Source organism: Poecilia reticulata, linkage group LG7 (genome assembly GCF_000633615.1).
Source record: "Poecilia reticulata strain Guanapo linkage group LG7, Guppy_female_1.0+MT, whole genome shotgun sequence".
In the NCBI taxonomy this organism is placed as follows: domain Eukaryota; kingdom Metazoa; phylum Chordata; class Actinopteri; order Cyprinodontiformes; family Poeciliidae; genus Poecilia; species Poecilia reticulata.
This window is the reverse complement of record NC_024337.1, coordinates 22,892,278-22,948,688: the sequence shown is the minus strand read 5'-3', so window position 1 is coordinate 22,948,688 and position 56,411 is coordinate 22,892,278. Positions and strand designations below refer to the sequence as shown.

General features: G+C 37.9%; 2 protein-coding genes across 4 annotated transcripts in view; one reads left to right on the top strand and one right to left on the bottom strand.

Moving 5' to 3' along the window:
• Positions 1-3,054, top strand: part of LOC103467507 (metabotropic glutamate receptor 7-like) — a 166,372-nt gene extending 163,318 nt beyond the window's left edge. For all 3 annotated transcript variants that reach the window (XM_008413945.2, XM_017305841.1, XM_008413941.2), the window contains one exon: positions 1,931-3,054. In XM_008413945.2, coding sequence (XP_008412167.1) covers positions 1,931-1,980 — 50 coding nt within the window. In that variant the 3' untranslated portion in view covers positions 1,981-3,054. The remainder of the gene's footprint in view (positions 1-1,930) is intronic.
• A 25,163-nt stretch (positions 3,055-28,217) lies between these two features.
• On the bottom strand, positions 28,218-45,763 carry LOC103467509 (dystroglycan-like). Its single transcript, XM_008413950.2, has 3 exons — positions 45,466-45,763; positions 36,626-37,189; positions 28,218-32,086 (listed from the first exon to the last, which is right to left on the bottom strand). The coding sequence occupies exons 2-3, from the start codon at positions 37,043-37,045 to the stop codon at positions 29,783-29,785; spliced, it is 2,724 nt and encodes a 907-aa protein (XP_008412172.1). The 5' UTR covers positions 37,046-37,189; positions 45,466-45,763; the 3' UTR covers positions 28,218-29,782.
• Between the last annotated feature and the right edge of the window lie 10,648 nt (positions 45,764-56,411).

Genomic DNA, 56,411 nt, shown 5'->3' with positions numbered 1-56,411 from the left:
AAACTTTTAAAGCTTTTGTATCTTTGAATTGCTGACCTGCTGATTAGATTTACAGTCGATTTCCTCACATGAATAATAGATTCTACACCAGTTTTCTCAAACTTCAGTCTGGGCCCTGCCCCCCACATCTCTTTCTCAACACACGCGCACAATCAGACATCTCCAAGGTGCAACAACGAAAGAATAATTCCGATTTATCATTTATTTATTTTAAATATTTTTGAGTTGACATTTGTCTTTCATAAAAACTAAAAGCCACCTTGATCTTTCATGTCTATTTCCAGGAATTAAATGTCAGTGTGTCTTGTAGCAACTGGTTACAGGCTTTTGCTTTTATTCTGACAAGGAACTGAAGACTACTACATGTACGTGTACTGTAAGAAAGACTAAGCTCAAGCGCTACGTTTGATCACTTTGAGTACAGCTTCGCCTCCTTTGACAGTTAAAAACCTTTTGTTGTCAACCTTCTAGAAGTTTGTCTTCCATATTAAGTCAGCTTGAAGACAGGCGAGTTTATCGCCTCTGAGGAATCTTATGTTCTCTGCATAAATGTAAAGGTGTAACACTACTTTTAGGTGTAGCTGTAGTTGTTACCAATTAATAAAACAGGCAACACATTTTTGTTTGTTGCGGTACAGATTTCAAATAATGAATAATGCTTGTTGATTATCCTCAGAGTCGCCGCCTTTTGATAAAAATGTACAAAGTAATAGTTTATTTGTAAAATACTTTTAATTGCAGAAACAGCACAACTTGTAAAAGGCGGCTGTATCTGCTTTAGCACTGTTCAGTATTATTAAAGTATTAAATAATTTATTGTGCAGAGATTCACCAATGAGAATGGTAAAATAAACATTTACCTTTTTCAGGTAAAGGTAATTCCTATTATCGCATTCTAATGTCTTTTTAAGAACTACATTGTAATAAGATATGGCCTTAAACACACATAAACCAAATGGTGGAAGGTCATACAAACACTGATTACTATTTCCTCAAAATGGTTGCCTACTCTGATGCTACAGTCTTGATTTAATAAAATCAATACTGCAGTTTCTTTAGATATCTTTTTTGTAGTGCTAATCTGGCATGGCAAATATAAACAAGCAGTTTCTCCATGTGTTATGCCTGACGTGGCAATTTAGGACATGATAAAACAAAAAACACAGAAGTGCAGCAATTAAATGTTGATAAACCCTTTGACTTAAGATAAAAACAGAGCCAGTAGTTTTAAACATGGCGCTTACAACATTTTGAATGGTAATTGGTCTCCATAAGCTCACCTTCAACTTCTGATGAAAAGCTCCCTCACTGGAGCTGGTTGGGTGCAACAACCTGCAGCTTGTGAGTCACTGTTGTACAGCATCAAAGGGGATATAAGAGCTCAAACTGGAAACAATCCATAACCTTAGAATCAACTTTTAGAGAGCACAAATTTCTTAAAAAGGTCACAGTGAGCTTGAATGACCTGAAACGATAAAACAAAATATGCTTCCGCTCTCAAGGGCTGAAACTCAAATTGGTTCTCATTATGAAAGCTATGCAGCAGGACACACAAACACAAACGGCATCTGGGCGCTCAGCCATGTTCTAATGCGTTTCCATGGTAATGGAGACTGGGATCACATTGCATGCCCTAGCATTTGTTTGGTGCCCACTTTAGTGTTGTTTGTGATTTCCATCACTAGTTAACATCTGAAAATAGAAGCTGAATCTTTCCATGCAGGGAGTGCACACTGAAATGATACGCTAGTCCAGAAAATATTGCAACTGATTGCACACAGCTGGTGATAGGAATTCACTGCACAGCAGAAAGAGTTCGCCAAAGTGAATGATGTCTGTTTACTATTGCGAGCGCCATTCCTTTCTGCGTTTTGCTTCGTGCGAGAACATCTCAAAATAAATCTAGTTTTTTATTATCTTTTTTTTGCAGGTCAAGCCACAAAGAAAACTTATGTGAGCTACAACAACCTCAGGATCTGATCTGCTTAGAAACACTTTGTCCTCTGTTTGTGATCAGAAAAAAAAAAAAATTAAATAAAAGCAATGAAAGCTGTAGGATCCGAGAACGAAAGACAGACAGAGAGCGCAGGCATCCCAGCACCACCTGCGGTACGTATGCACTCCAAGACTGTGGATGGCATCCAACCTTCATTCAGACATGATGCATGAGTCCTAACAGATACGAACAGAGCGCTGTACCTGTGCGACTGTGTCGGAACCAAACCGCAGGTTGTAAACTTGTGATGTGGCCCTCTTCTCTTTGTCTGACGGGGAACGCATTGCCTGCTGAAAAAGGGGGTCACTGTGAAAGAGGACAAACACATAAAAATGGACCGTTGATCTGCTTCAAGAAATTTTCTTTTGAAATGTCATTAAAGCCATATTCTCTTGGGGTGTCCATTATCTGATTTCTGTTTTGTATTGTTTAAGTGATTTTTCTTCTGTGCCTCTTTTTTTCTCTTGGAGTTGATTTAATTACCTTGAACAGCGATCTCTGCCACACACAGCATTTTGATTTGTCAACGTCAACTCTGTCCCAGATGATTTTTACCGAGTGATGGGCATTGTGAGTATATTTTTTTGTAAATATTTGAGAGTATTTTCATGTTTGAAGAGCACAGAAATAAATATCCAGTCTTTGTTCAGTTGGATTTGGATGGTAAAAAGCACCACAAAGTGTCCACTTTGCATGTGCCAATGTATGTCTGTTCTATTTGATGTAAACTAAACAAACAAAAAAAAAAAAAATCATAAGAAAAATAAATTCAGAAAATGATGATGAGCTTCTGCATCCTTCTGCGGTTTTTTAGTTTTTGTTTTTTTTGTTTTTTTGTTTTTTTTAATCTTTACCAGATGTGAATTTTGTTAGATTATGGAATATGGCTTTAAGGTGTAACTGGAAGCATGTTTGTTTTATATAGTTTTGTACTGGGTTTATTTTGCCTAATTAAAGTGTGGGAAACAGTCACATCGGAGCAATCATGCAAGTATGTTGTGATGTCTGTCTAATTACCAACATGTAATAAAATCATTTTGTTATTGTTTATACAATGATATTGGACAACATCATAATCTTTTTTTATGCATGTGCACAGGAGAGTCCCCCTGGACGTACGCTGCTGTGTGTTTTAGCTGGACATCTCTCAAAACGGTTTAAACTAGGGAATGGATAAGTACAAGCAAGAGCTGCAGTGTTTGTTTCTGAAAGCTGATGGATATCCTACGTGCTGCTTGACAGTCTCAGCTCACAGTGGGACATATTAGTGAGCTCACTGAGCAGAAACAAAACCTGACGAGGAGAGGTTCTCCAGCACAATCTTTTTTTTTACACATATTGTCTTCTTGCAGCCTCATCCGTCTTTATCAAATGTTCTTCTTTAAGGTATCACCGCCAATCACCCACGGTGACTTGAAAACCCCTCAGTCTTTTTCCAGATTTTGCCATGTCAGACACAAACTCTGTGTTTTTTTTTGGGGGGGACATTATGTGATAGACCAACAAGTACAAATCTGTGAAGTGGAAGGAAAGTGATTCATGGTTTTCACAATGTTTTACAAGAGAAAACGCAGACAAAAATGCAGTCTCTCTGATGCAATTATACCTGCAAGTCTTTTTTGTTTGTTTTATATCACTTTAACATTGTCTATTCTTTTAAATACAGCAATTCCATCCATATTTTGCTAATACATACTTATTTTGATGAAAGTTGACTGGCTTCCATGCTCCTGCATCCCCTCAGCATGATGCTACCACCACTATGTTCGGGGATGCTGTTTTCAGTATTTTTTTGCCACTCATAACATTTTGCTTGTCGGCCAGAGAGTTACTGTCTCATTTGACCAATACATGCTTTTCTCACTGTTTTCCGTTTCCTGTGGCAAACTGCAAATTGACTTTTTAAGGCTTTCTGTAAACATCAGAAATAGTAGCTGCATCAATGGATGTTGCTCCTCCGCAGTTATAATGAGCTATGTGGTGATGTTTCTAAATAAACCTCTGCCAGTTTGTGCCATACATTTTCGACAAATGGATTCAAATGAGCTCTGTGAAATTTTATAAAATACCAGGATATATCTTTTATTTTCTACCCAAGGCTGGTTTAAACTTCTATGCAATTTTATCCCCGACGTGTCCCTGGTCTTTATGATGCGTCTTGTTCCCTCATGTTCTCTGAGGCCTTCACAGAACAGATGGATGTATTCTGAGATTAAACCACACACAGGTGGATCGTATTATTTACTAATTAGATGAACATCTTGGAGACCATATATCCTCTCCCTTCTACTTCCCAGTTATGCATTATACTTTGTGTTGCTCTATCACATAAAATCCCAATAAAATAAATGTGATTGTAACACGAATAACTGTGGAAAATATGAAAACATCTGACTACTTTTGGAAATCGCAGTGTGTGAAGTAAGTATGCTCCACGTGTTAACAGGCCGTCATTCACTTTTATACACATTAACCACGTTTTTTTAACCTGCTTGTGCCTTCTAGCATTATGTTGGTATTTTCAGTATTGATCATGTGTAAATATGCCACGATTGAAACACTTCAGTTAATTCAGCTTCTGTACATCCCCTTGAGGCTGCTACACAGGCACATGAAATATGACCAAATGATTGTGACTCCTTTATTGTGTGTTTGTGAGACTCAAAGAGAGAGAACAAGCGAGGAGGAGGGAAGGAACATTATCCGTACCCACACAGGTTTTCTGTTGTTTCTCTTTCCATTTGTCTGGCATCTCTCGTAGCTCCTGAGGGACCAGATGGTCTTCACTTCTCATGCACACAGTCTGTCATTTTTTGTTGCACACAGCCAAGAAAAATCCCACTTATACCCAATTAAGACTAGCCTCTCCCCTGGCAAATTAATTGCCTGTGTCAGAGTCTGTGTGCAAGTAATCAGTGGGGGCTGAGCAGAGTTTAGATTTGCAGCTCAGCAAAAAGAACAGAACTGCTAAACAGCTCAAGCAACGGCTCTTGGAATGTGGGTATGAAACAAAAACAGAGGAATATTAGAAAGGCTGATCCAAGAGCGGTTTTCATCCAACCTAAAATAAAATGAAGCATGGACTCCGTCAGCCCCAGTCTCTCAAGGCTCCTACGTAATAGTCCACCTGCTCAGTATGCACCTGCTCTGTAGGCAGCAGTTTCCTGGGCGAATCAAATGGGAAATACATCAAAGGAAGGAAGTTAATCACAGGACTGAGAGCAAGCAGGAGAACTTATGTTTTTAACTGTCAGTCTTTCTTCCGCAACTATTATCTCTGATTATGTGGCCACGGCAAACCGATTTATCACCTAATGGCTGTGCTAGTGCCTCATAAGTAATACCTATAAATAAAAAAAATGACTCCAGTGTCCCCATTTCATTTGAAAAATCAAAGAAAAACTGTTCTCAAAACATTTAAGTGTACGGGCACCATGAAGACTCATTATTTACTGAGTATCAGCTTTAGAGAATAAACAATCTAAATGCAAATGTATGGGAAAGATTTTGGGTGTTAAGAATTTAGCAGGATTCATTTTAACATGAAATTAAAGATGAGTAACAAATACAGCACCTCCCACACTTTTTTGCAACCCTGGTAAGGATGAGTAAAAGATTTAAAATAAACCTGTCTTATTGCAGTTTGATCATTCCGCTTTGAAATATTACAAAAATCAAGCCTCCAGTTTAAGCAATCAGTTTAACAAGATCACTTGTGCTACTTTTTAGTAAGCCTGCTGCTCCAACCCCCTTTTAAAGATATTTTTTTAAGCAGAGAGGCCTTATTCTTCTCCCACATTTCATGTGATAGTTATAAGTTATAAGTCAAGGGACTTATAACCATTCCTTTTTGCACTCCTGAGATCATCCAGAGTCCACTCTTATACCATCTCTTCATCTCACTCCACAGATCTTCCTCTGTATTTAGGCCAGAGAGCAAAGGTGGAAGTAATAAAATGGTTGATTGTGTCCACTGAAACATTTCTGCGTAAACATGACCCGATGATGAGACCCCAGAGATGAGTCAACTTTGGTTTTCTAGTGGAGTCACAGAGTTTTTCTATTTTAAATCTCCTGGTAGTTTTTTTTTTTTTTTTTGCAAGTTTGCAAGACCCACATATGGAGCATTAAGTTCTGTTAATAGTGGGCATGTAGCACTTTTCCACACATTCTTCCTTTGTTTAGAATAACTTTGTAAACAAACAACCTCAAAACCATTGTCTTGTGAGATTGGATTCTTTTGCAATTCCTCCTTCCAGGCTAGGAAAGATATCTGAAATTTGAATTTTGACTACAAAGAATTGATTGGTAGATACTAGAGATGTGCCGATAAGGTTTTTTCCTGTCGATTCCGATTCCGATCACCCATGAGGGCCGATCACCGATACCAATCACATAATCATTATTTTTTTAATCATAAGCACTACCGGTTACATTATATGGAAAAAGGAACCATAAATTCACCTTAATTTAGACAAAAACTTGTTTTTAATAACTTTTTCCAGGAAAAAAAGAAAACGGGCATTGTGCAAATTGTACTGCTTTCGGTAATACTATCTTCAACAGACTGAAAACATATGAAGGTTCTGAAGAGGCTAAATAATGTAAAAAGTCAAAATAAAACCTCTCAACATTGCCAAAAAAATTCAAGTATGAAACTTAACATTCAAAGGCAAATACAAGATCCATTACAATAAACAATCCTGAGTTACTGAATGAAAACTTCCTGATAGCATGGCGGCTAGCTGATTACCGCTAGTTCTGATTGACTGTTTCTGACTGAGCGGAGTAAGAGGAGGCAGAGATCGATTATTTTGTCAGAGATTACCTGTCTCATGTTAGGACAGCAAAAGTTTTAATACGTATGTAAAATGTATTTTTTTAGGTTAGATGCTGCAGCTTTAAACAAAGGTTCGGTGTGAGAGTCACTACCAGGTGGAGCAGAAGCGAAGCTCCGTCTGTGAAATATTACTACCTGTAGCGCGTAGCAGCGGTTCAACAGCGAGAGCAGAACCAGCGTCTTACATCGCAGCTTGAAGACTTAAATAATTTTGCGGGTTATTTGTTTAGCTTTCTGACCGTCATGCTAATCTTGGTGAGTGTTTGTAGCTGTGCGCTGCTTTACCTGCTATCTGATCCTCCGTATGTCTTTTTTACTGCAGTGAGCCTCAATGTAGCCAAACTCCGTCAAGTATGGCATTGTTTTTATGTCGTATTAGCTTCGTYGTGTTGATGCATTTTGACRTGCTTCAATTTTCCRYCGCAACACGCAAACYTCCCCATTCACTCAGTGCGTTATAGTTCCACATCGCTTAGGATTTGTTGCTGCGCGTTTGTGCAGAGTGAAGGAAAGAGGAGACCAGCTGCACAGGCAGGCTGCAAAATGAGATGCAGGTGATCAGTTTGTGTGATCGGCAACAAGAGACCGTGATCGTACACTTTTTTATGGAAATCGGCCGATTATGATCGGTGGCCGATCGATCGGCACACCTCTACTAGATACCTCACCTGCAATGTATGTTCAACCTACAAAATTTCTTACACTTTTACATTTCTTAGACATCTTTCTGTATTTTAGGAAATATAGAAATAGGTATTTTAGTACCTCAGTTATTATTTGAAATATATCCAAGATACATTTTCACTATTATTTTTACTAAGAGAAAAGCTAATATCGCAATAGCTTTAAAAGTATCCTGGGCAGTGCCGGGATTTAATTTTATGTTAGCGTGGTCTGCCATATTTCTGCTGCGTTTGATGTGAACAATAGGTTTTACTGACTCTTTAAAAATGTAAGCCGCCTCGCCGGAAAAGTTCTTGCTCTTAAGCGCTGTCTACTTACACAGCTGTCACAACTGTCCTCACTGTCAAAAGAATTACAGGACTACATGACCTAATTTTGATGACAAGGTGACACTGCTGCTCTGAGGAAGGCACATTTCAACGTGTGTCTCGTGTGACATGTAAAAGTTCCTGCTCCAAAGGCTCAGACTTTCTTCTGTCTGAGTTTCATGTCACTTTGGTCCAGCTCCGCCTTTGAGGAAAGCCTTCTTTATCTTGTCAGAGCTCCTGATGCGCTCTTTCACAGACAATTTACTGATGCTGAGTCTAGATTAGCCCTGTTTCATGGCTCCTGGGCCTCAGGCTCTCCTATCTCTCCATAAATGTCCAATTATCCAAGTGCAGCCTGAGTGAAACCTTATCTGCTTCCCGTCAGTGACCAGCTGAAGCCTGATATAACATGGGGTGCATAAAGGCACTCTTCAGTTCTCTTATTTTTCTTCTCTGCTGTATCTTGTACTCTAAAGCTCGCCATGAGGCTTTTATAATTCGCAGCATTTTTCTCCTTTTCTGATCTCAAGAAAACAGGCCAGTTAGTTTTACCAGAGCATTTTGACAAACACATTTGAAATGTATTCAGTACTTAGAAAAGGCTTTTTGTGGTCATGGCAACTTCAACACGTCTCCTCGCTTCTATTCCTCAGGTGGGATTTCAGGCCATTCCTTTACCATTCTTCGATCCTAAGTGTTCTGGTGGCACATTGCATGCACTCTACAGTCTTTTCTAGAGATTCTCACTTCAGGACAGATGGTTGTCTAGGCAACCATAGCATCTCTATTTGCCTCTTGCTCCTTGACTGTTTGTTTGGCATCACTGTCTGTCTAATAAAAATCTAGCCTTGTTTCTTCTTTAGATTCTTTTAGAGATTTTCTGTTTCATTTCCCAGTCAACCTTTTTTTTTATTTTTTATTTCATGTCATGTACACTATATTGAAATATAGACCCAAACCACTATCTTCCCAACCACAAACTTATCTGTGGTGTGGTGGTTTAGAGGTGATATGCAGAAATTATTTTTGGCTTCATCTGACCAGACTATGTACTCTCGGCATTTTATTAATTTATCACAATGTTCAGCATCAAACTTTAAATGCGCTACAACCTGATTTTCTTTCCTTCTAAAGTGGAGTCCTGTGTTGTGACAAATCATAAAGGCTCTTTGAAGCGCAGGTTGTGTGGCCCATGGCACTTTGAACAACTTTTGATTGTCTTTTTGACTACTCTGTAAGAAATCTTCACAGGACCATCTGGAGTGTTTTGCAATAAGATTGCAAATATCTTTGCTCTTAGCAATCACGGATTGCTTCTTATGCGGCACCTTACAAATGAGAAACCTTTTTTTCCGTGTATATTTGAAGATGCAGGAAGGCTTTCTAACTACTGAGAGTTCAATTATTTTCTGGGTTTGCTATGCACTTTTATGGTTGTTTATTCTGCATGTGTTCAATACTTCTTATTTTAACTCCAATTTATTACACAAAGCTTAATTAAGGATCTAATTTCATAACAATTCGTTCATCAGAAATATATTTGCCCAGGAAAATGTTGGCGTCTTCAATACTCATATCCGCTGTTCTAAATTAGTCTGAGATCACTGGGTTTGAATTCTTATCTGTTGCTACTCAGAGCTGCACCTTGCCCTGTTTATAGGCTGATCCCTCTCTGCCTGTGTCTGCATGCGTGTGTGTGTGTGTTACTGCATTTTTAATCAGCGGAAGAGACCAGGCATCATTCTCATCACATTAGTGTCTCCTGGTATTTATTCCTATCTCGGCATGTTCACCCCTGTGACGAGGGAGTTGGGTGGGAGGAGAGAATACGTTTGAAAATTTGCTCATTTGACAGTCATTAGAGAGATGAATTCTGACGGTTCACAATTATCTCAGTCACCTCCTTTATCTTCACTCACCTGAGACATCACTGGCTGAGGGATTTTCAACTCTTATTCCCACCCCGTTTTCGCCATCCGTTTTCTCCGCCGTGTGCAAAATTCGAGTTTCCAGTCAAGAATTATCCGAAATGTGCAAGTCTGAATTTGTGGGTTTAATCGACTGCTGGGGTATGAACACACCTCTTAAATATTTTCAGCCGAGGAGGTGCTCTAATCTTTTTTACATTTTCCGCTGTCACCGAAATGCCTCCATGAAGAAGATATGCACGGGAATTGGTGTACACCTTGTAAATATGTTGAAAATCTGTTCTGCCTGGGCTGCATACAGGATCAAAAACCTGTACTTGTAAGAGAAATAAGCAGCATATTTCTTTTTCTTTTCTTTTTTTTTTCTTCAGGTGAATCAAAGCTCAGGTTGAGAGTACAAACAAAAGCCAAGAGCATTTAAACCGCGGCATCTCACCATTGGCTTTAACCCGAGCGGGGAGAGATGTCTAAGTGGTGTCTGGCTTTGAAATGTAACCTGAGAGCCGAGTCTTTTATTTCAAGCGGCATAGCAATTGCAATCACACACATCCCACATCCCTTCCACTGTTATTTCCCAACAAAGCAAATTCCTAAAGCAAAAGAAAAGCAAAGTACACAAAGATGAATAAATGATTGACTTACAGTCACAAATTTGCCCGTCAGAGAGGGGCGAAGGGAAAGAAATGTATTCTCAAAAGGATTCGGAGGAAAAAAAGCTTTAAATTGGTAGGTCGAGCCAGCAGCTGTATTATGTGCTTGTGGTTGTACTTGAACTCTTTTATGTAAGATACCAAAAGCAATTTGAAAACATTATGATTTTTAGAAATTAAACTATTCATATAGTATTTTCTGTTTTACATTGGGCTTTAAGGGTTATATACTGTTCTTATTTTAACTAAGACGTACATTTTCCGTCTGTGCGTTGCAGTTTTAGAAATAATGTAAATTGCATTTAGCAACATATATTTGGAGCTAGGTATTAGATTTAAATTCCTTGTAATAGTTTACAGAAATGTGCCATTCTTCCTAACAGAACTCCTCTTACTGAAGGTTTCCTTTTTAGCCCACTTATTTTCTTTTTGACTAAGATTAGAACTGTTTGATGGCCACTCCAAAACATTGACTTTGTTTTCCCTAAGCCACTCTGTAACTAATTTGGCTGTATTTGATTTGAGTTGTTGTCCATTTGGAAGAACCATTTATGCCCAAGCTCTATCTCCGTGGCTGATATCATGACATGCTGCTTCAAATAACATCGTTTTCTGATTATCTATTCTATTTTGTCCCTCCAGCCAAACAACATGATGCTACCACCCCTGTAATGATGGTCATTATGGCAAAACACTTTATTTTGTTTCATCTGTTATCAGATCAGAGGACATGTTTTTGTCCTAAAATTGCATCTGTAAACTGAAATCTTGCTTTTTGTGTTGCGATGTGAGGGATGCCTTCTTCATTGACACTTGTTGTGGATATTACCACCTTTCACAAAATCTTTTTCCTTTTTTATGGGGGGTGACTTTCAACAAAATTGTTTATTTTTGCAATTATCAACCTCCTTCCTTCCCCGAATGTTGTGCATATATGTATATAATTGGAAGTACTACGCATGTGGAAGTTATTCCAATTTTTTCCCCCTGTGATCTTGATTGATTTCTTTTGATTTTTCCTTAATACGACAAAAGCAAGCTGTACATGTAGGGATGCATGGTGCCTTGAAAAAACATCTGTGGGTGTGTCTGCAGTTAACGCAAATATGATATCAGAAGCTTATGAAGCTGTGACATTGGTCTTTCCCAAATTATTTAAAGGCATAGTAATTTTAGTGCATATTAGATACAACCAGTTTGTGACCGGGCACCACAAAGACATGTAGTACAAACACTGAATTTGGACGCTGGACCCTCTTGCTGAACGGCACAGGGTTACCAACTGCGCCGCTGTGCATCCCAGTCTTTTGTACCTACTATGTAAATATCTGGTTTCAACAGTACTTTTTCTGTAGAGCCAGTTTTTAGGGAAAGTGTTACATTTGTTAAGGATGGAGATATCTCAGAAATACTTGTACCTAGAATGATTCATGTGCCTTTTCTTTCTGGGTATTGATTCCAATTCACGTCCATTCTGCAACTCTGTCACACAACTCCACCCTCAAGTACTTAAATACTGTAAGTCTTTCTCTGGACACTATGCGGTAAAGTCAAAGGGTGATAAATCAATTCAAAGTGTGAATTATAGTCTCGCCATGCAAACTACATTGTGGAGCATTGTGTCTCTCCTTTTTCAGGTGGTGGTGGCGGAGTGTGGCGCACTCTCCATTTGATTAAGCTCTACCCAAAGGCTGCATCAATTATGTATCTTCACAATGGAGTTAATGGACTGCAATAGCAGCTGAAGATGATTTGACTAAATTTCCACATGACGTGGCAAGAAAAATATCACTTCAATAATGTAACCCTCCCGAACAGCTTGTCTGGAGTGATAAAAGATCAGGTCTGCTTCCAGCTTATTAAAGATGAGTGGAAACTCTTTTGTTAATTTTCCTGTTAATGAGGGACACATCATGCTGCCTGATGTACGCCCTCGAGGAAAATTGCAGAATCCAACACATTCAGCCCACTGTTGCCATGCATGATCCAGTCAATGTAGTATTATTGTGCAACACCTGACTGGTGATTTCCCAGGGTGGATCACTGTGTGTCATGGTGTGGAAATGTTTTCATCCTGAATGCGAACAAAACAAGTGAGATTATTTTAGTCACTCCGTCACCAAGTGAGACATACTTTATAGATTAATTAGTTAAAGATTGATGTTTTAACACATTTATTTCTCTTGTTTATCATGACAACTAATTATTATATTTAAAATTAGAATATTACATTACACCAATAAAAAATATTTTTGAAAGCATAAATGTGGTCTTATTGAAAAATATGTTGAATACTTGTTTAAAGATTATCTTTAAAAAAAAAGAAAAAGCTTTTAATATGACAAATAAAACTCATCGGGACATATGATCTAATTTACTGAATATGACTGTAGATTTCAAGGGGTGCAGAGTTTGAGCAAACAATATTTCCATCATGGGAGAAGAAGTGGATATGGTGGATAATCACATATACATCAGCATTCACCTTGACAACAAACTGAACTGCAGATGCAACACTGAAGCCATCCACAAGAAGAGACGGAGCTGATTTTGCTTCTTGATTAAGCTTAGGTCCTTAAACGTTTGCAACAAGATGCTTCATATATTCTATTAGTCTGTTGTGGAGAGTGCTACATCTTTGGCCTCCATCTGTCGGGGTAGCAGCATCAGAAGTCAGACAGTTTAAAAGACTAAACAGCCTAAATGTTGACTACCCTGGAACATCTGGACAGCATTGCGAAAAAAAAGGATTCTTTAAATAATCAAGGAAATTACCAATTTACCATATTTTTACTTTCCTTTGTGTGGGCCTCTCACATCAAATCCCAATAAAGTATTACTGTGGTTGTAAAATGAGAAAATAAAAAGATAAGCTAAGATTCAAATAAAGATAAGTTATGATTTAAAAAAAAAAGATTTCCTTTGGCACAAGTGATCAATCTGAAAAGAAAACAGTTTCTTTCAGAATCGTATATAACTAATATTTCAGACCAGAAAGCCCCAGTCCTTGAAGCAAAATATGAGGAAAGGATTGCTGCATAGTGCTGTACCTGTGTGGTGTTTGTTTGTACATTCTGGATTTGAAGTAATGTCTCTGTTCAGCTTGTAGGACTGCGAACCTTGTGACCCAGCGACTCTAATTCAAGTCTCCTGGGTTTTGATCCCATGAGTGGACCCTCACAGAGAACAGAAGGGGCCAACCAAGCCTCAACTACACAATCACTGACCCATCTGCTCATCAGGCCAGCAGGGAGTGCGAAGGATGCAGAGACCAAAGCTCTTTACAGACATCCAGCTCTAGTATTAGCCTGACGGCTCACACGGTGTCTTTTAAAGCCCCAAACAACATACAGAGCAACCATGATTGCTTTATTTTTGGGATGCGGACCAGACTGACTGTAATGATAGAGAGCAGAGACTCTTTAGCTACATGCACACAGAGAGGGGGGACATGAGTGGCAGTTTTCCTGCTGCTCTGCTGTACATAATTTACAACATAAACATGTCAATTCGACGATGGGCTTTCAGAATGAATGGGAGGTTCGTTCAATGTGACATAATAAGGCAGCAGGTTGTAACCTGACCGTTATGCTGCTGCGTCTTCTGTCCTACAACATGCACATCCATGTAGATGCTGCTAATGACCTCTCACATAACAAGTGTCTGCTGCGGTAAGGCTCGGCTGAAAACGCTGCTCACCCCATTAATGTCAGCAAGAGGCAAAATGTGTCATGTTTCTCTCCCCTGGTTAGCTGTGAAAATATATAAACCTCTTGGCTTCGTCATGGCCTTAACCCTCCCCACCTCCCTCCCCATCCCCCTTACAGTTTTCTCATGATCAGGCTTCTTCCAGCAGCCCCAGAGTGGATCTAATTTATGACATAGGACGCAAAATGCAATTATTTTCTAAATCTGTGACAGAAGGAGAGTCTGAATGTGGTTCTGGCTTATCTCTGATTTACAGTGTAACTTAAGAGAGCTCATTCATTTTTTTTTTTTCATGACAGGTTACTGAAACAGGATCACCTCTCTGATGATGCACTGTTTAGCAAATAACATCACATGCATCAATGACACCTTGATTGAATTGTGTGTCGTCGTTTTGGTAACCCGTCTGAAAGGTAATGAATTGAAATAAGCACAAATATCTTATAATAAGATCTTGTTACCCGAACATGAAGGATCTGATGAATGATAATTGCAGTTTTATCTTTTCTTTACTGTGTCTAAAGGCTAGTTATTATTTGTTCACAGCAAAATATGAAGATTTGGTACAAAAAATATATCTATCTATTGATTGCTTGTTCTGCTGTGGTGTGATACTACTGCCATCTATTGATGCCGCATAAATATCCATTTTGTGTTTTATTCATACCTTAGAGCCTTGTAGTCTCACTGTCCTGTCTCAGTCTGTAGGAAAAGCACAATCAGAAGTGGCAGATGACAAAATGTACTTCTGAATAGACTTCCCGTTCGGGGTGAACAAGCTCCCTGTGTGGCCTTAATGTCGGATCAAAGTGAATCATTGGGACTTTCACAAGATGGCGCTGCAGATGTGGTTGCTGAGGTCAGATAAGGCCTCCATATCATGATTATTTTCCCTTTTTGACTCGCATACATTAAACAAACTCTTTCTAGACAGGTTTCTTTGGTTACGCATCAAAATCTAAAGATTCTTCCACTAAGGCATTTATGTTAATTGTTCCGTAAAGGTAATTTACTATATTTACAAAAATAAAACTATGGGAAACAACAAAAATAAAACTTGTCTACTAAGCCACCAACAAACGGCATGCAAATGGTAATACACCTTCAGCAAAATTCTTCAGTGTGGCATTATGATAAGGCTGTAAAAGATTAATTTAAAGTCTTTTACAAACCAAAATCACAGAAACCTATTTCTCAGTTGTTGTTGTTCTGTTCATATATACTTTACTCTATTCTTACATTAACTTTAAAATGTCAAGCAGGCCTGAGCCTAATTCTGTCAAATTGTTGCCACTAAGATCCAAATTTAAAGCTACCAGCACTGATATAAAATATTTCAAAGAACTACACAGGTTTTCTATCAAAGTTATAGTTGGTTAAATTCTACAGATATCTGCCAATTGATTAATTAGGTCACAATGTTCCAGTGGTAGTAAATAAGTGATTTGCATCCTCAAAGTTTTGGAAGGCAACTATTTTTTGAAAATTTCTCACTTCAGTTCTTTGGAAGATTTATTCTTTGGGGAAAAGGATTTTAACAAACTGAGAAGTCAGTTATAAGAATATATGTCGTTGAATTATGAATATTAAAAAAAACTGAAAGCCATAATATGGATTTCTTAGTGCTTGCCAAATAATGAATATATATATATTTTTTTAGGCTAACATGCTAAGAAAAACCTGTATTCATTAAACATAATTACTACTTCTTTATTATTCCCATATAATTAGTTTTTTTTATCTGCTTGTGTTTTGTTTTATAACTCTTAAAACCTTGTACTGCTGACATAGATCAAAGTGTTATGTCACTGCAGAAAAAACAACAAAGCAGTTATTTTTGCAGATTTGATTGCTCTGTTATTATTCTTGGCTTCAACAATGACAGAGCGTATTATGTTGTCACGGAGTAAAATAAGTGATGAATTACCCAGCTGTTATTATGAATATAAACTCACTTTGGTTATACTCGGTGATATTTCATAAACTGAGTGGTATGGACAGAGCTTGTGTTTGGGAGGTAGAAGTAACGTCAGATTGGCAGTAATTTATAGTTTGATTTATTCATCAGTTTGTGCTGTTTCACACAAACTGACTGAAGCTGACAACACAGTGTCATTTACACTGTGTTGTCATTTACACAGTAGGTAAAAAAAAAACAAAAGGATATTTCAACTACTGCTCTAAATTGCATTGTTACAGTTTAGCTTGCATATATAGGCTATATATAAGATTTGAAGGTTTATTTGAGGCTTTTTCAGTCATTTACTCCAATCTGGAGTATGAATGACATCTTTTGCCTTTTTCACTGTCCTATTGCTCATTAACTCTAACTTAAAGCATGATGATGTTCTTTATTATGGTGTAGAGGATCCTTTGACTTCCAGACTAAGGGGTTGTCTGAGCAAATTTCTAAATACATCCTGGGAAAGGTACAAGGTGACAGCTTGAACATTGCTGCTTCGCTACAAAATGATCTGAACACTTGCAGATAATTTTTTTAAAGATTTTTTTCAGCACTAGTGGCCTTTATTGAACAGTTGTTAGATATCACAGATTTTCTCTGAGTGTATTGTTAAGAGGTCAGGGCAGACGATTACTGCATTCTCATCTGTAATCGTCTGTCTGGGTTGCATCATCCGAAAGACCAATTTGGAAGAGCTAAACAAAGTCACTGTGCAAAGAAGGAGGCTTATGAAATGGAAAACATCAGACTACTGCAGGAGATCTTTAAGGTTCACAGCTCTAACAACACATTATGACTCTAAAAAAAAACCTCTTGGATCGTACAAGTTATGCATCTAATTTCACTCTGGAATTATTAAGTTCTTTTTTTTTTAATCCCACTAAATTTGAATTTGAGGACCGGTCCAGAAATGTGTGAGAGAACTTACTTGAAGCTCTGGTACAACCACAGGTGAGTGGAAGGCAAGTGGTTCTAATCAGAACACAGGGAAATATAAAACTCTAACATAGAAATAATCTGGGATCATTACAAACTGGTAGGTGCACTGAAATTGTCTGTCCTCATAAGAAGTGTGGCTTGGTGAGTCAATAAACACTAAGTGTGTGAATCAGTGCCGGAAAGATGAAAAGTTCAGCTTTAAAAATAACTCTTCCAGAAGCTGTGAGGGAAATGCTGCAGACCTGTCCAACAGGGGCATCTGGCTTTCGGATGGTTTGTGGAGAATCCTTAGCATTGGCTTTAAAAAGGGTTCATTAACGGTCCAAAACTTTAAATAATAAAGGTTTCTAGGAAGGTTTTATTTTTCTCTGACAAGTGGCTGTTGCTCTCAGTGATCAAAACAGCAACACAGTGGCCCTGAGGCACATCAATGGGGAGATCAATTTCTATTTGACAGGCCGATCAAAGTCTATAACAGATTCTCCAGCAGGATCTCAGACTCCCCAAGGAAGCCCTGACCAGACCATCATCAAAGCCATGGAGCCTAGATTTAAACCCATTACTGTCTCTGTTCGAGGCACCAATAAATGTCAGAGTTACTCAGTCATTCCACCAGGGGTGATGTCAATACCTGTACTTCCTGCCGCCACATCTTCCTCTGGGACAAGTCAAAGGACCAGCAGTGATGCAGCCAAACGTGTTACAACACAGATTTTAATCATTTGCTCTCTATTGCAAATTTTTACAAGTTCAGTGGCTAAGACAGGCTGTTTACCTCAATGCAAATAAGTGCAGTGGTACAACATTACATTGATTTATGCAAAAGAACTAGGATTGCCAATTGAATTTAGTTCATTGGCTCTGTGCTCTTGCATTTTACAGAGAAATGTCAACAACGTCTTTAAAACATTTCTATCAGAAACCCACAGGGAGAAGTCACCTCTTAGCTACTCCTGCCATTCATTAATCACAGCTGCATTTTCTGAGGTTTGGGACAACAGGAGGTGTCAGGCATCATAGACGTCTCCATATATCATTTTTTCGAAACAGTATTAGGAGACAAACTCAGTTTAACCTTCCTTTTATTGACAGAGCAAATACTTAACATTTTAATGACATTTGTCACCGTCTTACTCTTCCGATCTAAAATTATTTCTGACTCTTGCTTTCACTTAAATCCTGCTTCTGGTTGGTCACACAAACATACTTCATCATTACGTCACTCCCTTGACCCGTGAAGCCTGTTTGCCCCATACCAGTCAGCTGACACAGGGCTGTGCTTGCTTGGCAAGTCGGGCATAACAGATGAATGGACTGACTTCAACCCTCCCTTGCTGCATTGGTCCTTTAACCAAAAAAAAAAAAAAAAAAAAAAAGGAGATACCAGAAAGGGACGTAAATATTTTGTCTTCATTCTTTTGTGAAATGAGTTAATGAAAAAAAAAACAAAAAAACAATAACTGATCCTGAACTCGTAAGCATCATAGTATTAGCGAAAATTGCAGAAATCAATTCTGGTCCCACTCTTTGATAGAGGACATTTCCATTCACAAAAATTTTTTTGTGGACCTTAAAACATTTTTTTTTTTTATTAATTGCGTTAGCTTAGACTACTTTTCACCAGACATTTCTACTTCATCTCAGCCAAGAAAAGTTTTTCAGTAACGTGGATGCAGTCTATTGCTCAATGGCTGCCTCAAAGAGCAGTTTCTGTATTTCAGCCAAACACTCATTAGAACATTAAGAGGGGTTCTCTTGTTTTACACACACTACCACTGAGTAATGGCTGAGCTAATTTGCAGACAGAGCAGGGTGCTTCGTGTTTCTTTAAACAGTCACAGGTTTGGCTTTGTGCATATTTCATGTACCCTTAATTTTTCATTGCGCTCCCTTTGATGGATGAGACTATGCATTAGTTTGAGAACGCAGTCTAAACATAGCCCTAACATGTTTGATACCTTGCAGGGTACCTGCAATTTCACTTTCATGAATCTAACTTAACTTTTGTGCTAAATAATTTATTGTGTTATAATAATAAAAGATGAGAGAATAACATGGATCTTAGATTTAAAGTAAATAAATAAGCTGATTAATGTAATGCATTGTACTGGTATAAAGCAGGGGAGCACCTTGTGCGCTGTGGTGATCAATAACAGAGCCAATCTCCTCTGTTTCTGTGCACTGTTGAAACACATACAGTCATATCTAATACATTTGAAAATCCTTTTTTAATGAGGTTTGTTTGTTGTAGTCAGGAATGTTCTATACAAGTAGGTATAAAACAAATATTTTATCATGCCCACATTTGTGTATTAAAATTTTTTTTTTGTGGTCTGGTGTGATATTATAATCTTAAATGTCACGTTTGCATCAGTGAAAAATCATTATAATCAACAGAAGTAAAGGCTTGAAAGCATCAGACTGTAAATAACAATAAACATAATAGCAATAGTAGTTTATTGAATATGAGTGTAAATATTGTTGTAATTGATCATTCTAAATTACCCTTAGAAGATTGCTTCTGCATTTTGAAATTACACATTCTAGATTCACTTGTCTCTCCAAATTGTCTTTAGGTTGTGAGTGTATAGTTGTTTGTTCTCTGTGTGTATATGCTGCGTTGTGATGGGTTTGCAGCAGAAGACAAATTGATTGTTTTAAGTCCTGCAGTTTCCAGAGTGGATGAGCAGACGAGTTTCTGAGAAGACTCAGATTCCTTAGTGTGTGCAATAATGCGCTGGGGATCTTTTACCACTCTGGTTGCAGTCGCACTGTGCTGTGGCTTGCAGGGGTAGCAGCATATTGCGACAGATGTGCGGGTTTAATGAACCCATTAAGAAAGCAGGCAACAATCATTGGACAGATCCTGGAGATGTTTGAGATAGTGATGGACAGGAGGTCACTCACCAATCTGCCCTTCATCATTTACAATCCATGCCGCCTCCTTAACGATCCCCTGCTGTGGCAGACTTGGCTGTTGTTACACAACCCTTTGCTACAAAACTTTGCCCTCGCTGCTGTTTTTTGTCACAGCAAAATAGATGTGCTACTTCTATAGAAGTTATCCTTAAATTTCACATTTTGATCTTCTTACTTTATTTATTCTGATGGTTTCTGATTGTTATTTTGGTAAATTTATAATGTGCACACTTTTTCAAATGAGTTAATTATGTCATCTGCTTTGCTTGCTCTAATTTACCTTATGTGCTATTGTGATAACATGAATTAGCTGGGATAACCATCCATCCGTTCATCCATCTAGCTTTCTGAAATATTTGTAATGAAAAACCTTGAGAAAAAATTCAGATAACAGGCTTTCCTACAGCTTTCTCATTTCCTCAGACTAGATACCACTTTAACATGACATTGGATTCAAAACAGCGTTTGAATTTTTATGCAAATGTTTATTCCCATTAAGTTTACATCCATTGTATTTACTTTAATATTCAGACTTACTTGTAGGTAAAGTAGTGAATAGAAATGTAATTTATCAATGCAAGACAATGCCTTCAAAAGTCTGAGTCATTAAAGTAGAACAGTACTGAGGCTTGCTAAATCAAAAATTGCTTTTATGAAAGAAACTCACACTTTTCTATTTGTTAAAGGAGATTTCAGTGTGGAATCCTGAAAAAAAAAACACCTGTGATGTTTAAGAGGAGAAGTGCCTAATTACAATTGATTATTAATTATACAGTCTAGTTGTGCTACAGTAAGTATTAATGGTGATTCTTAAACTTTGAATGAGTGAATGAAGGAATAATCCTCCCAGTTGGTTTGAAGCAGAATTTTATGACATTACTAGCTTAGATTTGCCGCACAAATACACTGGCGGAGATTTGTACTGCACAAGATCAACGCATGGGCAGTTTGTGTGTTCGACAAGAAATACATCTTTTTGTGGGGGATACAGTAAAGATGTGGAAGCAAAGAGGTGGAACTCAGGTGTCCTGATCATGTGGCACTCTGTGCAGAAAAACAAAATATATAATTTTGAGCTCCCTCAATGTGAAACAGGGTGGTGGCAGTATCATCCTATGGGTTTGCTTTTCTTTAGTAGGATAGTAGGACAGGGAAGCTGATCAGAGTTGATAGTATGATGGAAGGAATTAAATGTACGGCAATCCTAGATGAAAACGTATTAGAAGCTATAAGAAGACTTTTCCGGAATTGTTCACCTACGACATTTAATGCGTGCAGACTATGTAGGATATTTTATATATTTAAAGGGAATTAATTGCTGTCCAACATGATTGGTGTGATTCGACTTTTGTTTTGTAATTTATGAAAATCTTTCTTTTTTCAGACTTGTGAGCTTTATATGCAATGACACATTGTGCCTGTTCGTGTGGTGTCGTAAAATGAGTTTACTATTTGTTGCCTCAGCTTTTATAGTGGAATAGATGAAAGCTGTCGGTGTAATGAATGTCGGCTGTAAAAAGTAGGAAGGAATGTTCTGTCTCCATTTTTACAATAAACATCATTGTTTGAAGCAGACGTCTGAGAAACCAGTAACTGGTATGAGTTTTTCCACACCTGTTTTGTAAACTTGATGTACATATCTAACGTTCTATCTATGTCTAGTTATGTTCTGCATGTTTAAATTCTGTTTTTTTGTTTTTCTTTATGACATACTTTGCTAAATAAGCAGGACATTAAGACCAGGAGCAGAAACCTTCCAGCTAAATGTCTAAAACAAAAGCAATGTAAATTGCTTAGCACATAAACCAACATTTTTCTCTCCTAAGTTATGTATCTGTACAGAAACACCTTGAGCTATAAAACTGAGTGGGCAGATTCTTCTTTCCACCTGACCTCAGAGCTGTAGCGTTTGCTCCACAGATACACAGTAAATGTTTATAATGACCTATCACTTGTCAGGTGTCTGCATCCCATGCAGTCAGCCTCACCTTAAAACGCTGCTAACACTATTATTGCTGCTGTGAAACAATACTTGCTTATTTATAAATTCGGTACTTCCTAGCGTTGTCATGCTTCCGTATACACATGATTTTAGCATAAACATTTCTCACATTTCCATTGCAGCCTTGGATTCTACTGGGTTTATCAAAATGAGGTGCAAAATGCAATTATTTGGCTTTTCTAAATCTGTGACTGAATGAGAATGTCTTTGCTATTTTCTCAGATTTTCTGAGAGTGACTCAATGAACTTAACACATTTTAGTGCAAATAACTAGATTAATGAATAGCATCACATGCATTTGGAATACCTTCATTGATTGTTTTTGTAACCCTTCTGGGAGGGTAATGAAGTGAAATAAAAACAGCATATTTTAATAGGACATTGTTACCCATACAGGCAAAGTCTGACAAACGATAATTGTGTTTTTATATCTTCTGTCGTGTGACCAAAGGTTATTTATTAGCTGTAGAAAGGAGATGAGGATCTCATTAATCAGGCAGTAATCAGGATGCCTCTCTGTGTGACTCTACTGCCATCTACTGATACTGCAGTAATGACTGTTTTCTTCCTACATCAGAGCTTTTCCACTTAATATCTTGTATCAGATTGAAAGATCAGTCCTTAGAGATAAGAAAACGTTATTTCGGATAGACCTCCTCATCACTGAGGGCAAGTTTCCTCACCGTGTTGCAGCGTTCAAATTGATTTATTTTATTTTTTCACCAGGTGGCGCTGCTGGCATTTTAGATCGCAAGGAGCAGTTTGATGTCTGTATGATTTTAGGTTTTTTTTTGTGAACACATGGTAGTAATCTGGTCCATCGGTTGACATTATTCTTTGGATGTATTGGTTTGTTTGACATACTGCTGTCTTTGCTATGCTTTGTCAGAAAAGAATCAAAGTGAAACTGACAAGAATTTATCTTCAAAGCACAGACTTAGGTAAAAAAAAAAGAGTTAATTACTTAATAATGACAGGAGAATCTTTGAATAATTTTCAGGGTCCTTTCTTTTGCTTTGCCAGTTACGTTCCTGAAACTTAGCGGCTATTTTGCTGGAAATGTTATTGTATCAAACAGTTTACTTTCTTAAAGTTGACCCTAATATTAATGAGCTCTTTCCTGGAACTTCATACTTTGTAGAAATTGCAGAGAGTTTCCTAGTTACGCTCCTAAAACTTTACCAAAACATACTGGGTATTTTTCTGGAGATTTCCACCACTTTCCAAAGCTTACTGCTTTCTAAAACTTCTACAGAAGCTGCTGGTTGCCTTCCCAGAGTTCGTTCTGAAAATAAATATGATAAGGTACTTCCCTGGGATGTAATAACATAGATTTGACTTGACACTTAACTCTGAAAAGAAAAAAAAAACCTTACTTGTGACTTTAAAAAGTTGGATTGCTCCCACTTTCTGTCATTAGTTCAGTTAAACTTGAATTTAATGTCTTAAAAAAACTGTTTACAAATCAAATGATGGTTTTTCAGCTCAGGAACAGGCTAGGTCTTCGGTATAAAATACATTTTTCATACATACTTTACATTCCAGTGACTGTTGAAAAGCAGATACCAGGCAGCAATGGGAGAGTTTTTTTCTAAAATGGGGAAAAAAATCTAAGCAAGCAAAAAACCCTAAAAAGTAAACAAACAAGTGTGACTACTCCTGTCATTGCCTGCCTTAATATTTCACATTTGTCTCTTGGGTGAAGTGCGGGTGGTTTGGAGTCAGCTTCTGACTGAGAACACCCGGGGCCAGTGTTTCCAGTCTATCTAAACCAGCCTGCACCTCATACCAGCAGCTGTCCTTGCTGACCCCACTGTAGGCACTCCAGTATTGGCTTGGCTAAGTGTTCGTTCACTTTGGTTTTGTTTTACACTATTTTGACACTTGCATATTGACTTTTTCAAAAACATCTACACCAAACAAAAATGATTTATGTTAACTATATCGTAGGATCTACTTTAAATCTTACTGGTTGTTTCTTTTGCCTAAATTTAAGGTTATTAAGAAAAGAAAATTAGCTTCTGAAATAATGTCTCTCTTTTTGTCATCATGACCTAACGAGCCAGGTGGTGATACAAAAAAAATAAATAAACAACTTCGCACTCAAGAAAAATCCCAAAAGTATGAAACTGAAATGTGTATGAAGAACCAAAAGACGGTTCTGTGGAAACCATGTTAGGCTGGTCTCCACAGTTTGACGATATCATACTCTTCATTATTAATGAAGCAGCAAGTGATGTCCTCATTTTTCACAATAACTTTAAGTCTCCCGTTAAACAGAACTATCTCCTTTTATGACTATTATCATATACATGGCACTAGAACAGAGTCACCATCAAATTAGAAGCTGCATTTGCTGCCACAAAGTTTCAAGAAGAAACAAGCAATTGAAACCAGTCTGGAAGTTCATGGGGTTCATGGAGAGGCATCCATATCAATTCAAGGTTGAACAGCAATAAAACATAGGAGAAATGTTTAAGTTAATATTTTAACAAGCCAATGTACTCATAATTAATAGTCAAAAGAGATTATTGGATGCCACAGAGAGTATTTTATAAGAGTTCTTGTAATATTATCTGAAGTACATGCTCACTACCCTGACAGACATCCTCATTATTACGTTATTTATTATTGTGCTTCAGGCTTAATGGGAGACAAAGTGCTATATTTCTATAGAGCAGTGAGTCATATAACTGGGGATGCCCATATAATATGCAGCTGCCCACCGTTATTAAGGTCTCTTCAGTTCTAATTCCATCGCTAAAAAGCAGCGTGTCTAACCGCCTTCTGATGCCTTGAGGTACATAGTAAATGACTGATACATTTTTAATAAAGAGAAAAAGTTCCATCAGTAATGCCATTGATTAGAAATAATTAAACACCGGTCTACACTAAGAACTTGGCCAGAGGATTATTTCTTTTAACTATAAAAATTCCTAACACACTGACCTAACATGCGTTTTGAATCAAGGCTCTGGCTTGTATGGGTACATCTGACTGAAATCATCACTATTTTCTTCTATGATCTTATGACTAAAGTCACGAGTCGTGAGCAGGTGAAACTAGTAGTGCTTTAAGCTCGCAGATGCAAAGAAACCGGTGCAGAACCTTTTCTGGAACTTCAAGCATCCGCAGCTGAGTAAAGGTCAGCACACCTTATAGGTTTTCATCAGATTATATATTTTTCATCACATATGTGATGTTCAATTCTCCGTTCATTATTAATGAGTCTGGAGATGAATCAAGAGACCGACTGGACAGTCATGAGATTTTTATGCACTCTCCTCATGTCAAAGGCTTGATCAGCTTATTTGTAGACTCAAACATGACACGTTGTGTTTCTTCCAATAAAGTAAAAAAATAAATAAAAATAAATAAATATATATATATATATATATATTTTTTTTTTTTACAGAAGGCAGTATATTTTTTGCAAATTGTATCCACCTTTTGCAACAATAAATGGACTTGTAAGGTGCTGGCACATTTGTGCTCTTTTATCAGCAAGTTAACAGCACACACAGCTGCTGTTTATCATAATGTGTCGTCTTTCCTCCGCAGAGCTGCTGTCAGCTGAACAGCAACATAAGCAGGCATAACTCTTCCAGTAAATGGAAGCGTGTTTGTTTTTCCTCAATATTTCTTCCTACGACATCTTATAGAGACTGTGGCAGTGCTGAACAAACACACCTGATATCATCTTAGGTGGGTGTTAATAATTTCACATATGTGTCTGCCATATCTCAAGATTTCTGGAAATAAGGCTTTTTAAGCCAATGATGAGAGCTGCCTGCAAGATGCCCATCAGCAAAAGTACAGGATATTTCTCTTGGAATAGTATGCATTTGCTTTACAACACGTTCAGTGAGACTTGTGAAACATCTGCAACTAGGGGTGAAATGTCACAACAGTAGCTTGTCTGTTCATTAGCAAAACATGCTGGATCTAATTACCCTGTCAGTGGGCGACTGACTCCTGTAAATGAATCAGCCGCCCACTGTTAGATGGTTGTTGGCCAGCTGATAGATGATTATTGCCTTCACTTTGCAATATCATCCACCTTCTAGTTATCAATTATGTGCTGTAACGACCAACAGCAAGGAAATGAGAGAAGACCAGCTAGCATTACTGCAGCACTGACAGGGAGCATGAATGTAGGTTTTGAGATATATTTAGAAAAAACCCACAGGTGTGTTTCTGTGGTTGGATGTATAAAGTACTGTTATACTACAGAGACAATACGCAAAGAAAAAAAAAAAAGAAAATCAGAAGAGGAAATTCATTTTTTCCCTGTTATAATATCCTCATTCATTGTTCTCAGGTCCCATGTGTTGCCATTAAGTTTCCGATTTTCTCCCAGTCTCAGATGCTTCCACCGCCCTCATTTCGTTTCTGTTTGTCCATGATTAATGTTAGGTGTTCTCTGGGTTCCAAGCACACAGTCCAGCACAATGAAATACATTTTTACAACTTTAAATATGAGGTTTTTCATATCTCTAAGAATTTACAAAATCAACAACACAAACAATTCCCTGGCTCTTGGTAGTTGGCAATTTTGAAATTCAATTCAATTAATGCAATTATTATGAAAATGAAATTAAAAAACAAAGATGTACAGCGGTGTGAAAAAGTATTTGCCCACTTACAAATGTGTGCAGTTTTCAAAAAATATATTTTTAAGGAAAAAAAAAAATCAAACCATATGAGGAAAAATAAACTGCCTCATTGTTAAATTGAGGTTTTTTAAAATACTTTTTTTTAGAAAGACAAGTTAATTTTTATAAGCCATTGCCTGATCTATACAATCAATAAACAAAACAACAAAGAACCTGACAATATGACATAGGTTAGATGTTAAAAAGAAACAATGTTTTGATCTAAAGAAATTCAACAAGACACGAGAAGGCGATTCATTGCAACAAAACCTTTTCTAAGCCATTGGGGCTCCAGCAAACCCCAGTAATTGCCCTTATTCACAAAGGATAAACCATGGGAAAGTGGTGACCTTTTCAAGGAGTCGCTGGCCTACCTAAATTAATCCAGGATCGCATTGACAATTCAGCCACGTGGTCCTGAAAGATCCAGGTCAAGATATTTGCATTTTTCAGATTTCTGCATCAATGCATTTTGTTAGTATACAAGTTTTATGTTAAGCACTTTGAATCCCAGTTATTACTGCGTGCTTCATTAACAAGAACATGCCTTTGGTATTGAGATTACTCCAGAGATGCAGGAAGAGAGAGCCAAAGAGAGAAACATGGCCCAGTAAGGAATGCTGTATAGAGAAGCTGCCTGTTGTGGATTTTTTCACCGCAATGAGAGCAGGCAGCACTAAAATTTCAGCCATATCAAAAATCGCCAACCTTTAAAGCTCAATGTAGCAGGAATATATTTAAATACCACAAACATGTTCTAGTACATTTTGCCTACTAGCAAACAAATACCTTCTGAAAGTTAAATAAAATGTTCTTTTTTCCATTACAGATTGAATATTGTCCAGCACGCCGACATCCTATAAATGCAAGGCAAGCCACAAAAGCTCACAAATGGAATGCTGTGTGGAAGAATGAAATGTGGTAACACACAGAACTGAGAAAATCTGAGACTTTAGAGGATTATAGAGCAAAACCCATTCAGGAGTTTAAGAGGAGGTTGACAAGGCCTGGACTGTGGATGGAGTTAGAGATTAAAGAGCTAACACAAAAGACACATCTATGAGACTCGTTTTGTGAAAAGCTACTTGTTAACCAAAGATAACAGAAGTATCCTACCTGGGCTGAGGAGAAAAGGCATTAGGTTCAGTCGTTCAAAGTCCTCTTGTCAAAACACATTTTTTTGGAAATCAAGGTTTCCGATCTGGGAGGCAGAGCGTAGGTGGACAGAATGCAAGTTTTGTAAGGACCAGGAAAACACTTCTTTAGTCCACCAGAAAATTTGAGGATACCCTTTAGTTTTTCTGTTTTTAGGCTTCATGAGCATGCTTTTTCATTTTCCAACAGGACATAGGATTTCCCCACTCACCAAAAAGCACAAATACCTGATTCAATAATATGCTTCATCGCAGAGCTCTGGCTGTTGGATTTACATTAGAAGTAAAATATCAAAATGAACAGGAATAAATACTTGAATTATGTGGGGATTGAATATTACTTTTAAATTATTGAAATAAGTTTAACATCCTAATGTACTGAACTGTAGCTGTATTTGACAGATCAATAAAAAAAATAAAATGTTTCTACTTCATACAAGTTTCTTAAATAAAGGAGACCATACAACATAGGAGGTTTTACAAATAGTATTACATTTTATTAATATATTTTCATAAAACAAGTTTAAGACTGTATCAAAAACTCAGTAAAAACATTAGATTTTTTTAACCATTGTTCTAATGGTGATATGAACTGTACATAATTCACATATTGTCGTGGTTCCTTTGTCCCCCATCACATTGAGATAATGCTTTATTTTTATTTTTGTTTTAATGTGATGGGCACGTAAACAATCTTTTCTACCCTCACAAACTATAAAGTTATATATATTTTTTAAAATGACTGATCATAAATCTAGACATACAATTAAAAAATAAAAATGTCCCACTCGAGAGGGTGAGGGGGGCGGCGGCCCGCCAGTTCCCAACCGGGCTTACTGATAAAACATCAACATTATGGAGTCGTTTTATTTCACAGGCACACAAATATGTACATCCCCTCCTACCCCATGCCTCACCTGAACTGACAACAGGCACCACACTAGTAGCGCAAACCCTTGTGTCAGAGCAGTGGTATTACAGTACTCTACACCCACCCGCCCCTCACAGATAAAAAAAAAAAAAAAAAAACTGAATAAAAGACAATGGATCCACCTTATTGACACATATTCTGCCTGCTGTGAATCACAGCATTCCACAGGCTCCTTTGTTATTGTTGTAGCAACTCCATAAGAATTGCACTGTGTCCAGACATCACCTTGGCAACAGCAAGCCCAGTTATCTCACAGGCAGCTTTTGTGGCACACATTAAAGAGAGGAAAAATAAATCATGTTTAAGCTACATCTACAACAGGCATGATTACAGTTGCGTCCTTTGTGGTCAAGTACCAGAGGAATCTCAGTCATATGGCAAGTTCAAGGATCTAAAATTCTTGTACCTTCTTATCAGTCACTCAACCATTTAAATTATACTAAAGACACATAGTGCAAGGTTTAACAAGAATTTGCATAAGTGCAAGGACTGCATGTTATTATCCAGAGGGAGCCAAGTAAAAGAACGGGGAAGATCAATATCTGATAAACAAATCAATTTATGTGTGAATAAAATGCAACATGCGTTCAATTTGCCATTTTGCTTTTCATTCCCTCAAGAAATAACAAGTGCAAAATCTTACTAAACCTAGCTGAAGGGCAGATAAGAATGATTTAGAACTCATAAAGATTAACATCGGGAGGGAGAGCCTCGAGTCTGCTGTCATGGTGACATCGCCACAAAAGGCCCAAAAGACCTCAGTCTTTCCTGCTGCTTTATTATTTTCTATACAATAGAAATAGAAGATCATTGAAGATAAAACTGGCTCTTCTTGGCAAAAAACAGACAAAAAAATAAGATGCAAGAAGTCAAAAGCAGATCTGAATTACAGGAAGGAAAAAGAAATACCAACTGTCCTCTATCCGTTTGTCCAGGGACAGTAGCAGAATGTTTTATTCATGATAGTCAGATATATGCTGTTGCTTGCTCTTCTATAAAGTCAAAGCCAGTTCATTGAACACAAGTAAATGTACTCCTGTTGTAGTTTCTGAGAAGCATCCCTAAATCGGACCAGCTTTTCAAACTGAAAGCTCAGATGTGTGCGTTAGGGAGGTACGTAGGGAGGTGGTGACCTGTAGGATGTCATGTTCTTGGGGCGTGAGCCTTTTCCCTCAATCGGAACGGTGAAAGGAGGTGGGGGCTGATAAGGTGGAGCATTGGGATCGTCATCCTGGTAGACTGAATACTCCTCCAGCAGATCCTGGTTGAGCAGGGTACTGTGGGGGCCGGCCATGTTGGGGTACTCAGGAGGAGGAAGAGGCGGTTTTTCCTCCTGCAGGATTAGAGGAATGCTGGAGGATGGTGGAGACTTGGAATCATCCAGTTCATCAGCAAATATTATGGGAACACCCTTCTTTATGAAGGTGGCCTGTTCTTCTATTGTCATTTTCCCTTTGCGCTTCTTGCGGTAGCAGACCATTGCAATGATCCCCGCTATAAGCAACAAGGCTGCCACCACAACAGCAGGGATCACTGTGTGGAGGTAAACATCATCACTACTTCTTTGACTTGTTCCAGGAGACGGTGTGACTGTAGGAAGGGGAGGCACTGGCACCTCTCCTGGTGGAATGAATGTGTAGCTCTGACATTTGTTGGTACCACGGACTGAGATGTTTATGGGTTTAAATTCAGGCTCCATGGCCTTGATGAAGGCTGGCGAAGGTGTTCCTTGGGAATCTGAGATTCTTTTGGTGAGAGCAGTTATCTGTTCTTTTGGACAAAAATTCTGCTGAATACTATTGTTGGTCCATTCAACCACAATGGATCCTTTAGTGATGCTCCTGAGGGTCACTGTGCTGGTATTTCGGTCCCCCAGGGCATAGGCCAGTTTTTTAGTCAAAAGAATCTTATTGTGAACATTTTCACTTAAAGTTTTGGGGTCACCGTGAAAACGAGCAGCAAACACCACTGAAGGTTTGTCATTGCTAGTCCAGCGGTTGACTTGGACCTCAAACGCATCCATGATGCTCTTCCCACCCTTATCGGTGGCCAGCATGAAGTATTCATGATTCCCTTCATGTTTCTCATCAGGAAGGCCGTACAATAGCTGGATGCTGCTGTTGAACTGGATCCAGGAGGTTTCACTCACGGCTTCTTTTGGGGTCTTCTTCAGAGTCAAACGCAACTTGTCAGTGGTACCATCTTCTCGATCATAAAACGCATCTGAAGCAATTTTGACCTCAAAGTACGTGCCAACCCATGCTGTAACTTGATCAATCGGGTTGCGGATTTCTGGGTTTTGATTCAAGTCTGTGGTCAGAGAAAGAGTAGTTGTGCGTATGGTTGTTTTAGGAGTGGTGGATTTTGGTTCACGGGGAGCAGGAGTGGACATTTTGGGTTTCTTGGGCTTCTTTGAAGTTTTTGGTTTTTTGCTGGCACCTGGTGGCGTTGGCGAAGCAGTGGGCCCTAAAATTGTCGGTCGAGTCATGGTAGGCATGATTGGAATGGTACTCGTAGTTCCCAACACTCTGGTAGGTTGAGGAGGTCCAAAGACAGGTGTATGAGCTATTTGATCTTTGACCCTCAATGTGGGCTTCACCGGTAAAGGTAAAGGGCCTCTGACAGGGGGAGTAGAGTTGTCTGTTGCTGAGGCAATAGCGGGTGAAGTTGGGGTAGGAACAACACGAGAAAGAGGCTCTTGGTTAACAGTGGGGGGAAGTAGGGATGGCACTGGAGTAGGAGTGTTGTACAACTGACGCCTGATGCGTTTCACTACATGGGGTTTTTTGTTGACAATATGCCAGCCAACCACTGGGTAACCCAACCTGGCTGACATTGTCCCATCTTTTGCAGAGGACTGCACACTACTGATGTCAGGAATGCTGGGCTGATCAAGCGCACATCCAACTTTCCATGACAGCAGGGCTCCATTCTCCACAACTTTCTTTGCATTTCCTGGTCCAGCCATGAAAGCAGACATGTCAAATAAGCGATTGTTTACAACAGGCACCACTCTCATGTGCTCCAGAGGCACATGAGAGAATTTCCTCATCAGTCCTAATAAGCTGACCCTCTGTTCAGCAACCATCTTTGTCAAATCAGCATCCAAGATGACAGTAAGGACCGTGACAGGCTCCTCTGAGCCACAGGTGAAAGGCTGCAGGCCACTGATATCAGACTGCAGAGTGAGTAGAGCCGGCTCAGTGTCAGCCCGTTCTTCTGGGTACACTTCAACTGTGAAGACTGTACTGGGATACACTTGGTTACTTGTCCCTTCAGTTATCAGCTCCCCTGACACCAAGATATGATATACACCTTTATCTTGCTCCAGAGCCAATCCTCTTAGAGTGCATCTCTCTTTGTCCCAGTACAGCCAGGAGGGTAAGGTCTCTCTTCCCATCTCAGTGAGCTTAGAAAAAAGAGAAAGACTATTAGCATTTTGTACAGCATGAGCAAATCTGATATAAGCTAGGTCTGAAATATAAAAGTCTCTAGTAACCATCATCTCACATTTAATAACAGTAACAGTGTCAGTTTTATACAAAAAAATTACCCCTCGTACTGCAAATGTATCATTTATATTATTTTTAGGAAGACTTTACCCATCTTAACATGCGTACATATGTACTTTCCTTAAAATCTTCACAGAGGTTTTTTTCAAGAATCCACGATGGGTGTCACATTTTAAGAATTTAGAGAAGTCTTATATTGGGGATGGTCAAAGGAGAGAAAGTCTGAGCAAAATCTAATTATATTTGAAAGTGAGGCATAAAACTTCCAGATTGACAACACTTTAACTTCGCATGTAGCATCTCAAGACAGATAGGATCTCATCCAGCAGGTATAAAATGTGCGTTGCTAGTTTTTTGTTGCAAGTACAGCATTTGGAATTTTTTTTTTTGCAGAGGATGAGAATATATTGTCATGTTTTGTTTGTGTCAGGTGGCTCATCATTAATTCTCTGTGGTTTAGTTATCACTTTACAGTCTTTTGTTAATTCGTGTAGCAAATGCTATGGGAGAGGTTACTGAAACTATGATTAACCAGGGCCATGGTTATCAATTTATATTTTTTTATTCTTTCCGGCTGCAACAATCATCAACCACAATTTGCTTACACTCTTGGAGTGTTAGTATGCAGTGTTTTATGTGGGACTTCTCTGATGTTTGTTCCCAAAACTACACCAGTTTTCTGAATCGATGTTTATTCATTGTTATACGGAGGGAAAAGTAAATGTAAGCAGAAAATCATCACAGCTAACATACAGGCTTGAAAACATCTGTCCATGTGTAAACTAATATGTTGCACATTTATTATCTAGGCTTATATCCATATTGCTTTTCAACACAGTGAAACCACTACCGCATGGCAATACCCCTCCAAAAACACATACACTATGTCAACTTGATAATTTACATCATTAGTCAATAGTGGCTCAGAAGGACTTGTATGTTAATAATATGTAGAGTGCATCTTTATTTGTCCCAGTAGATGTTCAAAATGATCAACATCTGTTTATACCAATGTAATGGATCTCTGACAAAAGTCAGATTAATGGTTTCATATGAAATGTATGGAATAAATTATCATAAATTAACCATTTAATTCTGTCCGTTTCATGCCGAGCCATTCGCCAATGATGGGGAACTCTGATAAACCACACTGAATTAAAATGAATGTAAAATTGAAATATGTAGGGCAAAAGGAACCCCATCATCTACCACAATCGCACTCCTTTCATTCCTTTCAGTTTATCAAATCTTGCCAAAGATGAACAGGAAGCAGAGTGAGCCCCTATTCATAATAACTGTGTGAGTCATCGCTCATCATTTTGAGTTATTACGCTGTGACAGGATATCATTCTGTATCACCACTCAGGCCAATAATAATCTCATGTCACTCATAAGTCTGACTGGAACAAATTGCAATAGAGTCTGCCTCAATGAGCAGTGATACAGTGATCAAAAATGATGGGATAAATGCTATATAGAGCATTAAATGTTTTTTATAATGACAGAAAACTCTAGGCAATATGACAACTATAAGATAGAAGAGTACAAGAAAACATTATTTTTGACAAGCACACATTTAAAGAGACACATTTTATTACTTCCTTGAGCTATAATTCAATTGAACCATCAATTCAGCCTTCTGTAAAATTTTATAACTGTTTTATTTCCACCCAAGAATTGAAAAACTATTTTAGCTACATCTAAATTCATATCTGGTCAATCTTTAGGGATTCAGTTGCATCTTAAGTTTAAATATATAATCACAAACAGTGCTACATTTCACATAAAGTTTTGTTAATTTTGATAATTTTGGCTTAGAGTAGCGATTCACAACGTGGGCGGTACTGCCCCCCCAGGGGGCGTTCAGAGGACGGCAGGGGGCGCTGGCGGAAATTTTTACAAAAGGGGGGTGCCAAGATTACTCTGGGGGTCGTTTGGTCGAAGGTAAACTTTACACCTTAAATGCACAACAATGCCAGTTTAGACTTTGAGCAACTTGTTAAAACTGTATTGTGTAACATTAAAACATGCTTGGCTGCAATGGTATCGATGGCAGCTCTCCTTCTATTCAGTGTTTGTAGCTTAGCTTCTTTGCACAGCTTCGTTCTACTACTACTGGTAGCTTCACCGCATCAGTTCAGCGTTACACCGGCTGATGACGTTGCTGTGACAGAATACAGAAATTGTTTCCATTGTTTTAAAAGGTTTATGTCAGTCTGCCTTTTCCCCATCGATATGCTTCCCAACCGCCCTGCACCTTAGGGAGTAAAAAAAACAAAAAAAAAAACGAGGCACACATTGCGCAAAACTCTGAAACAGGAGAAGTGGCAAAACGGAGCGACGAAGTAGATGTGAATTATGGCATAAAAACAGAGAATCCGACACTGAACAGTGAAAAATCAACACATGATGTGAAACACATGACGATTAGGCGGCGCAGCAGGTGATGAGTGAAGATTACGGATGGCCAATAAACGCTAAAATAAATCTAGCAACAGGAAATAAACTAAAGTGGACATAGCAATAAACCAAGAGAGGATAATACTAATCAAAGGAAACTAAATGGAAATGAATGAAGAACAAAATGCAAGAATAAACTAAGAAACTAAAGTAAACAGAGGAATAAACTGGTATGGCAAGACCTTTCGAGCAATAATTAATACAAGGATAAACAGACACCATTTCCAGATAAAAGGTTAAATAATATTGTTGAAGTGCCATGGGTAAAATATATCTTACAGACCATAACAGTAAATAACTTATCACTTATTTATGTTTTTAATTAGATTTGATTTATTTATTTCTTCAATGTTATTTTTCATGTCAGTTTTAATGTCATGAGGCTGGTGACTCCATGACACTTTCAATTTGACTCATTAGGATTTGATTAAGAACCAGATTTGTTCTTTGTAATTTCTGTCCAGTTGAACTATTAATCTATAATCAATATAAAGGTCTATATAAAGATATAATCCATGTTTCTGTCTCATATTTGTATGGCATTAAAAGGACCTGGAACTTTAATTTTTTCACTGAAAGCTCTGGTTTGCACAATAAATGCCATGTGGGTGAAATTTTATGGATGATACCCTGATGTCCCATTCTCCTGAAAGCAGCACAGAGTTGCACCCCCAGAAACACTTAAGAGAATAAGAGCTATGATTATTAATGTAGTTACAGTTCTATCCATGTTTTAATGTTGCAGAGCTCAGTCGGTTTGCAAATAGATCAAAGTTTAAACTGGCATGTTGTTCATCTTTTATCTGGTCATTTTGTGGAATATTTAACAACTAGAAAATGGCAAAGAACAAGAATATTTTTTCCACTCTGATTGGCTGCTGTAAGGCCTCCTGATTTTAAGTTGAATGTCCATTCATTACATTTTTCGTAGACACTTGTGAAAATAATTTCTATTCACATGGCTTTTTTGTTCTCTGGGAAATTATTTTTGATGATAAATACAGAAACAAGCATAAAAATCAAAACATCTACAATAGTGATAGTAATAAAGTAATAGTCAATCCAAAGTAGCCTACAAATTCTTTGGTGGGTGGTGGTGAGGGACCTGGATAAAGGCTAGGGGGGCACTGGCCAGAAAAAGGTTGAGAAACACTGGCTTAGAGCTATTGAAAACCGAAGAAAGCCCTAATATGACCAAAAAAGTAATTGTTTGCCCATATAGTAGTGTGTTGCCCATATAAAGGTCAACACAATCATGTAAACAACAGTTGCACACAGGAGGTGTGGAAGCCAAGTCACTAAGGTCACAGCTAGAGATGATGGCTACTTATTGTGTTGTGTTTAGGCAACTTAATGGAAATTTGAGTGAAAGGAAAAACTGCACAAACAGGGATACCTGCAGTCTTGAGAGGTAAAGAAAATGTTAATAAATAGTTTGGGCACAACAGTGGCAGCAACCAGTACTTTAAGAGCCACAACACATGCGCTAGAAAGGTTGCATTCCTGGATTAAGCCACTCCAGATCCAGAAACAAAAGTTTCAGGATCTGGAAGAAGAATGCAGAAGCACTAAAATCCAAGTGACTTCAAGCTCAGTGAAAATTCTCAGTCAGTAATGATTTGTAGAATTGTGTAATCTGTCATGTGATGCTTCCCGCTTCGTAGTCAGCTGAGACTTCTGTTTTTTATTGGTTTAATGTTTTTTAAGGTTTGGATTTCCATTACCTGTAAGCTTTAATCATTAAAAGAATATAATAAATTCAGTCAAATGTTTTTAATTGAATCTCACCCTTTCATAATGTTCAAATTTATTGAGCTACACCTGAATAACAGCTCTTGAAGATGACTTAAAAACAAAGATGCCCACTGCTGTATTAAGTCACGTGATAATTTGCTAACATGTTAAGACATCTTGACTGAACGCTAGAATTTTTGAGATTATGGACTTTAGAGACGCCAAGATTTAGCTTTACGTACCTGGACGTTGCAGCTTGCATGGTCAGGTCCAGGAGGAACCTTCAATTGGAACACCTGGCCTACGATTGCTGAGGAATCCGGGATGTTTGTGTGGACTCCATTCCCCACTGAAGAATCTGGTATAGCTGTAGGGGGGCCTTCACCAACTGAGGATGCTGCAGCCTGGAGCTCAGACATCACAGAGGACTGCATAGAGGCCTCTAGTTCCACAGATATCATGTCCACCAGTGTTTCTTGCTGATCTGGCACGGCGCCATGAGCCAGAGTAGCCAGAAGCCATATTACAACAGGGAGAGTCCTGCATAAAGGAAACCTGCTCCTTCCCACATCCCTGTAGCTCATGTCTCCAAGTATATAGTGCATATCAAGAGGCCTTTGGGCTGTACAGCAGATGTCAGTGAACAACCGAGAAGGCCACATGCACTGAAGTCTCTTCAATGATATGCTTATGGGTCAGAATCCCTAGTGATTGGCTATGCTCACAAATGCAGCAGTTTCTCTTCCCTGTCCTCTGTGATCCATGAAGATATCTTTGACAGCCTGTCAGACGTCCATGTCAGCCCGCTGCAAGAGATATACACACAGAAAAACGGAAGAGTAAACATAAGGACGAAGCTGCATAGGCACATAAAGCCACCAGTGCAAAAACGCATGAGATTCATTGCTTACATGGCAATCACTTTATTTAAAATGGCAACATTTAGACTGAATCACATGATGATACACCAGGACATGATGCAATGTCATGTTCTCATTTTTCACAGCCTGACACCGTATCAGCATCTACAATTTTGTGACAATTATGTGTTTTTGTCAAGGAGAGCGTTGGTTCAAATGTACTTTGTTTCAAAACGCTAGAGACAACACTTATTAAACAAATACATTTCTCAGGGAAAGCTATTCACAACTGTTTCAGATTTCACATTTTACCAAAAGCCTGGCAGTAATGACCTTAGACGATAAGTGTTTTTGTTCCAGCATAAAGCACTGTATTGTTACATTGATTAAAGCTGAGAACAAGAATCTAGGTCAAAGGATTATTTTTGCAAATGCACCCCAATAACACCTCAGAGGAATTATTTGGAGCAAATGTAAAATAAACTTTATAGAAATGGTATAACTTGCCATCTATTCACTAAAACAAAAACAATGGGTCAGAACCCTTTGAGTCCATTAGCTGAGAAGTGCACCACGTCTGAGATTTTTTTCTTTCATCTCAGTTCCACTGTCTCTCAACCCCTTTCCCCATCATTTCTTCAATGCAGTCCAAAAGAGAAAACAATATTAATTTTACTGAAAAGATTTTGCAACAGTACAGAACATGTAGGCTGAGAAAACGACGCATGAATCACGCAGTTATTTGTGCTATAAATGTAAAAAAAGAATATTAAAACATAACATTAAAACAGTCCATGCGCATAAACTGCCTTTAATTCAGACCAAATTATTTGAGTCAGGTGTGGGTATAAAAGTTGGACGATTAAGGCCCTGATAATTATTTTAACTCTATATTTATTTATCCAACAGAGTGACATGATTCATCTTTCTACAAAATAATTCTGAAAATCATCTTTATAGTCCCGCCTGCCCCACTTGGTGTCTCACGACCCCTACTTTGGAAACCACTGTTAGACCACTTATATATTTTACAACTTTATTTTGTAGTTCTTGTTACAGCAATTCTTCTTAGCTGCAGTCAAGGTTTTTTTCTTCTTCCTCTCTCCCCCACCCACTCAGTTAAAGTTTTAATTAGGCAAACCTCAGGCCTGGAATTAAAGTCTTGCTGCTCTGACCTTGCCAGCTTTAATCCTGTAGCACTCAAATGGGCAGAGGAGGGTCAGCCATTTGCCTAGAATCACAATGTCTGCCTTGGCACAACAGTGTGACATCAAGTGATGCAATTAATGTCTTTGCCTGCTCTAAAATCCTTTAAAGTACAAACCAAACTTTAGGCAAATTTGTGAATAATATTTAAAAAAAAAAAAGATCAGCTGATCCTCATGAAAATTCAGTGCAACTTTGAACTTCATTCAGTTTTTGACTCCAAGATTTTGCACCGCTATGATTGTTTAAAAGAAGCTAAAACAAAACCCTCTCAAGTAGGTCAATAAGTTTAAACCACAAAAATAAAGCATTACATAAAATCTGGTTTTAGAAAAACATTTGTTTGTACATTAAAACCACAAAAGGCATGCACAATTGTAAACGATTATAGCCTAAAATTACCTTAAATTAAAAAAACTGGGAACAGAAAAAATATGCCTCCAAATAAAAAAGGACATAAATCCAATAAGATAGCAAAAACCAGATCGATTTTGCTGTTTTACTTACCTTTTTGTAATTTTATTATGTTTCCAAAACATAATTATCCCTCCATTATTCTCAACCACAGTCAACATCTCTGGCTGTTAATAGAAAACTTCATCAAGTAAGCAATGTTATCAAATCCGAGCAATACATAAACCTAGCAGCTCATCAAAGTGCATCTAACACAGATGCATGGACTTTCCATAAACGGAAGGCATACCAAAAAAACAAAACAATTCAGAGGAAGCCATTTTCTACCATTTGCCATCTATTCACTAAAACAAAAAGAACAATGAGTCACAACTCTTCCAGCCCATTAACCAAGCCGAGACATGCACCTCATCTGACATTCCCCCCCCTTTCATCTCAGACAGTTCATCGTCTCACCCCCTCTACTTCCCCAGCATTTCAACTCAGTCCAAAAAAGAAAACAGTATTCACTTTATTGAAAGATTGTGAAAGAAATTTAAGTGACTGATTCTTTAACAGCGCAGAACATTTAGGCTGGGGAAAAAAAAACAAAAAAAAAAACAACCGTTATATGATGCATGAATTGTGCAGTCATTTGTGGTCTAAATGTAAAACAAGTATTAACACGAAAATGGGCCGGGTGCCTAAGCTACCTTTAACACAGAGAAAACGCAACAGATGACCTCAGGTTGTTGCCACACATGTCGAGGAAGGAAGTGGAGGGGAAATACATCTGAGCTCATTTTAACATGAATCTAAGCAGTATTTATCAAAAACAAACAAAATAAAAAAATTTAAAGGTTAGGAGGTGTTTATGAGGATTAATTTAAAGCTGAAAACAGTTACTGGATTTATAGGTGAGGTTGCAAATTAGTGTTGATTCTGACTGCCACTGTTTGGTATTAAACAATGTTGCCTCTAAACCCTCACAGTCTCCTTTGACATTCAGCTTGATCTATTCAGACTACCTTAACACTCAAAGAGTTCTTGGGAACTAATAAAAAAACAAAACAATCATAAACGCCACATTAAATTAAGCTTCCAGAAACAACAAAGCATCCGAGTGAAACCTTGTCATTACATGAGGTTAGGGCTGGACAATATGGCTGAAAAACTTATCACTATATAAATGCGTCATATCAGTCAATGTTGATCCCTATTGATCAGTTTTTCTTGTTTTAAATATCTGAAAACCTGCCACACTGTTGCTGCTGTTATTATTTTTAAGCAGTTATGAGGCATGGTGTCAAAAACTGCCACTGCGCAAGTTACTCAACAGGGTATCGCTAGGTAACCAAAGAGTTGATGCCACCAATCTTGCTTAGTTGGCGGCGAGTTTGAGTAGCTAAAGTTTATTTATTGCAGCAATTTCATCTTACAATAAAAATGGATTATTGTGATAAAATGACATTTCTGATTCCATCCAGCTGTTTCCTTAAAGAGTAGTAGAAGAATGTAATCATTAGGCATTGGCTAGTTTTCCGGTATTAGGTAAGAACATGTAACTTTCTCTTTACCAGAGAAAAAGCTACAGGCTATGTGGCGTTTTCCACAGCTGACTGGAGTAGAAAGTGGCCCCATTCCCACGTGTTGCTGTTCACTGCCAGTCAGCTGGCTGAAGAAAGACCCAAAAGATTTTTTCTCACTTAAACAAAAGGCAAATTATTCTGTTTGGACATATTTCCAGTCCAGGAAACACAAGATAGTCATTATTTAGAAGTAGAGGAGTCAATATCAATTATATATATATATAAATAAAAAACAGTATTATAAAAACATGACTTATATTCCAATAGTCAAAATATATTATATTAGCAAAATTGTTTTTCACCATAAAAAAAACATGTTTACATTCTTGTTTTAAATTTTTGTGATATTGTAAAATACTGTAAAAAAAGCATTTTTCTTTTGAACACATGGTTGTCAAACGGTGAGCTTCTCATGACAGCCATGCCTAGTAAACAATTATGCAAAAATGTGTGCCTCAGGTTAAATGACTTCAAGTACAAACCACCGCAGTGAGGAAATGGCTTCATGCAAGTCTTTACAATACTTTTAGGAAATTACTCATTTAATGAGATTTCTACTCTACAAGCAACAAGTTTGTTGAGTCTATGCTAAGGCACAACACTGGTTGTTAATTTTAGAACCATGTTATCTCAAATTCGTGTTGTTTTTTTTTATGTTAAGCCTTTATACTGTATGTTCGGTAAACTGCGCAAAGATTAAGACCTTAGTGTGGGTGATTTGCACCCGGAGGCCTTTACTACTGGGGGCACAAAAGCGTTTTACAACCATCCGTGCACTCTGTGGTTCAACAGTAGTTAAAACTCGAAAACCATCAAAAATAATTAGGCCTCCGATGCACAGTGGCACTCAGGGCCAATTGAATTGACGTAGCACATGCAGCAGCCTCTAGATAGAGCATGAGCTGAATAACAAACATATCCACGAGACAAGGTTGCTTTGCAGTTGGATGTTTCCCTTGTGTTGCCCTCTACTCTGTTCAACAAAGTAATGAAATATGTGGGGAGAAAACAGAACAAACAAAAAAAAATGTCTTTGCTGACTCAAAACAGAACTTGGCATGGCGATTCCAGAGCAACTCCCTTTACACCGACTACAGTACACTTATAAATCTCAGTGCTGTACGTCAACAAATTCTGTTGGATATTTACAGGAGTTCAGACACCACTCTAAATCCATCATCAGAAAATTAGCCATTACTGTAGGGCCCCATATGTTTAGTGGAGTATGTTTAGTGGAGTTTGCTGCATCTTCTCTGCCATGCACAAATTATAATCTTTTTCATGTTACAAGCCACAAATGTTTAACCAAAGCAGTAACTAACCATATATTTATACCAGTAAGCAAAAATGAATTCAAAGACAACTCAACAGCTCTTCTAGGCTAAAAGCCCTGGGGGCCTCTTTACCTAAATGCCTGGTATAAATGCCCAGAAATTTTTTTATTAGTGAAATCAGCATTTAAGAAGTGGCAAAAAGTAATGCCAATATAAATAAGTAACGAAGGTACAAAGTTGTGTATACCCATATCAAGGTATACAAAAAGATTTAAAAAATGATTTGAAACAGCTAAAATATGCCATCATACACTCAATGGGATGTCAAAATCTCCAGTTGTGTTGAGTTTAAAGTTAAATGCTGCCTTTCTCCTTCCCCACAAATCACTGCCCGCTGCAGATTACTGAATTAAGAAATGTTACTCCACTTTTCTCCTCCAGAAAAGGTATTTTCAAATGTGAAAATTTTTTTTTAATTCCAACAATACCAAAAAAAACAACTATAGTCAAAGTGCAAGCAGCATGCAATTGTTTATTCTGAATTTTTGCTAGTAGACAAGCAAACTAATTAAAAAACCAATCATAAACTGAATTGCTATAATGGCAATAACCAATAAGTTCCGGAGGGGCAAAAACAATTGTTGCTTTTGTGTTTTGTTTGGTGGAGTATATCTGAGACAATGTAGTCCGCTCTATACCACTACAATCGCCCTCGAGAAACAACATGATGTGCATTTATGGTAAGAGTGGCAAAGCTCACATCACTCCAATGAAGTGAAAAAAGGGTGATGTTGATTCTAATCAATATAATTAATTACAATATTGAGCAAAAAATATTGCAGTTACACATTTTCCTGGTATTGTACAGGTGTAGTAAATTTAGTGAATGACACTTTAGAACCACGGTTCTCATCTCATATTGACCTTTATTAGTACAGGGGATTGATAATAGGTGCAATCCTGTCAGCTACATTGCAGATGACATTTGTACATCAATCACTTGACAGATGATTTCATCACTGGCTCAGCAATAACCCCCCACCACCACCCCAAAAGCAGATTCAACTTGGTCTTGTGGTTTTCAGTTTCACAGTCATATATTCTACAACATAACATTTCGGCTGATATTAAAAAAGGGACAGCTATAAGTAAATTTGTCAAGATAATAAAATTTGACAAACTTGACACTAAGAAAAACACTCCATATCATCTTGGATACACAGCAATAACTTTTTCAAGGCACAGAGTGTTTTTTTTCTAGTCAAGAGGAAGAAAAACATTTGAAATAAACAAGTAAGCATTTAACTTCTTTAATTAGAGTAAAACCAAAAAGTAGGGGACAATTGAGTTCTTGATTAGAAGTGCCACTTCCCAGCCTGGTAAAACAATAGATCACACTACAAGTTTTAATATCCTAGTAAGAATGTAACTGGTTAACTTACACAATTATTGCCTTTTATCATAATTGTTCATCTTCAGTGTGCCACCATCTTCTTCCATTTCTATGCAAATTTGCTGTTGATGCAAAAGGAACAAAAAGGCTTGCTCTATACTAGAAACTCTGTTTCAAAAGAAAAATTGGTCAGGCACATGCAAATCAATTATTACTGTAAAACACAGCTCTGTTCCATGTGGATGTATTCAGCAACAACTCTATGCTGTTTTTTATGTTGCTGGCAATTTTGCATAACAGTATTTCCTTTAGTGATCATCGGCAGGTGCCTACCTTTTCCTGCTTTGTCAGATTCAGTCTGGCTCCACCATAACCTGTGTAACCATGTACATTGGCCTCCATAGCCTTTGTAACTAAGGAGGAGTGAATGGGTTTGCACCGGTTTATTTCGTTGCTTCACTATTTAGTAGCCAACGACTGATGAACATTTCCCTGCGTTGATTTGTAATGCGATACAATAGAGCCCTGTATGGTGCACATCTTCCCACCTGGGAAGCACATCTTGACAGGAAAGTTTACACAGACAAAACACAGTCACCGTGTCCTTCTCGCTGATATTCTAACAGATAGCATTATCTATCTGTTGCAGATGCCGGAGCTTTTAGATGCTGTCAAACGATGGCATTGCAGCATTAGTGAAACTAGCATGTTCAGCATTAGAATCTCAAAGGGAAAGACTTCAAAAAGTTTTGCAGGTTTTTTTTTTTTCCCCCTCTCAATTTACACGTCATGCTAGCAGAGTTTAAGACTTTCTGCAGCAGCTCATTGTTTTGGTCAGGTGAGCAACTGCATCGAGGAAAGGTTGCTGCTAGAAGTGCTACAATTTGGGCAAATGTGAATGGGTCAGTTCATATCAATTTTGACATTTGAAATCTTTGAATAGGCAATTTTACTAATGTAGATCATCTTAAAAAAATTGTTTGACAACCCTAGTTACAAGTAGTCAAATTAAGACTTGTACTAACCACTGTAAAAAGGCATCAAAGATCCTTTGAACATCTATTCAAAAGTAGCTAGTCAACTTAATCAGTAACCTACACACTAGATTTAGGGATGATCTACAACTTCTTTTAACAACCGTTTTAACTAAAAGCCCCTTTCAAAATGTTGCCACTGATAAATGACAAAAAGCAGCACTAAAGAAGCACAAGGCGACCTCAAAGAGTCTCCAAACGACTTGCAAAACTCTCAATTTACTCAACAAGAATATGTACATTAACTGAGATATTTAGATAAAGACCAATATAGATAATGTACAAAAAGTTACAGCAAAAACCATTAAAAACTTTACACATAACTGGCTGATTCAAACAGTCTCAACAAGAACAGATGTTGCATTAGATTTCTTGTGTCTTATAGGGACTGAGTGGGAGGCCTTTTTATAAGTCTGTGTGGCCGCTGGCTCATAATCCTTTCGTGTCAATTATAAATCCAACTAATCAATCCTTCCAACATCAGCAGCGACACTGTTCCTGCGATTAGAGGCTGGAGGGGGGGGAAAAAATATCTAGTTTAGAAGGCATACGAAAAGGCAAACACTGTGACTATTAACATGATTTAAGTGTTGCAGAATAGCAGTTTTGTGTTGCAATTTCAAACTGCAGGTAATGTGATAAAGCTAGCGTTAGCTCAGTACTAGGCATTAGCTCCTGGGCCCCGCTTCAAGTGGACTCGGTGGAGGAGGCCTTTGGAAATCGCAACGCCGCCTACGACGTTCAACCTTGATAAATCATTCCTCAGTATATACCAGGGAAACTCTCGATAAGTCGGGCCAACTTCTCTGTAAAACTGCGGAAAGATGTAAATTGGCTAATTTAGTAAGCGGCTAGATGAGTTATCCCACGTCCTTCCGTCTTGGGCGCAGAGATGCACCTGTTTTATTCTAGGCGGAAACGAGCAGCGACTTGCTGCTGGGGCATTCGCCTCAGAAACACAAAGCTGTGTCAAAAACACCGCAGCTCCCTTTATCCAGGTCAGGCTGCATTGCTGAATCAGGTTTTAACAAAAGCTTCACTGAAAGCAGCAACCTGAACAAGGCAGAGTTATTGTGAGTCAGCTCACTTTCAAACACCAAAGTGGGATAAGGAGCGGACTGGGCAGAGATTTAACTACAGAGGGGGGGGGGGCTAACTAACAGGCTAACGCAAACAGAATATATCCATCACAAACGCAGCCTTTTGCACGTCCTGTCAGCCACCTGGAGTCCCCGCTAATCCTGCACATGAGTCCGGTGTGCACACAGAAGGAAGACGAAATCCTATTCAAAAGTATAACACAAGAGCAACAGAGTCTATATTTCAAACTGACCTTGTTAGCGAGCTAACGTTAGCTAACTCGCGGCGTAATGTCTCCTCTTCTACCCGGAGAGAGCCGCGAAGTCTTCCCAAATGCCATCAACTACGGGCTGTTCCCCTCAGCGACGCAGGCAGCTATCATTAAGCCCGTAGAGAAACCCGTTCAAGAAGAGAAATACGTCCATCTGGTTAGATTAAGCCCACAGATAATTTTTATCTGTATATAGTGGTGTTGACGGTAGATTCCCTCCCTCCGCCGCCGCCGCCGCGCTCCTTCTCTCTGTTCGCTTCACATACAGGTCTACAGGTTGAGGCCAGTCCTGTTAGCAGCCTGACTCCGCCTTCTTTTTATCCGAGCAGGAGCAGGTGAAAACATCACAACTGGAAGCATTCACCTCGTAATTATACTGTACTATGCTTAATTATGGTGCTAGAGCGTCATTGTGTATGTGTTTTTTTGTTTTTTGTTTTATATTTCCACCTTGAGTGACCTAAAAACCTAATCCAAGTATGCTCCTTTGTCTGCAGAGCTCCTCCCAGGAAACCTTGACAAATCCAGGCAGGTAAACTATAGAAAGAATGTGTACAAGCATGCAGTCTATTTGCATGTGTATGTAAGAATGCGTATGTACATGCAGTCTAGTTGCAGCCCTTTCCCTCCTCCTTCATACTTGCTGCATATTTATATTCAAAACAGTCAGAGCCAGCCCAAGACTTTATGGGGCCCTTGACAAAATTTGATTTTGTGGCTCACTTAGATTAACTTCTTGTCAACCAGCTTCTAGAGTCAAACCAATCCTTCTTATTTCATTGACCATGTGGTTTCTGTTTTGTACATGTTCTTACCACTGCTTGTTTTACAGTTTGCAACCAAGATGCACCAAGATATTGGAGATCTTCTATAAGTCTGCTGAGTGTCATCTCTTTTGCCATCACCTGTTGGGGTAGCAGCATCAGAACCAAGCCTAAAAACACCCACCAACCTGATAAAGAAGGATAATTTTCTTCTGGGGACTACTGTGGAACCTCTGGAGATCATGGTGCGAGTAGAATTTTATTCAAAATCAAGAAAATTATGAACAACCCTCACCTTCCTCTTCATGAGACTGTTACAGAAAAACGGAATCAGTCAGAGGACTCTTCAAATTTGTTGTATTACAGGCTGCTACTTGAGAACTTCCTGCCCACAGCCGTCAACATCTACAATAACTCTTTAATTAAATGAGTTACAACATTTCATTTCCCTTTGACATCAATAAAATAATTTTGAATTGAACTGAATTTGAATATTTTACCCAAGGATACACTGACTTGTGACAGGAGGAAGCTGGAATCAAACATTCTGATTGCAAAACTACCACTGAGCCACAGTTTATTACTTCAGTGTATTGTTAACCCAGGCAATTGCATCAAGTGACTGACTTGCAGCCTTTAGTCCTCCTGGATGAGCATGTGGCAAAAGAGGACAGTTGATTGTGATGAATCATTAACTTTGCAACGACCCTCCAGCTTAGCATGCATGTAGAGACAGCAAAAAGGAAAACCATCCTTTAACAAGAAGAAACCTCCAGCAGAATCTGGCTCAGTGTGAGTATCCATCTGCAAAGCATAAAGATATACATAAAAAAGAAACACAGAAGCATTGATCCATGAATACATTCAATATTAAAGAAAGAGTAAACAGTTAGGGCTGCACAGTGGCGCAGTTGGTAGAGCTGTTGCCTTGCAGCAAGAAGGTTCTGGGTTCAATTCCCAGCCCCAGTCTTTCTGCATGGAGTTTGCATGTTCTCCCTGTGCATGCGTGGGTTCTCTCCGGGTACTCCGGCTTCCTCCCACAGTCTAAAAACATGACTGTTAGGTTAATTGGCCTTTCCAAATTGCCCCTAGTTGTGAGTGTGTGTGTGTGCATGGTTGTTTGTCCTGTGTGTCTCTGTGTTGCCCTGCAACAGACTGGCGACCTGTCCAGGGTGTACCCCGCCTCTCGCCTGGCACGCCAGCTGGAGATGGGCACCAGCAACCCTCCCGACCCCACTGAGGGACAAGGGTGCAGGAAAATGGATGGATGGATGGAGTAAAAAGTTAATGGTTGTTGTGGGTGAGATCTGCAACTGCTTTCTGGCTTCAATCACATGAATGCTGCCTAAAATGGACATTTTATTTTGTATTTTTTCAAAGTTTAAATAATTTCAGATGACAACAGAAAGTAAATATATCAGTACCATACTGCTTATTTTCTAGTTTTAGATAATTTACCTACTAATATGTCAACCAAATAATTAAATTGCTATTATTTTAAAAAGCCTTTGTGTATTGCTTTATTTATTTTATTTATTTATTTTTTTTAAAGCGACCAAACAAAGATGCAAAACAATACCTAATTAGCCTGAAGTTTTCTTTGGGTAATCAGAAATTATATCATAAGTTGAGGGCTTAACTATAATGTTTCATTTGAAAACATTAATGGTGAACATGTTTTTGTTTTGAAAAGTGATATTTTCTGTTCCTGTTTTAACAAAACGGAAAAACGGTGTTGTCTATATTGAATCATTGTGAACATTCTTTTGTTTTGTTAAAAGATTAACCGAAAATCTACCCTGTAAGTCACTATTCTGTTTTGAGATGATCAAAAACAGGAACTGCAACTCAGACCTCAGACAGTATCAGCAAAAAAAAAGCTGATTGATTGATGCATTTCAAGTTTTGTTTTTGTTAAAAAACCTTTAAAAAACCAAAACTTGAAGTGCATCAATCAGCTTTTTTTTTTTTTTTTTACAGATTTTTTTTGTCAGGAGGCTGAAACTAGTTAATAGTTGCTCTATCTACCATTGTAGAACTACATAAATCTTAAAATGTGTAATGATTAGTCTGAACGTTTTGAAAGATTTAAAGATTAAAGTTAATGAGTTAACGTCAGTATGCTCCATTATATTGCTCACATTTTGTGCAAACTATGGTTTTAAAATAATTGTTCCTTTAAAGTCCATTTGAAATGAGGTCCTGTGGTCTGTCTTTTTCTGAGTCAACTGTAAATTTGCCTATTTTGATAAAATAGGTCATTTCACTAAAAGCCTATCATACCAATAGACTGACTGGCAGTTTTTCACTGTGAAAAACTATACAAATAGTTTGAAAGTTATTTTTTAATTCTCCAGGTTGCTTTGAAAACTATTGAAAGTAAGTTTTCCTATAAGGTTTTTTTATGATTATTATTTAAAAATATATTCCTAGTAACAAATAAAAATGCCAAAGTTGCACTTTGGTCACTGTTGGATATTCTCTTATTAGTCTTGAGGACACTCAAGAGTATTTATTAATTCCTGGTTGTTCTTTTTACCATCTCCAAGTGAGTTATTAGTCACAAGTTGCTGAGTTCTTGTTTGAACAGGCTGCTTGTTAACAAAGGCCAAGAACCTTTTCTCAGAGCAGCTTTGGGTCACTCATGGTCTAAAGGTTACATATGCTCAGGGATGGGTTCTGATAAGCTCAACAATATTTCATTACTTACCATTTTTGTATTTTTACATTACAAAAATCCTTATTACCATTAGAACCATTGCTGGTTTCTGGATTATGAATTTAAAGCAGATATTCAGGTGATTTTCTCCTCACTGGAATTACAAAAGATTTCCTTGAGATTAATTTCCCTCTCTGTGATGACTCTCAGCATTTCCTCTACATTTCCAGAACAGATGCAAACAAAAGGTGGCATTTTGTGGATCCAATATGAACAACTGGTTACATTTGACTGCAGTGTTATGGTTTTAAATAGGGCATGAGCTCTACTGGGAAATTTACTTGAAAGACGAAGAGAAAGTTTAAGAGGAACATCTCTCAGACTGACAGCCAGTGACAGGCAGCGAGTGTTAAAGCAACAGCGCGGGGCTGAGTATAAATCTCATAAAAATGCAACGATCACAGATGTCGTTATACTGACAAATAAAACTGCTTAATAAAAGACTGCAAATGGGCATTCTTCTCATCGGGTTTGCCAGCAAATGATATTTGATTTTGTGTTTTACAACACTGCAAATTTTTGTGTGAAATATGTGTTGCCATTTACATTATCATGCATAAATATCGACAAAGGAATTTGAAATTATGTTGCAGCAAAAAATAAATAAAAAAATGGCTCAAGGATCAGAACAGCCAAGTAAAGGGCTTCCATATTTTAATACCACTCTTGGCAGGCCTGAGTGGGATTTTAAAACAGAGATATAGGGCCTGTCTATAATAGTTCACAGGGCTGTCAATCACTAAATCCTACTCCAGGGCAAAAGTGTGGAAAAAAAGAGCAAGCATGTCACATCTGCATGTAAAATAGATCAGATGGAAACTATCTAAACAAGTGTTTTGCCTAAATAAACGTCAAAAGCAATTTCCTCTAAATTAGGTTTTGACTTTTTTCATTCATCACGGAAATGATCGTACAAATTAAAAACGTCCCTCTTGTTTTGTTTGCTTGATTGTATCTAACTCAGATGAATAAGTCATCTGCACAAACATGTTATGAAGACTATCTGTGTTTGCTGTGCTATCATCCTGTTGTTTGCATTGAAGGCAGATGAAGGAATTTCATTACACATGCATCACTCAAGTCTCATTTTGCCAAAACACACAATAGAGCTTGGAGGTTTACTAGACCATGATAGCCCCACTGCATAGGGGCTTTCATGTGATTGCACATATCAGTCTGACTCTTGATGTGAGAGCCCAGGAAAAGAGAGAGGATTAGGAATCAGCTGACTCCTCACATTTTCTTCCAAGTGACTTACTGGGAGGGTTATTTTGAACTGTTTGCTGAACTGCAGAGGGAGTTGCAATGAGTAGTGAAACCCTTCACATATCTTTTTTTTTTTCCCAAACAATTTTTGTCAGTGGTAATTTAGAGTGTGTAGGTGGTTCTCAAGTTAGACATTTTTGCAAAGTCTGTATCACGATTGGTGTCCCCTATCTTGATCTGAGTCATTAAAGAGTGGGAATTTGCTCACGCCAAGCCCCAACCTGCAGTCTCTTGCATATGTTTTTTTTTTTTAAATACAGTTTTTCTTCAACCAGACTTTCTGCAGATCAGCCAGAATATGCAGCTTTAAATTTCAGATACTTTAATGAATGCTTTAGGACATTATTGATCACAAATGTATTCAAATGAGTGCTATTGCGTATCATAGCATTATTAGTAACATTATACAAAATTCTGTTCAGGGTAAAACAGCTGCACAATTTTTAATGTTTTAACCCTTGTGCGTGCGAGGACTGAGACAAACGTGGAGGACCGTGGCAAATGATACAAGTTTTACGTGTGTGGGGTCGGTTGGACCCCACTTGTAAACACAAGGGTTAAAAGAGATATGACATCATAAAAGATACACAACACTGATAAGGAATTGGCCTTTTGTCTATAAGAAGCTTTAATTGTAATGTGATGGATGCTCTCTCTGCACCACTGTAAATTTGATATTAGAACTGGAGAAAGAATAATTTTCTTTCTTTACATCTATGTGCCTTTTTAAATTCAGTTCCGACCACTTAGCACAAATACCTAAAAAGAATCACTGTCCTTGCCGAATTATTAGTAAGTCAGTGGTCTGTAAAACATGTTTTAATGTAAAACAAGAAACTGTTTTATTTTAACAAATAGTTTGTTTTGTTCAAAAGCACATTGGGACTTGTAGTTTCAACTTGTCATATTTGCACTTATCTCAGTGCTAATTAATCCCATCGCTTTCGTGCTGAGGCAAGTTAGCTGATAATGTGCAATTTTCACTGCATAATTAATCCACCTGAGGAGACCTCGAAGGCAATTACAAGGCATTGGACAGTTCTCTACATACAAGCCATGAAAGAACAGGCTACTTCATAAGAGCCTGTACACACAGCTGTTAAAGAGACTGCATGCTCTACGGAAGTCTGACAAAAAGCCCCTAATGATCATTGTGAGTGAGGTAATAGTTTTGTTATCGGCGACAAACGGGGCTAATTTGGCTCTGAAACACATCAGAGGGACATTAGCAAATACCGAAGTCATCAAATGGAGTGGCCACGAAATGACCCCCATAAAAAGCTGAAGTCAAGTCAGAACTCAACAACTGAATAGGTCCTCAATGGGCTCTAAGTGAGTACTGCAACTTTAGCATTTACCCAAAGTGACCTAAATGCAATCCAGCATTGCTTTAACAAGATTCCTATACAGTCCAATTAACAGTGAGAACATTACTGGCACATTGAGTGGATTATAATTATAATGGCAAACACCCACAGAGTCTCAATTTCTTGTTTACCTGTAATTAAATAGTCAAAGAGCTATTAGATACACCAAGTTCTCTTATTCAAGCATTTATTCTAGCCCTCCTAGTAACTAATTGAGAGATTATGAGCTGTCAATATCTTACCTGCAGGAGACAAGTCTTTTAGTTTAATTTTAGTTTGTCTTAATGAAACTAAAATTAGTTATCCAGAAGAAGCAGATAATCAACTCCAGTCTGAAGCATCCTGAGATGGTAAATGCACAGTCCAAACACAAGCATGTTATGCTATTAGGTTTCTCGAAATTGCTCTTAAGAGGGAGTGTGTGTGTGTTCATGGACTTTAGGCTGTGTGTTAACCTGTGTTGGACTGGTGACCTCTTCATAGTGTGTTCCATCCATGACTGCTATTGGGCACTAGCTCCGCGGCTCTCCAGGAATAGGTAGGGATAAGCAGCAAGTGGATGGCTTAGCACAAATAAATACAAAAATGTGTGATATGATGTGTTAGAGTACAACAAAACTATGTCTAAGTGACAAAATTGTCTGATGAGATATAGTTTATGGCATCTGATATGTGGTTTTAGAAGGGAATGACGCTGTTAAATACTACAGACTAATATTACTGCAAATAACCATTGACTTCCATGTCAACTACCATCCAATGCAAGCATTTTAGAGCAGAAAAGGTATAAAGTAGGGTTTCCATCAATCACTATGACATTTCTGAGACTTAAGATGTGTCTTGGCCCCACTTAAAGTAGCTCTTGATGGTAGAACAAATGTCTCTTTCATCTAAGTGAAGACACTGAGAGAGCTATCTGCAGGTCAGATATTGACAAGTCATAACCTTTGAAAAGAAGCCCACTTCAAAAAGTCTAAGCTGTACATTTACAGGAAAGACAGATGAGTTGACCTCTAGATAGAGAGTTTGAGGTAAATGGTAATGCTGTGCTTTGTGCTGTTGCCTTAAACCACCTGATGCTTAGTCTTTATTAGGCCTTTTCTGAAAGGGTATTGCACATTTTCTTTCTGCTTCTGTTTTCAAAATACTGTGATCAAATGAAGATTTTCACAGATTTTAAAAATGCTTGACTGCTTTCAACAGAAACAGTTTGGTGTGCTATTGGTTACCAATAGCATTTGGTATGCTGGCTTTATTCAGACAGTTACTGTCATTAATTTTCAATTAAACCATGCATAATTAAAAACTACATGTTTGTTTTTATTCTCCAAAAAACAGCATGTCAAAAACTTCTTGTCAGGAGGCACCGGATGACAACTGAGCAGTTGTCATCCAAAACTGAGGATTTTTTCTTCCTCACCACATGATGTTCTTCCTTATTACGAGCAAACGGCATGAGTAGCACTCTACCTCCAGCACATGCCACCCAGGAAGGTTTCTTCAGAGTGGTGTAGTCAAATAAGTTTGTATAGCATAATAATATGAGGAGACTTAATGCCTAAAGCAGTTTAGAAATCTATTACCTTAATAGTGTAAATATAACAAATGAACTAACAAGCAACTTCCTTGAAAAACTCACAATAAAAATTATAAGCATATTTACATGACTTCAAGTAACATGCTTTATAAGGTAATTTATGATAACAGGTTATCTTTTACTGAAGAGGACAATCTAAATTGTAAATGCCTAATATGCTTAGATTAGGCTGAAGCTGTCAGATTTTATACCTCTGTTCATTGTCATGAATAAAAACACACCTTAACGCCAGGTACATTATGAGTAATACTCAGCAAACAGAAATCAGGCCAACTGTTATTTTAATGTTACCCTATTATAAATATTTCAATATTTGAAAATATTGGACTTTTTCTTTTATATTAGTGGTGGTAGTAATAGTCTTAATATTGTTATTATTGTTAATGTAATTTTTAATTATTAATTTATTGTCCAGAAAATGCCATCAAGATATTAGGTAGTTGTTCTCGAGCAAAAGTTCAACGTGAAAACAGCTATAATAACAAAACACATCGTGAGCATGTCTAATCAATATTGACCTGAGTAAAACAGAGATTATCACTTGCTGTGGTCTTGATCGATAAGTTGAAAGTGTGACAGCATATTTCACATATTTTGTTCAACCCAATTTACTGAAACCTTGATCATACATCTGAGATATATTTTCAGACAAAAACTATGATACTAACAACATTTGGAGTGTACGGATTTCACATATCTAAAACTTAAAACATATGTATTATTTCATGGAGCATTCGTTTACATGAGGTTCTTGTGTATATAGTGGGGAGAAATAAACCACTGAGTGTGACAGCCCCCCCCCATGTAAACTGACTCCATGTCCTCTTCAGTTACTTCTGTGGTCTGGATAATGATCAACCCCTTGCTTTTCCTGTCCTCTGCAGGGTAAGAGATTTATTAACCAGCAAGAACGTGTAAGGCTTCAGGAATGTGCTCCAGTTTTGTCCATTGGCCCCGACGGTGACTGGCACTCATGCCTAACATGGCAGGCAGCTCTGTCTCAGTACGTCCACACGAGCTGCCAAGTATGCAGTAGAGCTCTCCTCCCTTGCATGCATCTCAGACTTAGGGAGGATGGAAGTGGGGGAAAAAGTAAGGATTTGGGTCCCAGGTGTGCACTTAATACTACCAATCCACTCCGGCACTGGGTGTAAGAGACAACACACCAGATCAAATCATGAGTCAGACTGGGTGGGGGCATTTCAACCTGCCTTATTGGCTCCTAGTCGCGTAGAAACAGCTCAGACTGAGATGGCATGAGTCAAAGGCTGTAGGAAACAAAGCCTCAAATCCAGCCAAGTGATATGTGGGAGAGAATAAATCTTATATAGACTCTGGAGCACTGCTTTTAATCCCAAGTTTTCGTCATGCTGGTGTCCAAAAAAGTTGCTTATACCTTTAAGGAATTCTGTATTTTTTTTCTTGCAAAAGGAAAGAACCAAACAGTCTTTGCGGAAAAACTCATGATAAAACTAATGTCAGTCAGCTTTGACTTTTTTCTACAGTATTTAATGTATGAAATGTTAAAAAAGATTACCTCATAAAGTCAAAACTTCGGGTGTTTGACAGACTTTACAACTTCTAAGAGTTTTTTTTGTTTACTTTCTGCTCTGGGTTTATGAATTTTCACCCACTCCTTCTTACAGATCGTTTCAACAAATATTTTCAGGCTGTCTTGGAGGCAGTGCATGTTTGATCTGCCCACAGATTTTTCTGTCATGATCAAGTCAGCTGGCTGCGTGTCTCTTTCTAGTTGCATTTCCTTGACTGACTGAATGGGATTTGTAGTAACAATTTGATTTCTTTCTCTTCAAGGAATATTCCAGGAGTGCATGGGAACAACACCCACTTACAGTCATGGCTAATTCTTAAACAAGATCCAATTGATTTTTTTTCCTCGTTGTTTTTCCAATCTTGATGAATGTGGATCAAGGTCTTAATTTCAACTATACCTTGCCAAGAAGATTTGTTTCCAAAATGTGACATTGGACAATTTTTAAGCTGATAACAATACAGAAAAGCTAATGTTCAGTTCTAAAGGACAATTTGGGAGTGTGATTTGTTATCAGCCTTTCTTTATATTGGAATACTTATCTATATTGGACCATCAAACCCAGAGTTTTCTTCTCATCTAGAGTTAGCTCTCCTGAAGTGACAGGTCCCATGTATGAAATACATCTATTCAATACAAATGCAGTACTATATATTGAAATAAAAAAAAGAAACTATGAAATGAAAGTGAAAAGAAGTGTAGTGCGATCATCAAAAGGAACAAAAAAAGAGGAAGATGATGACAAAAATGATAGAACTTCTCCATCCACTTACCATGTCTTTATTTATTAGTAGTACAGACAGCATCATTCTGCAGGGTCCCTTTTTTTATGTCTTTGTTTATAATCAAGATTTTCTCCAACGTTGACATGTTTGTTATCTTCTTCTGCATTCAGAAGCTGACGGAGTACTGCCGTAGAGTGTCCAAATTACCTCACTACGATACCAGCTTAATAAACACGTTGAAAGAGGGAGGATAGTGATCCATGACAGCTTTAAAAGCAAGTGGGTCATATTTATAGACATAAAGGGAGCATAAGTAATACAAACAACTCTGAACCTCAAGAAGCTGTTTACTCTGCCTGTAATTTGCATAAATGAGAAAAAATAAGAGTGAACTTTCCAAGAAACACACAGAAAATACATAACTTAAATATGAACAACTGCATCAGTGCAACGAGACTTTATCTGAAGAGCAGTTCTTGCAGAATTAGAAGCACGTGCAAACTCAGGTTTGACAACATTCAGCAACAAAAAATACATTTGTGAACATGACTGACTTTTGCTTTGAGTGCTGCCATGAAGAGTAAAGACCCAGACAATTTTTTTAGCCCCTGAAGTCTTTTTGACCTTTCTTTTGTATTTGAGTGTGATTTGTTCAAGAGAAGAAGTTGCTTTTCATTAATGTTTTCTAACAAATATCTGATTCATTAGAGAAGAGCTCCATTTATACAGAGATTCAATTACACACGTGGATCGTGTTAAAAGATTCTTTTAGTTCTCTTGGAATTTCAGAGTACAATCAGTTCAAGACCAATCAATCCCACATTTATTTATTAATTGCAAAAAAACATCTAAAAATTCATTTATTCTTTTCTTTACCTTCTCAAGTTGGCTTTACTTTGTGTTACTCTATCACATAAAATCCCGATAAGGTTTCTGGT

Coding starts and splice junctions, on each gene's coding strand:
- LOC103467509 (XM_008413950.2), bottom strand. CDS start 37,045: ATGTGGCCTTCTCGGTTGTTCACTGACATCTGCTGTACAGCCCAAAGG. Junction 32,087..36,625: donor ATGCAAGCTGCAACGTCCAG/GTACGTAAAGCT, acceptor CTTTTTTCTAAG/CTCACTGAGATGGGAAGAGA.